General features: G+C 29.8%; 1 protein-coding gene, 1 long non-coding RNA gene and 1 pseudogene across 4 annotated transcripts; 1 reads left to right on the plus strand and 2 right to left on the minus strand.

The window, feature by feature from the left end:
- Positions 1–304: 304 nt before the first annotated feature.
- Positions 305–27,330, minus strand: LOC129290868 (uncharacterized). Of its 3 annotated transcripts, XR_008588587.1 has the most exons (10): positions 27,049–27,330; positions 26,153–26,211; positions 25,883–25,980; positions 11,422–11,479; positions 11,264–11,300; positions 8,104–8,179; positions 7,436–7,849; positions 7,215–7,343; positions 6,311–6,371; positions 305–740 (listed from the first exon to the last, which is right to left on the minus strand). It is a non-coding gene; the product is annotated as an uncharacterized LOC129290868 (long non-coding RNA). The 3 variants fall into 3 exon arrangements; XR_008588586.1 differs by lacking the exon at positions 8,104–8,179 and having other exon boundaries at positions 317–740; positions 27,055–27,330; XR_008588585.1 differs by lacking the exon at positions 8,104–8,179 and having other exon boundaries at positions 318–740.
- Positions 27,331–35,594: 8,264 nt separating this feature from the next.
- LOC129290297 (receptor-like serine/threonine-protein kinase ALE2) lies at positions 35,595–40,013 on the plus strand (annotated as a pseudogene).
- A 3,961-nt stretch (positions 40,014–43,974) lies between these two features.
- Positions 43,975–53,694, minus strand: LOC129291797 (protein HOTHEAD-like). Its single transcript, XM_054929322.1, has 6 exons — positions 53,356–53,694; positions 52,447–52,822; positions 46,098–46,408; positions 45,622–46,007; positions 44,832–45,400; positions 43,975–44,451 (listed from the first exon to the last, which is right to left on the minus strand). The coding sequence occupies exons 1-6, from the start codon at positions 53,429–53,431 to the stop codon at positions 44,397–44,399; spliced, it is 1,773 nt and encodes a 590-aa protein (XP_054785297.1). The 5' UTR covers positions 53,432–53,694; the 3' UTR covers positions 43,975–44,396.
- Between the last annotated feature and the right edge of the window lie 4,526 nt (positions 53,695–58,220).

Raw genomic sequence — 58,220 nt, forward strand, 5'->3', positions numbered from 1 at the left:
GAGAAAATTTGTCATATTTATAAATCACGTTAATAAATTTTCATCACAAACTTCTCTTTTCACCCTTCATTAAATGTTAGAGAGAGGAAACATATTGTTAAAGTGTGTGTGTATTTAATTTTGGTAAAAAATATATATATATAATGAGGATAAAGTTGTCAACTTAAAATTTTTTTAGACAGTTAAAAGTTTTAAAACTTTCCTTAATTTCAATAAAACATGTTAGGAGAGACTTGTAAATAGATCAGAGAACTACATGTTATCGATGATTATATTATACTTGTTGGCTTCTTTACTAAGATCACGTGTGACATCCTTAAGCAATACACAAAACTATCATTAGGTTAAAACTTAAAAAAGTTACATTTAACTCTCTTGCGATGCTTGCATACAAGATAAAGAAACTAAAAGTTGGAAGATGACTATATGTAACATCTTGATTTTAATTCCCTGATTTACTAAGTTTAATTAAGATAATTAAATAAGTTGACATGGTGTGTGGTTAGAGGAGAATAAAAAGTGTTTTTAGTTGAAATTTCAAATATAATTTAGGTTCAAAGCGAAATTAGGTCACTTGAGGATCAAAAAGTGAAAAAGAAAACAAGTTAAAAAGCCTTTGTGCCACATGCCTCGGTGCGTGCGTGGTGTGTTGCAGCACACAGGGCCACCAAGAGAGAGCTGTCTTCTCTGGACCCATGCCATGGCGCATAGGGATAGGCGCCCAGCGCACAGTGCGAATTCTGCAGAAATAAGTCACAAACTGATGTGAAAAATAGAAGGGAAAGAAAAGGAAATAGAGGAACTCATATTTGCTCTGCTAGGGCACGATCTAAGGGAGGATTTGAAATAGTTTAAAGCTTCAAATCATCCTAGGTAATATTCCTAAACCTTTTTTCTCCCTTTCTCTTCCAATTTCTCAAGGATTTGAGTTAGGATTTAAATGAAGATGATGATTTAGGTCTAAATGAGTTATGAGTCCAAACTCATTGACTCAAATAGAGTTAATGAGAGTTTTTTAAAGTATTTAAACCTAGTATTAATGATTTTAGAATGATAAGTTCCATTAATGTCCGAAAATGAACATTAAATCTGTCATTATTATGGTTGTTGAGGTATTAATGGCAATGTGAACATTCAATAAAGCTATATGATATTACGATAGTTAATAAACCCAATAGGTAGGCCCAAGTGTGACAATATAGGCATTGGATAAGTTAGAAGTCGAATATGAGTTGAGAGTTATATATGATCGACATTGTTGATGAAATCCAACTTGGTTAATTGTAGATTAAGCTTTTAGACATCAATTTGGCTTGGTAATTCAAGCTTGGAAGCTATTATAGTAAGGTAAACCTTTCACCTCTCAAAAATTTAAGGTAACCGGAGGAACCCTACTTTGAGTAATTATCTGTTAATTGATTGTTTATTGTAAAGTTGTGAACACTACATGCACGAATTGATTTCCAATATTTGAAAGTATGATTATACATAATGTCATATTTGGCTTGAAATGTAAGATGTGAAATCAATATGATTTTCAAACTATGAATATGTATATGTTTTAAGAAGATGAATGTGATATTATGTCGAGGTAAATACGTATTAATGAAAAAACGAGTTATTATGAAAAGTGAGGATAATGTTGTGAAATGTTAGTGAAGGCTCACTTGGGTAGCGCATAATCGTGAACCCAATGTATGATTGTGATAAACAATAAACAAACATGTGAAGATGAGTGAGCATCGTTTATGGCATGATTAGTGGGCAAGAGTTTGTCTAAGAATTGAGAGTAGAGGAAAAATCTATATGATACTTTGGCTGCCCTTTGATGTATTAGATTATAGCCTTGTCTTACAGTTTATCAAGAAACTGTCTCATAATTTGTTGAGGAACTAAAACCTAGCTTTCTCTACCAGTTCAACGAGGAGAATAGCCTAAGGTGTGAGACATTCTAGAGATTCGAGAGTGGGAAAAGTCGTGGTCCGAGAGTGAATCATGTGATCTTTAACCAACTCACACATTATGATTGATGAGTTTGGGTAATCCAGTGACACAAATGAAGCTCTATTCAGTGTTACAGCCCATGATTTCAATTTGAAGAAAGGAGGGTATAAGGTTGGTTGATTATTATTTATGTAAACTTATGACGTGTCACATGTGATATATCGGATCATGGTCACATGTCTGAGTGTCCTATGATGATGTACTTAGCATTCGTGAGATGAAAACGCATTAATTGGATTAATAAGTAATTTGTGCTCAGGCATGTTTTATGAACTTGTTTTCACATGCATGTGTTGATTTACAATTGATATATAATTGCATATGATAGATTTTATCTTAATTACTGAATGGCTAGACTCATTTCTCTTTAACACTTTTCAGGCTCTAGCTCCAGTACAAAGAGGAAGAAGGCTCAAGAAGGTAGGCATTAATATATTTTTACTATATGCCTCTAGTTTATATTTATTTTTATAGCAGAATATGATTGCCAATTCTAGATTGTATACCATCACACTTGCACTATTTTATTGTTACAAATATTTGAGTTGTATTTTGGGCCTCGGATATTTTGATATTTTGATATTTTGAGTTGTATTGATATATTGATAGGACCAAAATACTAGTGCAAGTACAGAAATGATATTTTGATTGGTTTAGATGCAATGCAATGAAAATTACCTCCCCCTTCTATTTTTGGTGAAAAAAAGGTTGAGAAGTGATTTTGTGATATACAAATATTTAAATGCATGTGACATGTTGTACTGACATTATTAAGTCCAATAGACATGATCTAGGTGTTAGAACAGACTTTTGATACTTGCTGTGAGTTTTGGACACCCTTTTCGTGTGAAAGTTATAAAAGGTGGTAAAAATATGTTTAGGTGTCCAACTTCCTGATGTGATTTGTTTTAGAAGTGAAACCTGCGCCACTAGTTAGTTTATGAAAAGAGCTTTCTGTAAACACTTAAATCATGTCAATTGAACGTCAAACGAAGAATCGAGACTTATTGAAAGTTCTCCAATTATTGCATGCAACACACCACAGCGCATGATGCTTGAGTCAAGGTGCGTGGCGCAGAGAGTAACATGCCATGGCACAACATGCACGAGCCACAGTGCATTGCCTTATCTCACAACAAATGATTTGTTTTTCAACTGTTTTTGATTTCTTTCACCCCTCCGAGGTATCCTATACTTTCGTAACTTATTTTTGCTCTGATATAAGAGATTATTATTAATTTAAACTCATTTTGATTATGAAAGCTTGGGATCCTTGATTTTGAACTAAAACTTGATAATCACCTTTATGAGTTAATCTTTTGATTATCATAAGTTTTATTGATTAATTATGGTTAGTAGTGAAGGATTTTACACTATACATATCATCATCATATAAGAGGTATCATCCATGAGCAATTTTGTATTAGTGTGAGGAGCAAAGGAGATCAAATATGAAGTGATCACCACCCACTTGGAAAAAAATAATATAATGGTTGAGAAGAATCATGCATCAAATGTGGTCTCGAAAAGTGATATCAAAATGAGATATGAGACCTAAAATTTAGATCGAATCATATACACCCACAATCCATGACACCTACAACCAAGTAAAGAATTCCTACATGAGAACGTCATGAATGGAGTGATTCATGAAATTATAATTTAAATATTGATTCATGAAATTGTGATTTAAATATTGTGTGCATCTAAAACTTAAGTTTAAACAGTGTTGTTAAACCAAAATCAAAATACACTTTTGAAAGAAAAACATCATAGCATGCAATTCATATTGCATACACTTAGATGACTACAATAATGGAAGTGGATGGGATGATCCTTGTTCCATTGCTATGTGAGTGAAAAAATCCTATGCCAATTTAGAGACAACAACTTTAGCTTGTACCCAATGATCATAAGTGATTTGATATAACGGGTTGATTACTGAGAAAGCAACTAAATAAGACTTGATTGATAACTAATCGAATGAAAGATTAACCCTGAGACACACAACTATGTTTATATGAGACCAAGCCCCCAATGAATAGACCTATTAAATAAGTATGGGACCAAGCCCCAAACGCTCACGAGCTAGTGAGTTTTGAGCTGAGGCTGAGCTACAACATAAGCACACTTAGCATTAACGACAAGCTAGAACATAGGCATAGATGGCATCAATGTTGAGGAAGGTTAGTGAAGGCGTCGATAGCATGCACTACAAAATGCACAAATAGAAGTTTTAGGGCACTTGAAGTTAGGTTACGAAGTGAATGGAATTGATCTAAATATTAAATAGTATTAAATATAAATTGGATGGTTATATCATTTACTGTCCAATAGTATTTAACATTAAATAATTTAAAATATATATCTCAATTAGACAAGAATTTTAAAAACCATCCAATAAACTTCTTCAACTCTACTTATTAAACAACTATGCATATCACCATCATATAAGAGGCATCATATGTGGCAATTTTATAGTAGTATGAGAGGCAAAAGTGATTAGACATGATGTGATCATCACCCACCTAGAAAAATGGTGGAATGGTTGAGAAGAATCACAAATCAAATATTGCCTCGAAAAGGGACATCGAGATGGATGGATGGATTCAAGTTCCATTACTTGTGAGTTTTAAAAAGGAAAAAAATCCCTTCATAGTGCTCTTGGGACTTTGACATCATAAGAGACTAGTTTTGTAACACCTACTTTTTCTCCGATCCCATGATCATGAGTGATTCGATTTAATGGTTTGATTACTAGGAAACTAAATAAATCAAACTTGATTGATATCCAATCTAAAAGATTAAACTTGAAACACACAACCAAATTAATTTTTGAGACGTGTCCCTAAAGTTATGCAAAAAACTTGTAACTACAAGTACTAAACATATGAAAAGACAGTTTGAGTTAAACATAATTAACTTGAGAGGCATTAGATTTGCCATGGGTAATGTGTATGGGCATAAATATGAGGTGTTTGAGGCAACTAATAACAACAATGCAGATATACAAATGAATGCCTTTGTGTGCGGATCATGTCTTAGGATTTCTAGTGCTCAAACATCTAAATTGAGGACAACTTACTCAGCCAATCACAGTATAATACCAAGTATGAAATAAGCGAGATGAGAATCGCACAATAGTAATTCTATCAAGTGCAAGTAGAGCCGGTAATTCAGGCAGGCCGGACTTATTTGGATCAAGCTTAAAGTATCCTACTTTCCTAGAAAAACTCAGCCAAACTCAATGCTAACTTTTTTGGCTGGATTTAGGATAGCCCTTCGGGCTCGGCTAAAATTACCAACTCTATATGCATATAAAATTAAAAATTTCAATGCTCGGGCTTATTTGGTTCGGGCTCAATTCGAGCCAAACTTATTTAGATCGAACTTAAAGTATCCTACCCTCTTAAAAAAACTCATATAGCCAAGCCCAACCCTAACTTTTTTCGGGCAGGTTCGGGCTTGACCCAAATTACTAACACTAAGTGCGAGTACAAAATGTTAGAAATTACAGATCCACCCTTGATGGGAATCTAATAATGATGTCAAATTAATGAGTAATTACTTGACATATTTTGGTTTAATGAGAATTGATTGGAAATCAAGAATTAATGGTGGATTGATTCTTGATTGAATCCAAAACAAGAACTCTTCCCCCATATTTATTGTGAAATATTCCATCACATTAATTCCCTCAAGTATGAGGCAAATTATGAGTGGCAACCTCCTATGCTATAAAAAGTAATGAGTGATTGAAGAAAGAACACACCCCAAAATGAATACCTCCCTTCTCAGCATTTGTTCTTCCTCCTCCTCCTCTCTCTCTCTCTCTCTCTCACTTCAGTACATTAGTTGTACACCTAAGAAAGGACTCTAATAAGCCTATTTAGGTTGGCTCTCTCACAAGAACACCCGCATTCGATGCTCATGACACTGCTAACAAAAAAAGAATATTGAACCATCATATATTCATGAAACAAATATTGGACGATCATAAAATCACCCAATTTGTGAAAACACAGTGGACGGTTGTAGTAACAGTTGTCCAAAATAAGGTGTCTTGAAAAAAAAGGACATCTTTAGATTGGAGATGAAACCCAAAACTCAATTAAAACATAAAATTTGTAATAAAAAAATGCCTAAATGCTAAAAATAAACATAAACATCTAACAATTATATTTAATAAACATAAATATCTTTAAAAGAATCATAAAATGAGAAAGGTTGTGCACCTAACTATTTCCAATGCATGTCAAAGATATGTGCTCAACTGCTCAAAACAGATTAAAAAGAATATAGTTACCTCATCCAAATACAGCAAATGGAACAGTTAAGCCATACTGCAAAAAACAGAGCTCACGACCCTGTCAAAATGTCAAAGTACAAGTTAGGACATAGTAGATCGAAATGTTCAAATCAACTTTTGTGGTGGAAACATAATTCAAACAAAATTATTAATATCACTAAAATCGTCTTGGCAAAGTCACGAATCCCCTAGATACTAAATTGATATACTCAAGACAAATTATTAATATCACATCCCAAATCTACCCCATCTAGGAAGAGAAATAGCAAAGAAACAAATCCGTTACTTGTAGCTAACACCATAAAAAAGTAGAAAAGATTTGTACTTGGGCAGAAATCTATAGTCATTGAAATCACAAACCTAAAGACAAAAATTCATATTCAAATACTTGATAGTAGGTCACAGTCATTTGGCCAACTAATTGAAGATGTTGAAAAACAGTTTGGTTTGATTCATTATCAGGATTTATGCCCCCTAACAAATGTCAGTTGTTAGTGAATTATGTTCATGCTGTTTTATCTGCAATGTAAGCCATGTTTTTAATAACCAAAAATTACTATTTTTAGAACATAGAATCAGTTATATGATCAACAGCTAGTGCAGAATAAATCCCACCACTTACTATTATAGATTAATAAGAACACGCACGATAACTGAGTAAACATGCAAGACATGAGTTTAAACAGTTGCAGCTATTTTAAAATTGCAGGAGCTAATTTCCAAAAATAAGAGAAAAAAGAATAAAATGAAATCAATTCGAATGTAGTGATTTGGGACATCAATGGATTCTGATTTCTGAGAACTTCTAAAAAAAAAAGATGCTTAATTCTTTGCCTTCATGTGCAAGAAGCTTGATTTGGTACCACATCAGGAATATTGCTATAAGAATAAAGTCACAAACCTGAAAGGTCCGCCTTATAATTTGATATTCCAAAAATCCCTCTTCACTAGTACATGCCATTCTCTGCCTTAAGCCATCTACTCGAGTGAGAAAAAAATCAAGAAATAATATCATGATTCCAGAGAATTCCTGCGAAAGGACAACAGATAATCTCAACCGAAAAAAGGGGAAAAAAACATAGATAATTTATAAATATAGATGTGTCAGATGACTGTAGGAACCTGTTGGCAGCTCTTGCCGGTTTTGCAACACTCCGACCCACTTTTGGCAAATTCTTGAGTCCAAAAATCAGAGAACCACTCCACCAATGAGCATGGGTACACCCAAACCGAACAAGGCATTGCAAGTGAAGGGGATCATCAATAAATCGGCCAAAATCCCTACTCATAAAGCGATCCATTGGCACAGAAGTAGAGTGGAATTTTTGACCTGAATCAAGAGGCTAGACACGCCCCAGCGGAGAGACCCGTTAAATAAGTATAAGAACAAGCCCCAAATGCACGCTAGCTGAAGGAGAAGATTTGAGCTGAAGGCGAGCTAAAACACAGGCACACTCAGCATCAACGACAAGTTGGAACACAAGCATAAATGGTGTGGATGCCGAGGAATGTTAGTGAAGGCGTCGACAGCACGCACTACATAATGGAGGAAGAGAAATTTATAAGGCACTTGAAGTTCGGTTATGCAGTGAATGGAATTGATCTGAATATTAGATGCTTGTTAACAACCCTTCAATATATAAAATATATATTCCACGGTTATATTTAACCGTTCAATAGTATTTAATTTTAAATAATTTAAAATATATATCTTATATATTGGACGTGAATTTTAAAAACCATCCAATGTGCTTCCCCGGCTCTCCTAATTAGACAACTGTGCGTGTTACCTTCACATAACAAGCATGGCAATTTTGAAGTAGTGTGAGAAGCAAAGGAGATGAGATATGATGAGATCACCACCAACTAATAAAAAATGGTGAAATGGTTTAGAAGAATTACACATTAAATGTCACCTCAAAAAGTAATATCAAGATGAGATCTGAAACCTAAAATTCAAATCGAATCATGGATACCCATGATACCTCCTGCCATGCAAAGAATCCCCAAATAAGGATGTCATGGATGGAGTGATTCATGAAATTGTGGTTCAAATATTGTGTGCATGTAAGACTTAAGCTTGAGTGGTGTTGATAAACTAAAATCGACACACACTCTAAAGAAAGAAACATCTTAGCATGCAATTCATATTGCCTGTGCTTATATGACTGCAACAATTGAAAGGGATAGAAGGATCCATGTTCCATCACTTTGTAAGTCCTAAAAAGGAGAAAATCCTTTCATAGTGCTCATAGGACTTTGACAATGTCATAAGAGGCTGGTTTCATGATAGCTACTTTTGCTCATATCCTATGATTAAGAGTGATTCAACTTAACGATTCGATTACTAGGAAAGCAACTAAATCGGATTTGATTGATATCCAGTCTAAAGGAAGACTAAACCTGAAACACACAACTGTGTTAGTTTTTTAGACATGTTCCTTACAAGTTATGAGAAAAACTTGTAAGCGCTAGTACTAAGCATAAAAGAAAGCAATTTGAGTTAAATATATCTAACTCGAGGGGCATTGGACATGCCATAGGTAATGTGTATGGGTAAATTTAGGGTGCTTGAAGCAACTTATTACAACAACACAAGTATACAAATGGATGCCGTTGAGTGCTGACCCTTTTATAGGATCTTCAAAGCTCAAACATTTGAATTGAGGACAGCTTGCCTACCCAGTTACCCTATTACAAGATCACACGATCGTAGTCCCATGAAATACAAGAAGGAGACGTTCAAAAATACGAATCCACCCTTGATGGGAATCTAATAATGATGCCAAATTAATGACTAGATACTTTTTAACATATTTCGTTTTAATGAGAATTGACTAGAAATCAGGAATTAATGGTGGATTAATTCCTGATTGAATCCAAAACAAGAACTCTTCCCCTGTATTTATTGTGGAATATTCCATCACATTAATTCCCTCAATTATGAGGCAAATTATAATGATTGGAATTTTCCTTTCCACAGCGGCCTCCTATGCTATAAAAAGTGGTAGGTGGTTGAGAAAGAACACACCCCAGAACGAATACCTCCTTCTCAGCATTCGTTCTTCCTCTCCTGCTCTTTCTCTCTTTAGTACATTTTTGTGCTTTTAAGAAAGGATTCTAGTAATCCTATCTAGATTGATTCTCTCATACAAACAACCACACTCAATGCTCATGACACTACTACCAAAAAGGACATATTGGACCGTCCAATATGAGACTGTTATATATTTGCAAAACAAATATTAAACGGCAGAATGGAGGAATAGAAATTTATAGGGCACTTGAAGCTTGGTTACGAAGTAAATGGAATTGATCTGAATATTGGACGATTGTTAACAACCCTCCAACGTATTAAATATATATTGGATGGTTATATCATTTAATCATCCAATAGTATTTAATATTAAATAATTTAAAATATATGCCTTATATTTTAATAATCGTCCAATATGCTTCTTCAACTTTAATTATTGGACAACTATATATAAAACTATCCCACAAAGAAAAAATGGTGGAACGTTTGTGAAGAATCACATATCAAATGTCGTCTCAAATAGTGATATCAAGATAAGATCTGAAACCTAAAATTTGGATTGAATCATGGACACCTATGATCCATGATACCTACAACCAGGCAAAGAATTCCTAAATAAGAATGTCATGAATGTAGTGATTCATGGAATTATGGTTCAAATACTAGGTGCATCTAAGACTTAAGCTTGAACGGTGAAAATTGAGGTAAGTCCAAGTACTGAGCATTTGAGAAGGCAGTCTGAGTTAAAGATAATTAACTCAAGAGGCATTAGACATGTCATGGGTAATGTGTATGAGTAAATTTGGGGTGCTTGAGATAACTTATAATAGCAACACAAGTATAAAAATGGTTGCCTTTATGCATTGATCCTATTATAGGATTTCTAATGCTCAAACATTTGAATCAAAGACGGCGTGCCTACACAATCACGGCAAAGTGCCAAGCATGAAGTAAGAGAGATAAGAAACGCACGATGGTAGTCTCATCAAGTACGAGTAGATGTGGGAAATTATGAATCCATCCTTGATGGGAATCTGGTAGTGATGTCAAATTAATGAGTAGATACTTGACACATTCCAATTTAATGAGAATTGATCGAAAATCAAGAATGAATGATGGACTGATTCTTGATTGAATCCAAAATAAGAACTCTTCCTTAGTGTTTATTATAAAATACTCCATCATATTAATTCCCTCAATTAAGAGGCAAATTATGATGATTGGAGTTTCTCCTTTTGTAGCACCCTCCCATGCTATAAATAGCGGTGGGTGACTATTAGGAAGAACACACCCCATTATCTGTTCTTCCCCTCCCTCTCTCTCTCTCTTTTCGGTGCATTTATCGTACATCTAAGAATGACTCTAGTAGTCCTGTCTAGCATGAGTAGTCAGGTAGACTCTATAGTGTTCGAATTTAGTGAGACTCTATCCCAACTTCTTTTTTGAATTATTATTTATTTATAATGTCCTTCAAATGGAATAGACTCTCTCTCAGTTTCTACTCTCCTTTCTCCTCCCTCTCTTCCCCTCTCTCTCTCTCTTTCCAATTATACCTCTATAAGAGTGGAAAAGTTTATTCCATTCAACTCAATATGATTCTCACAAATCTACTTACAGCCTACCCAATCCCCTCTACTAATAGACCTAAGCAACTAAGGCCATTAACTAACTCTAAGTAACTCTCTCTTTTATTACAATTATATATAAGTTGATATGAGGTTTTTCTACCACGAAGTGCATGAATGGAATGAATAACACCTAACATTGTGGATAAAACCATGACACGGAGTATAAAACCATGAATCTTCCAAAACTACTACAACTTAGCAAGGACAACTTTACAAGTATAGACATTGAAATAAATGTTTTAGTAATACAATTTAAAAGGAGAGAGTTGGATCTTAGCATCTTACCTTGCCACCTCTAACGAACGGTTTCTGTTTCACTGAGCTGGTGTGTGCGTCACAAAATTCGCGTAGAAACAAATTAAAACCGGTGAAAGGATAAACGGAGTAGCATTTTAGCAGTAAATTTAATGCAGATAGAACATCTTCAGAAGTTATAAGCATACCATGAAGGCGGTTTGCTGAGAGACCACCATTTAAGGGAAAACTATTGTCTGCAAGACTCTGTAAATAAATTGTGGACATGGATTAGATTAAAATATTCAGCATTAGTGAATAATGCCAGAGTGTATGTGCACCAAAAGGGGGGGAAAAACCGTCACATAGGTGACGATTTCTCCCAGCTGCTGCCAAATCACACTTGGTTTTAGAGGTTTTTGTATAAATCACATCATCACAATGCAATGGCCCAGTGCCTGGCTTTGCGTTTAGATGTAGCAACCAAGAAGTCAAACTGAAAAATCTTTCAGCAATTATGATATGATATCAATAGTAGCAATGCATTCAAGGAAAGCGATAGGCATAGAAAGATTTCAATACTTGTATATGCCATTGGAATGAGAATGTGTTGTATAGCTAACGCAAATAAAACTAGAATGAGTTTTTGACATCCTCACAACGATTTGTCAATAGATTCTTTCTCAAGAGAAATGAGGAGTGGGGAGTAGGGAATAAATGAGTGGCTTGTACAGCAAAAAGGCTGAATTATTGTGTTTGGCCATATAAATATAAATGAAGTATCACAAACGACTTAATTAAAGGAAACAATATATAATCCACCACAAAAATAGGTGCCAAATTGAAATGGCATTTAAATATGACAGAAGTGAAAAACTATTAATAGAAATCTGAAATGTAACGAAAAACATACTAAGAATCAGTGTCAGCTGTAAGGTAACATCAATAATAAAATTCTGGAGCAGAAGAATCAGAATACAGAGAGCTAATCATGAGTCATGGCATCAAAATCACCTTGGTTTGAAGGTTTCAGCATTTATGAGTAGATAAATAAACTCAGCCCAATTTTTTTGGAAAGCAAAATACAGGGAAAATTGATGTTACAGACCTGCTAAGAAATTATTTTCCACAAGTAACCAGTAGTTTCATGGCTCTTGACCAACTTAAATACACTAGTGCTTAATGGGTCCTTGAGGATTTATATCATCAATGGCTCGTAATCATCACAGCCAGTCTTCCTTACACTAAACTCAACAAGCTGAATGAAAAATATAAATATGAAATATTGCACTACACATAGCAAATATATCATTTATATCATCTATATGATTTATATACAAGATCTCCTATCGATTTACAATGACTACCTCAAAATGACAATACTTTAAATGCTCGACAACATGATACATTTTATATAATATATGATTAACATTCTTCATAAATGATGAATTTCATTTAAAAATTGAGAAATATATCTATAAAAATATAAAGCAATAAGAATTTTTTCAAGACATGTTTAAGCTAAAAAAAAAGTTTAAAGAAAGAATATAGATAAATAATAGGAAGTGAAAAGATTAAAAAGATGAGCTTATATTTAAAAAAAAACTTTAAAATGAAAGAAAACAATCAAGAAAAAGAATGAGAAAAAACAGAGAAAGAACGCAATAAGTTATGTATGGTGTGTACGTATGGTGGTTTTATCAAGTCCTACATCAAAATATAATTTTTTAAAGAAAATAAATGATGACTTTTGTTTAAAAATTGGGAAAGATATCATGAAAAATATAATGCGTTAAACACATTTTCAAGACATGTTTAAGCTAAATAACAAAATCATGTTTGAACAAAAAATATTGATAAATTATAGGAAGTGTAAAGATTAAAAAGATGTGCTGATATTAAAAAAAAATTACAATGTAAAAAATCAACAAAAAGCACAAGGAAAAAGAAAGAGTGAAAGAATGCAATGAGTAAGATGACTTTCGTTTAGAAATAGAGAAAGATATCATGAAAACTATAATACATTAAACACTGTTTCAAGACATGTTCAAGCTAAATAAAAAATCATGCTTCAACAAAAAAAATGTAGAAAAATAATAGAAAATGCAAAGATTAAAAAGACACGCTTGAAAAAACAAAAAAAAATTAACAAAAGCATGACCAAAAAAGAGAAATAATGCAATAAGTTAGACATGGTTTGTGTGCATGGTGGTTTCATCAAGTCTCACGAGGAAAATATATTTTTTAAAGAAAATAAGAGATGACTTTTATTTAAAAATTGAGAAAGATATTAGCAAAAATATAAAACATTCAGCACTTTCTGAAAACATATTTTAGCCAAATACAAATATCAAGTTTAAACAAAAAAAAATGTAGATAAATAAAACAAGATGCAATATATTTAAAAAAGATTTAAAATGTAAGGGGAAAAAAAGAGAAAGAAATCAAAAAGTTATATATATTGTGTGTGCATGGAAGTTTTATGTAGTCCTATATTAAAAATACACTTTTAGAAGAAAAAGAGATGACATGTTTAAAAATTGAGAAAGATGCCAATATAAATATAAATCATTAAGAACTTTTGAAAAACATATTTAAGTTAAATGAAGTGACAAGTATAGACAAAAAATAGAAATAAGTAATAGGAAGTGTAAAGATTAAAAAGAAGTGCTTATATTTTTTTAGAAAAGCTTTAGAATGCAACAAAAACAAGGAAAAAGAAAGAAAGAAAGAATGCAATGAGTTATGCATGCTTTGTGTACATGCTTCTTTCCTTAAATCCCAAAATAAAAATATACTTTTAAAGAAAACACTTTAAATGTGTGATAATATGGTACCTTTTTTTTTTTAAGAATATAAAGATTAACATTCTTCATAAATGATGAATTTTATTTAAAAATTGAGAAAGATATCAATAAAAACAAAGAGCAATAACCATGTTTTGAATATATATTTAAACTAAAAGAGAAAATCAAGTTTAAAAAATATAGATAAATAATAAGAAGCGCAAAGATTAAAAGATGCTTATGCTTAATAAAACTTTAAAATGAAAGAAAAAATCAACAAAAAGAAGGAGGAAAAAAAGATAAACACTGTAATGAGTTATCTATTATGTGCGTGCATGGTGGTTTAATCAAATACCGCATCAAAAAACTATTTTTTTAAAAAAGTAAAAGATGACTTTTGCTTAAAAATTGAGAAAGATTTTACAAAAAATATAAAAAATAAGCAATTTTAAGAAATATTTAGAAAAATCAAGTTTAAAATTAAAATATAAATAAATAATAGGAAGTGGAAAGATTAAAAAGATGTGCTTAGATTTAAACAAATTAAAATGAAAGAAAGTAATCAAGAAAAAGCATGAGGAAAAAAGAGGAAGAATGCAATGAGTTTTATATATGGTGTGTATGCATTGTGATTTCATCAAATCCAACATAAAAAATATATTATTTCAGAAATATTTAAGCTAAATAAAAAATTGAGTTTAAAATTAAAATATAGATAAATAATAGGAAGTGAAAAGATAAAAAAAACATGTGCTTATGTTAAAAAAAAGTTAGAAAGAAAGAAAACAATCAAGAAAAAACAATCATAAAAAATATAATGCATTAAACACTCTCAGGACATGTTTAAGCTAAATAAAAAAAAAATCATGTTTCAATAAAAAATATAGATAAAAAATAGGAAGAGGAAAGATTAAAAAAATGTGCTTATATTTAAAAACGCATTAAAATGTAAAAACAAATCAACAAAAAGCACGAGAGAGAGAGAGAGAGAATGCAATGAGGTAGACATGAGGTGTGCACATGGTGATTTCATCTAATCCCACATCAAAAAAATATTAAAAAAAAAAACAAGAGATGACTTCTGTTTAAAATTTGAGAAATATATGATGAAAAATATAATGCATTAAACGCTTTTTCAAGACGTGTTTAAGCTAAATGAAAAAGCATGTCTTTAACAAAAAATATAGATAAATAATAGGAAGTGAAAGATTAAAAAAAAATGTTTTGATATTTAACAAAGCTTTGCCATGTTAAAAAAATCAACAAAAAGCACGAGAAAAAAAAGGTGGAAGAATGCAATGAGTTAGATATGGGATGTGTGTATGGTGGTTTCATCTTGTCCCACATCAAAAATACATTTTTTTAAAAGAAAACAAAAGATGACTTTGTTTAATAATTGAGAAATATATCATGAAAAATATTATGCAATAAACACTTTTACAAGACATATTTAAGCTAAATGAAAATTTATGTTTCAACAAAAAAATATAGATAATTAATAAAAAGTGCAAAGAATAAAAAGATGCACTTAAATTTAAAAAAGTATTAAAATGTAAAAAAACAAAAAACAAAAAGCGTAAGGAAAAAAAGAGAAATAATGTAATGAGTTAGAAATGCGATGTGCGCATGGTAGTTTCATATAATCGAATGTCAAAAATATATTTTTTAAAAGAAAATAAAAGATGACTATTGTTTAAAAATCGAGAAAGATATCACAAAAAATATAATTCATTAAATGCTAAAAAAATCATGTTTCAACCAAAAAAATATAGTTAAATAATTGAAGGTGAAAAGATTAAAAAAATGTGACGTGTGTGATGGTGGTTTCATCAAGTCCCACATCAAAAATATATTTTTTAAAAAACAACATAAGAGATGACTATTATTTAAAAATTGAGAAAGATATCAATAAAAATATACAGCAATAAGCACTTTTGAACACATTTCTGCTGAATATAGATAAATAATGGGAAGTGAATAGATAAAAAACAAGTGCGTATATTTAAAAAAAAAAAACGTTAGAATGAAGGAAAACTACCAAGAAAAAAACAATCATAAAAAATATAATCATTAAACACTTTTTCAAGACATGTTTAAGCTAAATAAAAAAATCATGTTTCAGCAAAAAATATAGATAGTTAATAGAAAGTGCAAATATTAAAAAAATGTGTTTATATTTAAAAAAAGCATTAAACTGTAAAAAAACTCAACAAAAAGTATAAGGAAAAAGAGAGAGGAAGAATACAATGAGTTAGAAATGAGAAGTGCCCATGGTAGTTTTATCTAATCCCATGTCAAAAATATAAAGATTAAGCACTTTTAAAAGACATATTTAAGCTAAATAAAAAATAAAGTATAGACAAAAAAAGAATAGCAATAAGTAATAGAAAGTAAAGATTTTTTAAAACGATGTGTTTATATTTAAAAAAAGTTTTAAAATATAACAAAAAGAGCATGGAAAAAAGAGAAAGAATGTAATGAATTATACATGCTGTGTATGCATGCTTGTCTCCCCAAATCCCACATAAAAAATTTATATTTTTAAAGAAAATACTTTATGAATGTTAATTTTATTCAAAAAATGAGAAAGATATCAATAAAAATGAAAAGCAATAAGCAATTTTTGAAGATATATTTAAGCTAAATTAGAAAATCAAGTTTACAAAAATATAAACAAAGTAGAAGGGAGTGCAAAGATCAAAAGATACTTATATTTACTAAAACTTTCAAATGAAAGAAAAAATCAACAAAAAGCTGGAGGAAAAACAGAGAAAGACAGTAATGAGTTATATATTGTATGTTTGCATGGGGTTTTATCAAATCCCATGTCAAAAATATATTTTTTAAAGAAAGTAAAAGATGACTTTTACATAAAATTTGAGAAAGATATCAAGAAAAATATAAAATATTAAGCACTTTTTAAAGATATATTTAAGCCAAATAAAAAATAAGTTTAAACAAAAAATATAGATAAATAGGAGGTGATAAGATTAAAAAATGTGCTTATATCTTTAAAAAAAATTAAAATGAAAGAAAGTAATCAAGAAAAAGCATGAGGAAAAAAAGATAAAGAATGCAACGAATTATATATGGTGTGTGTATTGTGGTTTCATCAAATCCAACATCAAAAACATCTTTAAAAAAAAAAACAGAGATGACAAATATTTAAAAATTGAGAAAGATATCAATAAAAATATAAAACAATAAACATTTTTTGAACACATATGTGTGCTGTATTTAAAAGTCAAGTTTAAACAAAAAATATAGATAAATAATAGGAAGTGAAAAGATTAAAAAAAACATATCCTTATATTTTTTTATGAAAAAAAAACTTTACAATGAAAGAAAACCATCAAGAAAAAACAATCATAAAAAATACGATGCATTAAACACATTGTCAAAACATGTTTAAACTAAATAAAAAATCATGTTTCAACAAAAAATAGATGTAAAAAATAGGAAGTTCAAAGATTAAAAAGATGTTCTTACATTAAAAAAAATTACAATGTAAAAAAAAATCAACCAAAAGCATGAGGCAAAAAGGGAAGGTAGTTTCATCTAGTCTTACGTCAAAAATATATTTTTGAAAGAAAATAAAAGGTAAAGTGTATATAAAAATTGAAAAATATTTCAAGAAAAATATAATGCATTTTCCAGACATGTTTAAGCTAAAAAAATGTTTCAACGAAAAATGGATTAAAAAAATGAAGTCCAAAAATTAAAAAGTTGTGCACATATTTTAAAAAACTTTAAAATTTAAAAAAGCTTTAAAGCGTCAAAAAAAAAAGAACAAAATAGCATCAGGAAAAAAAAAATACAATGAGTTAGAAATGGGTTTTATGCATGGTGGCTTCATCTATTCCCACATCCAAAATATATTTTTTCAAAGAAAATAAATGATGACTTACGTTTAAAAACTTAGAAAGATATCATAAAATATATAATACATTAAACACTTTTTCAAGACATGTTTAGACTAAATAAAAAAAATCATGTCTCAACCAAAAAAGAAGATAAATAATAAGATATACAAAGATTAAAAAGATGGGCTTATATTTAAAAAAATATTACCGTGTAAAAAATCAACAAAAAGCGTGAGGGGAAAAAAAAAGAAAAAAGAGAAAGAATGGAATGAGTTACATATGATATGTGTCTGTGGTGATTTCATCAAATCCCAGGGCAAAAATATATTCTTTGAAGAAAATGAAACATGACTCTTTGTTTCAAAATTGAGAAATGTATCATGAAAAATACAATGCATTAAACACTTTATTTAAGACATGTTTAAGCTAAATTAAAAATCATGTTTCAACAAAAAAAAATAGATAATAAGTAGCGAAAAGATTAAAAAGATGTGCTTATATTTAAAAAAAGTATTAAAATTTAAAAAAGCATTAAAATGTAAAAAAGTCAACAAAAAGCATGGAAAAAAGGAGAAAAAAATGCAATGAGTTATAAATGAGGCGTGCGCATGGTGGTTTCATCTAGTCCGACGTCAAGAATATATTTTTGAAAGAAAATAAAAGGTGAACTGTATTTAAAAATTGAAAAAGATGACTTTTGTTTAAAAATTGAAAAAGATATCATGAAAAATATAATGCATTCTCAAGACATGTTATGGATTAAAAAAATAGGAAGTCCAAAAATTAAAAAGATGTGCACATATTTTTACAAACTTTGAAATTTAGAAAAGCTTTAAAACGAAAAAAAAAACGTTCAACCAAAAAAAAAGATGAGGAAAAGAAGAAAAAAAATACAATGAGTTAGAAATGGGGTTTATGCATGGTGGCTTCATCTATTCCCACATCCAAAATATATTTTTTTCAAAGAAAATAAATGATGGCTTACGTTTAAAAACTAAGAAATATATCAAAAATATATAATACATTAAATACTTTTTTATCTTCTTTTTTGTTGAAACCTGATTTTTTTTAATGTGCTTATATTTAAAAAAAGCATTAAAATGTAAAAAAGTCACCAAAAAGCATGGAAAAAAAGAGAAAAAATGCAATGAGGTATAAATGAGGCGTGCGCATGGTGGCTTTCATCTAGTCCCATGTCAAGAATGTTTTTGAAAGAAAATAAAAGGTAAACTGTATTTAAAAATTGAAAAAGATATCATGAAAAATATAATGCATTTTCAAGACATGTTTAAGCTAAAAAAAAATGTTTCAACAAAAATGGGATTAAAGAAATAGGAAGTCCAAAATTTAAAAAGATGTGCACATATTTTTAAAAACTTTAACATTTAAAAAAGCTTTAAAACGTAAAAAAAAAAACCTCAACAAAAAAACATAAGGAAAAAAAGAAAAAAAAGAGAGAGTTAGAAATGGGGTTTATCAATGGTGGCTTCATCTATTCCCACATCCAAAATATATTTTTTAAAGAAAATAAATGATGGCTTACGTTTAAAAAGTAAGAAAGATATCATAAAATATATAATACATTAAACACTTTTTCAAGACATGTTTAAACTAAATAAAAAAAATCAGGTTTCAACAAAAAAGAATATAAATAATAAGTACAAAGATTAAAAAGATGTGCTTATATTTAAAAAAACATTACCGTGTAAAAAATCTACAAAAAGCATGAGAAAAAAAAACAGAGAAAGAATGGAATGAGTTAGATAGGATATGTGTGTATGGTGGTTTCATCAAATCCCATGCCAAAAATATATTCTATAAAGAAAATGAAACATGACTCTTTGTTTCAAAATTGAGAAAGCTATCATGAAAAATACAATGCATTAAACACTTTATTTAAGACATTTTTGAGCAAAATTAAAAATCATGTTTCGACAAAAAAAAAAAATATAGATAAATAACAAGAAGTGAAAACATTAAAAAGATGTGCTAGTATTTAAAAAAAAGTATTAAAATTTAAAAAAGCATTAAAATGTAAAAAGTCAACAAAAAGCATGGAAAAAAAGAGAAAAAATGGAATGAGTTATAAATTAGGCGTGCGCATGATGGTTTCGTCTAGTCCCACGTCAAGAATATATTTTTGTAAGAAAATAAAAGATGACTTTTGTTTAAAAATTGAAAAATATATCATGAAAAATATAATGCATTTTCAAGACATGTTTAAGCTAAAAAAATGTTTCAACAAAAAATTGATTACAAAAATAGGAAGTCCGAAATTAACAAAATGTGCACATATTTTTAAAAACTTTAAAATTTAAAAAAGCTTTAAAACGTTAAAAACAAAAAAACTCAACAAAAAAAATGAGGAAAAAAAATACAATGAGTTAGAAATGGGGTTTATGCATGGTGGCTTCATCTATTCCCACATCCAAAATATATTTTTTTAAAGAAAATAAATGATGGCTGAGGTTTAAAAACTATGAAACCTATCATAAAATATATAATACATTAAACACTCTTTCAAGACATGTTTAAACTAAATAAAAAAATCACGTTTCGACAAAAAAGACGATAAATAATAAGTACAAAGATTAAAAAGATGTGCTTATATTTAAAAAAATATTACCGTGTAAAAAATCAACAAAAAGCAAGAGGGAAAAGAAACAGAGAAAGAATGGAATGGGTTAGAAATGATATGTGTGTATGGTGGTTTCATCAAATCCCATGACAAAAATATATGTTTTAAAGAAAATGAAACATGACTCTTTGTTTCAAAATTGAGAAAGATATCATGAAAAATACAATGCACTAAACACTTTCTTTAAGCGAAATTGAAAATCATGTTTCAACCAAAAAAAAAATATGGATAAATAAAAAGAAGTGAAAAGATTAAAAGATGTACTTATATTTAAAAAAAGTATTAAAATTTAAAAAAGCACTAAAATGTAAAAAAGTCAACAAAAAGCATGGAAAAAAAGAGAAAAAATGCAATGAGTTATAAATGAGGCGTGCGCATGGTGGTTTCACCTAGTCCCACGTCAAGAATATATTTTTGAAAGAAATAAAAGGTAAACTGTATTTAAAAATTGAAAAGGATATCATGAAAAATATAATGCATTTTCAAGATATGTTTGAGCTAAAAAAATGTTTCAGCAAAAAATGGATTGAAAAAATAGGAAGACCAAAATTTAAAATGATGTGCACATATTTTTAAAAACTTTAAAATTTAAAAAAGCTTTAAAACGTAAGAAAAAAAAACTCAACAAAAAAACATTAGGCAAAAAAGAAAAAAAAATACAATGAGTTAGAAATGGGGTTTATCAATGGTGGCTTCATCAATTCCCACATCCAAAATATATTTTTTAAAGAAAATAAATGATGGCTTACGGTTAAAAACTAAGAAAGATATCATAAAATATATAATACATTAAACACTTTTTCAAGACATGTTTAAACTAAATAAAAAACCCACGTTTTGACAAACAAGAAGATAAATAATAAGAAGGACAAAGAATAAAAAGATGTGCTTATATTTAAAAAAAAACATGACCGTGTAAAAAATCAACAAAAAGCATGACGGAAAAAAAAACAGAGAAAGAATGAAATGAGTTAGATATGATATGTGTGCATGGTGGTTTCATCCAATCCCAGGACAAAAATACATTTTTTAAAGAAAATGAAACATGACTCTGTTTCAAAATTGAGAAATATGTCATGAAAAATACAATGTATTAAACACCTTATTTAAGCTATGTTTAAGCTAAATTAAAATCGTGTTTCAACCAAAAAAAAAATATAGATAAATAATAAGAAGCGAAAAGATTAAAAGGATGTGCTTATGTTTCAAAAAAAAAAGCATTAAAATTTTAAAAAGCATTAAAATGTAAAAAAGTCACCAAAAAGAATGGAAAAAAAAGAAAAAATGCAATGAGTTATAAATGAGGCGTGCGCATGGTGGTTTCACCTAGTCCCACGTCAAGATTATATTTTTGAAAGAAAATAAAAGGTAAACTGTATTTAAAAATTGAAAAGGATATCATGAAAAATATAATTCATTTTCAAGACATGTTTAAGCTAAAAAAATGTTTCAACAAAAAATGGATTAAAAAAATAGGAAGTCCAAAATTTAAAAAGATGTGCACATATTTTTAAAAACTTTAAAATTTAAAAAAGCTTTAAAACGTAAAAATAAACAAAACTCAACAAAAAAACATGAGGAAAAAAAGAAAAAAAAACAATGAGTTAGAAATGGGCTTTATGCGTGGTGGCAACATCTATTCCCACATCCAAAATATATTTTTTTTTAAAGAAAATAAATGTTGGCTTAGGTTTAAAAACTAAGAAAGATATCATAAAATATATAATACATTAAACACTTTTTCAAGACATGTTTAAAGTAAATGAAAAAATCACGTTTCAACAAAAAAGAAGATAAATAACAAGAAGTACATAGATTAAAAAGATGTGCTTATATTTAAAAAAACATTACCGTGTAAAAAATCAACAAAAAGCATGAGGAAAAAAAAACTGAGAAAGAATGGAATGAGTTAGATATGATATGTGTGTATGGTGGTTTCACCAAAATCCCATGACAAAAATACATTTTTTAAAGAAAATGAAACATGACTCTCTGTTCCAAAATTGAGAAAGATGTCATGAAAAATACAATGCATTAAACACTTTGTTTAAGCTAAATTAAAAATCGTGTTTCATCAAAAAAATATATATAGATAAATAATAAGAAGCGAAAAGATTAAAAAGATGTGGTCATATTTAAAAAAATATTAAAATTTAAAAAAGCATTAAAATGTAAAAATGTCAACAAAAAGCATGAAAAAAATGCAAAGAGCCATAAATGAGGCGTGTGCATGGTGGTTTCATCTAGTCCCACGTCAAGAATATATTTTTGAAAGAAAATAAAAGGTAAACTGCATTTTAAAATTGAAAAATATTTCATGAAAAATATAATGCATTTTCAAGACATGTTTAAGCTAAAAAAATGTTTCAACGAAAAATGGATTAAAAAATAGGAAGACCAAAAATTAAAAAGATGTGCACATATTTTTACAAACTTTAAAATTTAAAAAAGCTTTAAAACGTAAAAAAAAAACAAAACTCAACAAAAAAACATGAGGAAAAAAAGAAAAAAATACAATGAGTTAGAAATGGGGTTTATGCATGGTGGCTTCATCTATTCCCACATCCAAAATATATTTTTTTAAAAGAAAATAAATGATGGCTTACGTTTAAAAACTAAGAAAGATATCATAAAATATATAATACATTAAACACTTTTTCAAAACATGTTTAAACTCTAAAAAAATCATGTTCCAACCAAAAAAAGATAAATAATAAGAAGTACAAAGATTAAGAAGATGTGCTTATATTTTAAAAAGATATCACCGTGTAAAAAATCAACAAAAAGCATGAGGAAAAAAACAAAGAAAGAATGGAATGAGGTAGATATGATATGTGTGTATGGTGGTTTCATCAAATCCTATAACAAAAATATATTTTTTAAAGAAAATGAAACATGACTCTTTGTTTCAAAATTGAGAAAGATGTCAAGAAAAATACAATGCATTAAACACTCTGTTTAAGCTAAATTAAAAATCGTGTTTCAACAAAAAAAATATAGATAAATAATAAGAAGCGAAAAGATTAAAAAGATGTGCTTATATTTAAAAAAAGTATTAAAATTTAAAAAAGCATTAAAATGTAAAAAAAGTCAACAAAAAGCATGGAAAAAAAAAAGAGAAAAAAAATTCAATGAGTTATAAATGAGGCGTGCACATGGTGGTTTCATCTAGTCCCACGTCAAGAATATATTTTTGAACGAAAATAAAAGGTAAACTGTGTTTAAAAATTGAAAAAGATGTCATGAAAAATATAATACATTTTCAAGACATGTTTGACCTAAAAAAATGTTTCAACAAAAAATGGATTAAAAATATAGGAAGTCCAAAATTTAAAAAGATGTGCACATATTTTTAAAAACTTTAAAATTTAAAAAAGCTTTAAAACGTAAAAAAAAAAACTCAACAAAAAAACATGAGGAAAAAAAAAATACAATGAGTTAGAAGCTTCACCTATTCCCACATCCAAAATATATTTTTTTAAAGAAAATAAATGATGACGTACGTTTAAAAACTAAGAAAGGTATCATAAAATATATAATACATTAAACACTTTTTCAAGACATGTTTAAACTAAAAAAAGAATCATGTTCCAACAAAAAAGAAGATAAATAATAAGAAGTACAAAGATTAAAAAGATGTGCTTATATTTTAAAAAGATATCACCGTGTAAAAAATCAACAAAAAGCATGAGGGAAAAAAAAAACAGAGAAAGAATAGAATGAGTTACATATGATATGTGTGTATGGTGGTTTCATCAAATCCATGCCAAAAATGTATTCTTTAAAGAAAATGAAACATGACTCTTTGTTTTAAAATTGAGAAAGATATCATGAAAAATACAATGCATCAAACACTTTATTTAAGACATTTTTAAGTTAAATTAAAAATCATGTTTCAACAAAAAAAAAATATAGATAAACAAGAAGAAGCGAAAAGATTAAAAAGATATGCTTATATTTAAAAAAAGTATTAAAATTTAAAAAAGAATTAAAACGTAAAAAAGTCAACAAAAAGCATGGAATAAAAGAGAGAAAATGCAATGAGCTATAAATGAGGTGTGCGCATGATGGTTTCATCTAGTCCCACGTCAAGAATATATTTTTTTTAACAAAATAAAAGATGACTTTTGTTTAAAAATTGAAAAAAATATCATGAAAAATATAACGCATACAAAACTTTTTCAAAACATGTTTAAGTTAAATAAAAAATCATGTTTCAACAAAAAAAAATAGATAAATAATTTGAAGTGCCAAGATTAAAAAGATATAATTATATTTAAAAAAAGCTTTTGAATATAAAAAAACTCCGCAAAAAGCACGAGAAAAATAGACAGAATATAATGAGTTAGATATGATGTGCGAGTATGTGTGGTGGTTTCACAAAGTTCTACATCAAAAAAATATTTTTTGAAAGAAAATAAAACATGAATTTTTGCTTAAAAATTGAGAAAAATATCATGAAAATGTAATGCATTAAACAATTTTTTCAAAACACGTTTAAGCTAAATAAAAAAAATCATGTTTCAACAAAAAAAAAATATAGATAAATAATAGAAAGAGAAAAAGATTAAAAAGATGTGCTTATATTTTAAAAAGCTTTTAAAATTTAAAAAAGCATTATAATGTAAAAAAATCAACATAAAGCTCGAGGGAGAAAAAAAGAATTCAATGAGTTAGAAACGAGTTGTGCACATGGTGGTTTCATCTAGTCCCACGTCATGAATATAATTTTTAAAATAAAATAAAAGATGATTTTTGTTTAAAAATTGAGAAAGATATCATGAAAAATATAATGCATTAAACACTTTTTCAAGACATATTCAAGCTAAATAAACAATCATGTTCCCCAAAAAATATAAATAAATAATAGGAAGTGCAAAGATTAAAAAGATGTGCTTATATTAAAAAAAGAGCTTTAAAATTTAAAAAAGGCTTTAAAATGTAAGAAAAAATCAACAAAAGGAACAATGAAAAAAGAGAAAGAATGCTATGAGTCTTTTTGTTAAAGAAAATATATAAAAAATCATCAAGTCCTTCATCAAAAATATATATTTTTTAAAAGAAAATAAGATATGGCTTTTATTTAAAAATTAAGAAAGATGTCAACAAAAATATAAAGTATTCAGCACTGTTTAAAGACACATTTTAGCTAAATAAAAATATCAAATTTAAACAAAAAAAAAGATAAATAAAAGAAGGTGTAAAGATTAAAAAGATGTGTTTTTATTTAAAAAAGATTTAAAATTTAAAGGGGGGGGAAGCACAAGGAAAATGAAAAGACAAAATAAGCAATAAGCTATACATAGTGGTTATAAATAATGGGCGTGCACAGTGGTTTCACCAAATCCTAAATTGAATAACTATGCAAAGGACACTGCATCACCTTTGATATATGTACTCCTAGACTTTGATGCATTCCCGATCACTGCATGCATACAAATATGCCTAAGTTCACATAGCCTGTCGGCGGTTCACCGTTCACTACAGAGCAAGATTATAGAACATAGAGTCAAATTGTTGAATCATCAGAAAGTAACAAGAACATGCACAATACATGACTGTCCACTTTTATGGATCAATAAGTATCTTTTTTGCTTGGTTTCCTAATCTCAAGGGATCCAGATCAGAAATATAAATGTGACCAGATACATACTCAGCTCTGCAATCAGCACGCTCCCTATTTTCTAGTAATTTAAGAAGTCCTTCCGGCATCTGCATGTTTAATTAAGGAAAAGATATTATCTAACAAGAAAAGGAAAGCAGAATATGACAAATTTCAAATCAAGAAACAATAATATATATTAAATTTCACCTGTACAAAAATAAAGAATTGTGAATGCAAACTGCACAACATACATTAAACTATGGACGCTTCAGACTGAAAAACTCATTTCCAATCAGTAGAATTGGAAACAGACCCAGATTTACATAAGTGATAAGACAAAAAACCAACCATCCAAAATTTTTTAAAACATGGAAATGAATTAATGTGATCTCTTTGGCTCAAAACATTGGAATGTTAATTATTAAACCATGGATTATTAAGATTCATGCAACATCGTCACAATGTCTTCAAGATTCTCACAACCAATCTATTGAGTACTATCCTTTTCATGGGTTAGATAATCCTTGAAATTAGAAAATTAGAACTACTCAGATAACTTTCTATACGCAAAAACTAAAATTATGAAAACTTAAAAATCAAATCAAAGCAGAGAGAAAATAAAAAATCTGAAAATTTTTGCAGACTAAGACAGATTGTGAGAATGGATCACAAAAGTACAACGAAATTAACAATGGGTACTACAGATCCATAGTAGATCATTGAGCAGGCGAATAGAATCAAAGCATCTTGAAAAAGAAAAATGGAAGATTTAAATTCATTAAGAAATAAAACGCGACTACCAAATTACGATCCTGAATCCCTACCAAGCAATCAAGACACAGCTCACATGAATCCGTAAACGTATCATAAACAGGTAGATCAAGCTCTCGCGAAACAATTATCCGAAACAACATCTCTAAGAGCTAATTGTACTGTAAGCTTACACGCACAGTGGCAATCGGAGACAGCAACCGCTTAAACCCTTTGCCGCCCCGCCATTAAACCCTAGATGAAAAAGAAACCACCCAAAATGGTGCTGGAGACCTCTCCCGTACTGAAAGAAAGACGCTCACACTTGAGATATGAATCGGAGAGTTGGGAAGAAGAAATGAAAAAAATCTTGGCGACAGATGATGTGACAAGTGATCAATGCTTTAGCCGTTGAGCGTCGGAAAAAGAACTCTCTTCATTTAACCCGGTTGCTTGATCAAGATATTTTTCATACGTTCCATTAATTAAGGATTTGAACGTTGGCGTAAAAAACACGCTCTTCATTTAAAGCCCCGGTCACAAACAACTTAGCAATAGATGAAAAAGGAAAAGCAACATACCATAAAATATAATTTATTTGTTTATTTATTTATTTATTTATTGTTAACTGTTGCTTAATCAAGATATTTTTCGAGCTGGGATCATCATTTATTAGGGTAGAAAACATGACATGTAATTTTAATTTAAGCATGGTCTAGATAACATCTACACAAAATTATTTGACAATTCGTTACTTACATATATTAAAAATTTAAACAATATATTTTATTACAAATGTATTGCCACATGCACCAACATTAATTTTGCATTATTAGAATAGTAATAAATAATTTTAAACTGCATAAGTAAAAACATTTAAATTTACAATTTGTTCCTTTGTTTATTTAAAATTTAAATAATGCAATAAAAACATAAATAACAGGTTTTATTCTCGCAATACTATTCGTTTTAGAAGTTATTTAAAAATTCAAAACTAATTTTAAAAGTATATAAAAAATTTTGAAATCATATGTATTTTTTGAGTTAATTTAAAATTAAATATAATTTTAAAATCATTTGCCACCATAATTTCAACTTTGAAGTTATTTTTCTCTCTTAATTTTAGTGGGGATGGTTTGAAACTGCATGCTTTCTTGGAATGAGACCAATATAAACTTGGGCTCTAAAGACAACCCAATAAACTAAAAAATCAAAATTAATTTAGGCCCATAAAGTACTAAATGGGTTCAGAGTTCGGACCACATATAGCCCTGTTTAATGATATTCCCCAAGCATAATAAAACATTTAATTAAGGGTGCATTTTAAAAAGAAAAAACATATAGACACTACTAACTTTCTTGGCCTCCGTGAGTTGGGCAACTGAGTGGTATATTAATCAGGACAATAACATTTAAGGCACCCTCAAGATACTTTATTATAACAAAAACTCACAAGTTTTTTATTAAATATTGTCTTATAAAAATATATATATGTTATTAAAAGCTTGACTCTAACTTGTTAAATTTTTAAGAAAATTCTAACAAAAAATTCAAGTCAGGGTCCAGCTTTTAACAACATATATTTGATTTTACACGATAATATTTAATGAAAAACTTGCATGCCCTGATTAGGATAAAGTCTCTTTAGAGGATCTCAAATGCCATTCTCCCTGTTAATTAAGAACAAAGGGAGTATTTTTTATTGTATATACAATCATTGTTCTTTGAAAGTTGTACATAAAATAATTAACATCATCCTTTTGTATGGGTGAGTTATACTTTAGACATAGGACATTACAAGAAGGGAAATGTATATGTGCGTGTCAGCGTGTGTGTGCACGGGCAAGACTTCTTTTCATCAAATATATAATTTCATTCTAAACATCTTATCTATCACTAAATAATTAATACCAAATAGAAAAGTTATTTTCATGCATAAAATTTTTCATCAAAGCAAATAATTTAGGCTTCTGAAAAGATACTTGGTTTATAATAACGAGGACGTGTTCTGTAGCAACATTATCATCAATGTGTTAAAAAAGCCAAGGGATCGTATGCAGTACAGTCTTAGGTGTAAGTCACCATTTAAAAAAACTTAATGATCCTTTTTATAAATTAAATTGTATTAAAAAGATGGATAATTAATTACTTTCTTTCAATTTTATCCTTTCATAATTTTTTTTAATAGAACAAAAGGTTGCATATGAAAGAGAAAGTATTTTTAAAAAAGATGCATTTAATAAGAGTAATTGAACACATTTATTTCCTTTTCAAGTAAAAAGAAGAAGTAGAAGGAAAAGACTATTTTTGTTTGTCCCTTTTTGCATGATGAGAGCTGTTGATCTATGAGAGGAACACTCCCCAATTTGGATAACAAATCTCCCAAGCCATTCCTTAGCTTGTTTGTAATCCTATCTTTTTTAATGTCTTGTACCATGTGGTTTGGTCTATAATCATGGTGAAATTTAAACTTTGCCCATTTTCAATACACATAAGATTTCTCTCTTTTTTGTTGTTGTTGTACTCCCTCCATTTTTATTTATAAAAGATTATTTGTATTACATAGTTTGAGAAAATTAATTAACTATATTAATTATATTTAAAAATAAAAAAATTGAACTACAATATCCTTTATTAATTATGTTAATTAAGCCTTCATTAATTATTTCTTATGATTATAAACGATAAAATTATGAGAGATAATTTAGGAACTTTGTAATGAATGCTTATTAAAAAATGTAATTTTATTTATATAAAAAATAAGTTAAAAATAATAATTTTTTTATAAATAGAAATGAAGGGAATATTTGCTAGGATATTAATAGTGACCTTAATTTAATGGAGAAAAAGTTTTATGTTAGATAGAGTTAAAAGAGAAAAAAGAAACATACAAATACTTGGAACTATAAATTTATTGCTCACTTTATATATATATATATATGTATATGTATATGTATATGTATATGTATAAAAGATGGGGCCATTCAAGACTTGCAACTAGCATTGTACGCATAATTGATTTCTGGCATTGTACGCATAATGGATAACTAGTGTTCCGTAACTGAACAACGATTCCTTAAAGTGCCCATATGTCCCCACAAAATCCCATTATTTAAAATTCAAAAGCAACTAAATTCAATTAAATTTTTTTAAAAGAAAATGATAATAAAATTTTTTAAATTATATAAATAAATCTTTCAAAATATCATAATTTTATTGAAGTTCTTATAGACTTTTATATCAATAAATTTTAAAATAAAGAAGATTATTTTATCCTTATTGATAAGTTGTGATTTCTTATTCAATTATTGCAATTCATTAAATAAAAGTGGTTATTTCTTTTACAAAAATTATGATTGAGGCTTATTATTTTAAGAACTTATTTTTTAATAATAAAAATTACACTTGACAAGTTATAAGTTATAATTTTTTATTTAATTCTTACTATTCATAAAATAAAAGGTATTATTTTTCGAATAAAAGTTGCAATTGAGACTTATTATTTTTAATAAAAAATAATTTTCTTACTTTAAAATTTTTTGAGACATAAGACTTTAAAAAACTTTAATAAATTATGATATTTTTAAAAATTAAATTATTATTTATATAATTTAAAAGATTTTATTATTATTTTTCCTTTCGCCAACAACACACATCAATTGAATGCTCTTGTGCTTGTGGGAATTTAATCCAATCACTCATTAATTAGACAATGATAGCTTTTGGAATTAGATTAGAAGTACCCAGTATCCCAATTTCAATGAAGAGAGTATAGGTATTGTTAGAGTCAAAAAAAAAAATGAATTGAGCTCGCAAGTTAGTCCATTTAACTTATTAATTTTCACAAGTTGTGAGTAAAGGAATTGGCCCGTTTTTTTAGAACGTGTTGGCTAGCTTATTTTTTAAAAAAAATAATTTATTTTTTAATTATAATATATTTTTATAAATATATAATAATGATAATATTTTTTAAATTCATAATTTATGACTTTAAAATATGTTCTTTACATTTAAAAACTAATGTAAATCTTTCTTACAATTTGCAAATGAAATTCTTATTATAGTTTATAAGTCAATAATTTATTTATTTTTATAAAAATATTTTGAATATATATTATTTGTTAATATCATAAGATCTATTGATTAAAATCACGAATAATAATTCGTTGAAAAAAATAATATGAGTTTATATTTAAATTTTCTTTCTCAATAAAAAAGATAAGACACCTAGGTGAGAAGATGATTAATAATTTAATAATAAAAATATAACCATTTTTTTAATATTTTGGCTTCATTTTTCTACTTAATTCTAATCCATAAAAAGGCAAATATAAATAATATCAAAATCATATTTAAATTTTTTGTGATATGAAAAATATTTTTAATTCTAATTCTTTTCTTTTATCAATTTCATATCCATTTCTATTATTCAAATTTACTTTTAGTGGGACATCCAAGTAAAAAAAAGTTTGAATTCTAATTTTTTTTAAAGTACTGTAACTTTTTAAAATGCACAATAGATCATTTGGATTTAGATAAGTATTGAAAAAAATAAAGCTTATTATATGGAATTTGTCTAATAGAGCTTAGAGGGGTGATTTCACGCACACACATGCACGCGCACACGCACACACAAATTATTTTTAAAAAAATAAAGGTGCATTTTGCCATGTGCTAGTTGGGTTGCATTTTATCAACCCATTTATCTTGTCAAGCTGGCTTAACCCAATCTGTTAAAACTCTAATTCATGTGTGGTAGCCTGCAGGTTAGGTTGCAACTCATTTGCACAAGTCTAACAAGTAATAGTTTATGAAATTAAGATATCAAATAGTGGTACAGACACTTGTTACTAAAAAATAATAATTGAGATTTTGAATCTCATTAGTATAACCTTATTCAATATTATAATATATTTTTAAAATATTATGTTAAAAAATATAAGACATTTTAGATTTTTTAAGGTGTGATTAATAATATTTTTTTCCTAAAAATACCTTTATTTAGAGCATGTAATTAATAAGGTGTTTTAATTGAAATATCCCATTAAATAAAGGTGAAAATAGGCTAGATTTCTATTAAGGGCGTAAGGCTTAACTTACTTTAGGTCCAACCAAATCTATTTATTAAATAAGCTTAAATTTGATTTTAATTTTTGATTAATCTTATTTATTTAAATAAGCGATGCCTATTTTATAAGGCTTAGTCTACGAGCCTAATAGGCGACCTATTTGCATATATATTATTAAATAATATATAATATAAACATTAGTTTTACCATTTAATCTTTAATCAATATTTTCTTTTATTTCTAATTATGTTTTTAATTGAATTGAATTTATATATTAATTTTAATATTATTACTTTATTATTATATTGTAACTGTTAAGTGATCTTAATTATTATATCAATGGAATTGATAAATTATATTATATAAATATAAGCTTTAATAGTTTTAAATGATATTTGAGATGTTTAAAACAAATAAGTAGACCTATTTAAAAAACTTATTTTTAAGTAGGTTTTTAAATAAGTTTTCAAGCTAAGTTAGTTTTTAGGTTGGCTCATATCTGAGTTGTAAAAAAAGTCTTACACAAATTTTAAATTAGACTCATGTCTCTAACTTACCATATAGGCTCAGGTATATTTGGCTAAAATCTAGGTCAATTTTGTCTATTTTTACCCCTACTATTAAATAAAGGTAAATATAAAAAATATATTTTAAAAAATTAATTAATTCATTAGGGGTGCCTTCCAATTAAAAATGCTTTATAAAATTCAACGAAGGGGTATATATTTTTTTAGTAAAAAATTTATTTTTTCTAAAATGTGCATAAATTTTATTAATGAACACTTAAATCTACTCAAAAATCCAAGACTTACAAAAAGAAACACGCCAATAGAGCAACATATTAAAAATGAAAATTTACCTTCAAATAATTTAAAATATTTTTTAAAAATTAAAAATGGTAATATATAAATAATTTTATCCTGAAACTCTCATAATTAATTTTTGGGTAAACATACTTTTTTATCCTCATATTTTACTTGTATTTTGCTTTTGGTTCCTATGCTTTTTTTTTTGTGTTTTAAGTTCTTACATTTTTATTTTTAATTGTTTTGGAGTCCTTTTAAGATTTTTATTTTTTGCTCAGAGACACTGAAAATAATAAAAAATAAAAATATAAGGACCTAAAATATTTAAAAAAATATAAAAACTTAAAATATTAAAAAAAATAGAGATTAAAATTAAAATGAGAGTAAAATAAAGAGATTAAAAATTATATTTATCCTTAATTTTTTCAAATTACACAGTTTGGGGTGGTGGGGGTGAAAGCAGAGTGCAAATTAGCCGGCCCTGGTGACTAGTGGTGAGAGGGAGATTTTTTTTTTTTTTTTTTTTTTGGTGGCCGATGCTTGCGTGGTAGACGTAGTCAACAACGTCATTTTCGTGGATGATAATAATGCAAGGACAGTGCATTCAAAATAAACTACCAAATCTTTTGGGCTTGTCTTCCACATTAAATGACATTAACTATTATATAATTTCCCGCCACTTCATCACACAGATTCATTATTATTTATTTTCATATTTGTTACCGTTATATAAAAAGCAGATGATCTTTATTTTAGCTATTCTATACATCTAGTAATATCCTATAGTCCTATACTACGATAGAGAACTAAATTTAATAAATTGATAAAATTAAAACTTCAAAATTAATAAATTTAGAGTTTTTAAAATGTTGAGAGATTATATTAAGAGTGTTCAAAATCAATTCACATTGATCTCACCAAATTAAACTAAACCAAATTGATATGAACCAATCAAAATTAATTATAAATGAGGTTTGCTTTGGTTTCTATTTTGACAAAACTAATTGTTAGGTTTGACTTAAGTTTTTACTTTTAAAAATCTAAACCAAACTAGATCAAATTTTATTATATTTGTTATATATATTTGTATAAATTTATCAAAGTTTTTTTTTTCCTTTTTCAAGTTTAGTTATTTGTAAATCATTAATAAAAATAAGTTATGATTAGCTAAATGTTACTTATAACTATTTAAGATAATTTTTAAATTTTATAATCAAGTGTTTTAAAGACAATACATTAATTTTTAATAGTTAAATGTGTTAATTAATTTTTCCCAACATGCTAATCAATTGTTAAAAAAATATTTTTTATGCTCAAGAAATTTTTCATTGCAAATAATAATTAATAGTTAAAAATTATCAATAAACATGAATATATGTTGGTGATTATAAAGACTATCTCATTAAAAAAGTTTAAACTTAATCTAGACTTAAATCGAATTGAATCAAACCACTTAAAAAACTAAACCAAACCAATTAGAAAAGAAAACCAAATAGGTTCTAGATTATAGTAAATTAATTGATTTGATTCAATCTAATTTTTTTCAAAACTAAATTAAACTGAACTTATGAAGACTTTAGATTGTATTTAGTGTGCGCGCGCGCAATTGACAGGTGTGCGCGCGCGCGCTTTATATACACAATTGATAGATATTTCACGTTTCCACTCACATTCTTATGAAATCTTAGTGGATTATGGGCTCACAAAAGCCTAAAATTAAAAATATCATCATTCAATGAAAGTAAAAGTAACAAAAACAATCCAAAAAAATCTATAAAAAATCAATACACGGTCCTACTGCAATGAATGAATAAAAATATTATTACTTCAGATAAACGCCTGCCATTAAAAAAAAAAAGGCTTTATATCTTTTTCTCTGTATTAAAATTCATGTTGAATTATCATATACTGTGAAGCTATTACTTTGTGACAATAATTGAAGAAATTGCTGGTTCATCAAAATACATGGATCATATGTAGGGCTTCATTATTTTACGAGGCTATTTAATACTTGCAGTGTGGTGGATGAACATGATGGATTAATATTTGTCTGCTTCCACTACTGGTGAAGCCCAATCACGTTTTGTCTGCAAACAACACAGACCACTCACAACTAACAAACGAGCATTACACTTTCACCTTCTTTCATGTCTCCGTTTCGATCTATCCGTCGCTTTCTCTAATGGAAACGGAAACAAATTGAATAATTGATTCGACAGAGAAGCTTTTTTTTCCCCCCTCTTTTTTCTTGTTTTGGGGGAAAAAGAGGTAAAATCACATTGGAACACGAACCTGGAGTCTATAGGGCAAAGCTAATCCATGTTCTTGCTTCAAAGCTGGAGATAACTGACAAACTGGCCTAAAAATTTTGATAAAAACCAAACTTTAACTTTTCTATATCTAACACCAATTATATATAAAGATTTCAGAGCTTCCCAGGTTACCATGCTTTGGGTAAATCATTGCCTCGATAAACCGAGAAGAAAGTCAAGCATTGTGGGGTTAATCAACTTAATTTATTGATCCTATAGCTTCTCTCCTCTCTGTCTCTCTCTCTCACGCGCACACTCACTCACACAATCAAGCACGCTCCTCACGCATCAGCCCCGCCTAGCAACAACCTCTCTTGCACAGAAATTACTGGGCTATGCTGCTGAAAAGTGTAGACTCTTGATCTTGTATATTCTTAAGAAACAAAGAAACTAAAAACCTCATGTCTGCAAAATTTTGGGCTTTACGTCTAAAAAGGTGAAAACTTGATTTATCCCCACCTAATCCATTCTGGCGTCTTTACTTGAATTCTTTTTTCACTTTTGTTGGTATCGGTGGGTCTGCTTTACTTGCAGAACTGTGTTCCTTATATCAAGTTTCTGTGTCGCCTCCTTGGGTAGTTGGTGAAAGTTGAGAGATCTTCCGATTTGAATGCCTAAATTCTTCAGAACTGCCAATGGGGTTGCAGCTGATTATTCTTCTCTTTAAGCTGCATTTAGTTTTCAGTGCTCCACAACTTCATGAATATAGAGGTATGAGCTTAATTGGAATGTTCTGTGTTATTATCTGCAACGAGCAGATGTGGCCCATTCTATAGTTATTCAGATTTCAGAACTCAAACTTGGGATCTTTTTTGTAAGTGTTCTCTTGGTCAAATTGTAAAGACAGGATGTTAATAATTGATATGTTCTCCTAACTTGGAAATCTGACATTTGATTCTGATGTGGATTTGTTACTTCCCATGATGATTTTCTTCCATAAGATTGTAAATTGAATGAGTTTCCAGTATATTAGTTAGTTTCACATGTCCTAGGTTCTTTTGTTTACTTCATTGTTCTTCGAAAGAAGTTTTGTCTGTTGAATTAAAGTTCAGAACAAATTGATGATCATAGTTAAGGTCTCATCTTTCACCCATGACTACCCTTTCAATTAGGGCCAGTTGTAACTTCTTATCTGGGAAAGCTCAAGTCCATAGCAATTTTAAATGAAATGGGATAATTTCTATATGCAGCCATCAATCTGCACCATTCCAGAAGTTATTCAAGTATTGCGCTTCCACCATCCCAGTCATCTTCTAGAGTTCCTGCAAGTACTAGTATTGCACTTCCACCTTCAAATTCGGTGCCTCAAGCTCCTATGAAGAAATGGACTCCTGGTTCTGTAGATTCTCCAATATCACATCATAAGCATCACCATTCCAGAAGAAAGTCCAGAAACCCAACCCCTACTTACAATCATGGAGGTTTGACGTCTGACTGAAAGAACTTGAAACAAAGCTGTTTACATGAAAACTTCTTTTGAAAACTCTCTTGAAATTTAGGTCATTCAGTTTTTTCCTGCACAGCCTCCATTTCCTTCTCCTAAGACCAGGCGTTTGCCTGCACCTGCACCTGCGCCATCACGAGCAGTCCTATCAGGCCCATTGAATGGTATAAAACTCTAAGTGTACTCGTTGTCAGTGTTTTTGCTTACAATTATAATTTCTTATCAATCATGATTGTTGATCGTAGGCTCACTTTGGTTCCATTTTTTGTCTATCAGTTCCTTCCTTCTCCTTCGCCTAGAGTTCTACCCCTTCATTCACCATTCAAGCCTGTGAAGAGTCCATCACCATCATCTGTTTTGGCTTTGCCGCCACCACCTCCAAATGACGGTATTCTGTACTTAAACCTGCAGCTGCAATTACTTATAAATTGCACCATTCCCTTCTTTTTCAGAAACATCAAGAAATTTATGTGATCTTGATCTTATCTGTAGATTGCATGTCAGTGGCTTGTTCAGAGCCCCTTACATACACACCTTCCGGATCACCTTGTGGTTGTGTTTGGCCACTTCAAGTTAAGCTTGACCTCAGGGTTGCAATATACAAGTTTTTTCCTCTGGTTTCAAAGCTAGCCGAGGAGATTGCAGCCAGTCTTTCGCTTAATCGGAGCCAAGTTCGTATGTGGGGGCTGACGCATCTAATCACCAACTAGAGAAAACCAATGTTATTATAAACCTAGTACCTGAAGGAGTAAACTTCAATGACGCAACAGCATTTTCAATATATGAGAAATTCTGGCACAAGAAGATTCTCACAGATGCTTCCCTCTTTGGAGCCTATGAAGTGCTCTATGTTCATTATCCAGGTTGTTAGGAACCCTAATTTCTAGGGGCAATTTTCTTAATCATACAATGGATGTTAACATCTAGACTTCTTTTGGATAAAATGTGCAGGTCTTCCACCATCTCCACCTTCTGCTCCTTCAAGCATCTCTAGTATGGATGATGTACCATACCCTGGCTATGACGACAATGGAACAATAATAAAACCTTTAGGAGTAGATGTACCAATGAATGAAAAGCACGGGAATAGTGAAAGAGGAAGCATGATAATAATAATAGTGTTGTCATGTATAACTGTTTCTGTTCTATTCATTGGGGCTGCCTGGCTGTATCTGTTGAAATGTGGATCATGCGTTCGACAACCTGAATATTTCCCAGATGATTCAATCCTATCATCTTCAAAACCATCAGGTATCATATTCATTGCCAAAAGGCTCGTTCTTTGTTTTCCATAATTACAAGTATCATACTTCGGTTGGTTCCTTGAACCAATTCTGTTGCATGTTGGCACCCTATAATTTACCTTCTTACGGAATTTTCTGTTTTACCCTGGAAATATGTTAGACTAGAAGAATTAGAGGGCCAGTATTGATTATTTCTGAAATATTTGATGGTTTCCCTAGACTTTTGTGACTATTCTTCTTGGTATTATACTTTTAAACCTCACATTAACATGTCGTTTTAACCTCACGTTAACATGGAATCCACTGTAAACATGTGATTAAGCTTGCATTTTGCAGGGGCTATCAAGTTAATGGCTTATGGGAGCATACCAGGTTCTAGATCAATGTCATTCAGCTCTGGAACAATAATATATACGGGATCTGTTAGGACCTTCACTTTGAACGAAATAGAGAAAGCAACGAACAACTTCGATTCCCTTAGAATAATAGGAGAAGGTGGCTTTGGGCTTGTCTATAAAGGTGTTCTACATGATGGAAGGGATGCGGCAGTGAAGATTCTGAAAAGGTATGATCAGCATGGCAGCCGTGAATTCTTGGCAGAAGTTGAGATGCTTAGCCGCCTTCACCACAGAAATCTAGTCAAATTGATAGGTATATGCATGGAGAATCAAACTCGCTGCTTAATCTATGAGCTTATCCCTAATGGAAGTGTGGAATCCCACTTGCATGGTAAGCAAAAGAGCTGTTCATGAATATGTCATCAATTCATTCATGGATTCTCTTCATGACACTGATTTCATAATGTTCCTTACGTTCCCAGGTGCTGACAAGAAAACTAGTCCCCTTGATTGGAATGCTAGGATGAAGATTGCACTTGGTGCAGCTCGGGGATTGGCATATCTCCATGAAGATTCAAATCCCTGTGTGATTCACAGAGACTTCAAGTCTAGCAACATCTTGCTGGAACATGATTTTACACCCAAGGTTGCAGATTTTGGATTGGCTAGAACGGCACTGGATGAGGGAAACAAGCACATCTCCACACATGTTATGGGAACATTTGGTACCGATTATTATCCTTTTCAATCCTTGTGTCTTGTTTATACTTTTTGTTGGCTGGGTTGGCCAAGGCCTAAAGCTTATTTTAATATAGGCATATCAATATGTAGGGTAATTTTTTATTTTTACCATTTCTTTGCGTTTTGTTGTAAAAAAAAAAACAAAATCATTTTTATTGAAGTCTTGCTTATTGCAGCTACCTGGCTCCTGAATATGCAATGACCGGCCATCTTCTTGTCAAGAGTGATGTATACAGCTATGGAGTTGTACTCCTTGAGCTCCTAACAGGAAGGAAGCCTGTGGATTTATCACAGCCACCAGGTCAAGAAAACCTTGTGGCTTGGGTTCGTCCGATTCTCACAAGCAGGGAGGGTTTACAGACAATCATAGACCCAGTTATAGAGACCAATGTTTCTTTTGAAGCTGTGGTGAAAGTTGCAGCTATTGCATCGACGTGTGTGCAGCCAGAAGTCTCTCAACGTCCTTTCATGGGTGAAGTTGTTCAGGCATTGAAGCTGGTTTGCTGTGAGTTTGATGATACAGGCATTATGAGATCAAGGAGCTTCCATGAAGAGAGTCTTCTAATCGATGGAGATGGGAAATTTTCAAGTATTTCAGGTGAGATGATTGGTTTCCAGACATTAACAGAATCAAAGTTGCTCAGTCTATCGTCTGGCCAGGAATTTGAGTCCTTCAGAAGGCATTCTGCTTCAGAGCTTTACACTACCGAGAAAAAAAGAAAGGCATGGCAAAAATTGCGAAGTTCATCAGGAGGGAGCATCAGTGAGCATGGATTTTCAAACTTCCCCACAACTTGAGTACAAATTCTGATGAGAATGAAGCTGTGTTCATTGCTGAAAGGGGGATGAACATATTTCAAGCTGCAATCTGACTCAAAGCATCGGACAGTTTGGGTAGCTCTTGGTCAGATTTCGGGGGAAAATGAATTTTTCTGGACACTCAAAATCCAGAGGAAGCCAATTTGGAAGAGACAAACCTGAAACCTGTGAAGCAAAGCGAATAAAACATTTGTAGCAATTGAGCTGATCTGTTCACCTTGACATTGTAGCTTAGAATTGGGAGCTGTATCCTCATTTTAAAGCTCCTGAGATACCATCGGACAGGAAGATTCAGACTGAAAATCAGCTGTGAAATCAGTCATTGGAGAGTTGTTTTTAATTACATTTTTGTTGGTCATAGTAAATATTAGTTATCTTAAGCATTATCACATGAGTGTGACTTGCGTCTTTCTAATGGGGAGATACTTCCTCCCTTTGACATGTTATTCTAAATAATTTGACAAATAACCTATGTGAAAATTTAGGGTCATTCATCTTGATATATGCAGGGTACTTAAAGAAGGCGTGAGAAGAAAGCCCTATAAAGAGATAGTAGGAAACCAAGAAATATACTTGAAATAAATCATTAATCGAGTTCTACTGGACAAGACACGTGAAAATCATATTATCCTTATGCTCCTCATGTAATTAAAACATAACAATTTCGTCCTTATTGTTACAAAGAGTAAACGACCATTGGTTGAATGGTGTGGGACCCGTTTAATGTTTAGGTGGCATCTACATGAGAAGAAAGGTAAAACAAAATGAATTTCTCTCTTTGGATAAAGAGCATGTTCCACCTCAGATGAACTTGAGAAAGATTTTGATTATATAAACGGATATGTTACACACTAGAGTCGGAAAAACAGGCTAAGTCCATTGGGTTAGCTCGTTTAAACCTGTATAATAGTAGGGCTGGACTTGCAAATATGACTCCAAAATGATAAATCGGGCTAAACCGTTTAAGTCTGTTTAATTTAGAACTTAAAGGGTTGGCTTTGCAGGGTCGAAGGCCAGCTTGTTTAAGCCTGCATGTGTATATTTTTTTTTAATTAATTCTCATGACTTTCACTCTTTTTAAATATGAAAAAAAATTAAACTAAATTTTACTCCACATTACATGTCAACCCATATCTACTAAGAATCGGAAGGCCAAAAAAAGGAAAAAAATAGCGTGAAGAATCACTAATCACAAATTATATCAGTCAAGGATCACTTGTTATCAAAATTCGAGAGATACTTGTAAATTCGGGTTAGCCTTTATCAATAAATATTTATTTAGGTTTTAATAATAACTCATTTTAAATTAACAACAGTTCATTGCTTGTTTTTCATTCAGGTTTTGACAATAATTGATTCTTAATTGATATAAATTTCATACAAAAATCCTTGGTTACTATTTTCTAAAAAAAATACAATCTTAAATCTCCTAATTCATCTAAATTCACGAAATGATTCATTTAGTTCAACATTTACTCTTCTTTCTTCAATATGCTTTTCTCTTTTTTGCTGCTACAAGTTGTCCTTGCTTTTCAGCAAGTCATTGCATCGCCGTCCCCGTCCCTGTCATCATAACCCACAAGTCATCTTTGCTCCTATTTTTACTCACTCTTCAGTCGTCCTTGTTACTCACTCCAATAGTGCTCCCTCTTAAGAGCCAAATCTCAACAATGCTCAACTAGTTGATGCTTCTTGTCATCGATCTCCTAAGTCTTCCTATCACTTATCATGCTCGTGCATTCATGACTTATGAGCTAAGCTCTATCTGATGCACATATTATGTATGTGCTCTTTGTTTTCTTGATCTTCTAGTCCCATATCTCAGTCCTTCAAGGCTCACTCTCATTTAATTTTGATTGAGTGTTTGTTAGCTTAGCTGATCCATTACTTATTGCCTTACTATCATTTCATTTATGTTTTTAGTTCATTTAGATGTTATTTAGTTATTTTTTTTATCTTTTTGATTGAGTATTATATTAGAATGAAGTGATTTTTTGTTTAATTAAAAAATTAAAAAAAATTAAAAATAGTTAAAAGGGCTTGAAACTTGTAGGGCTGACCCTGAACCCGCTATATAAGAGCTGGGTTTCTTATATCAAGCTTTTAAAGAAAACTCAAGTTTAAAAAGGTTGACCTTTTTAGGTTCGAGCCTTTCAAGAGAATTAAGCTAGTCTATTTTTTTAATTCTATTATACACTCCACTATATTAGCTTTTTCAGGAAAGAACAATAGCTTTGTAACAAAGTGACGTTAAAGCCAAATTCAAATTTGCTCAGTCAGTCAATGAGCCTTTTACTAGGCTACCAATAATAAAGGAGTCACGACTTAATTGGGAGATCTGTCATGTTTCACATCCAACAGACTTGAGGTCCAAATAAGCTAGCTCTTTGGAAAGGTGTAATGAACTCGTGACCACAAGCCCTCCCTCCGTCGCTGCTTTCCTTTGTCCATTATAACACACTAGAGCTCATGGCGACGCCAACAATGATGTCTTTGTTGGCACCAACGCTACTCTCCACGACAAGCTCTTCCTCATTAACTTCTTCTCTGGACCTACCATTCCCGGCAGCCTACTTGAAACACTAAAACATCATGGCCGTTGCAATTGCTATTTACCCAGCTGAACACATCGCCGAAGAACTTGACTTCAATCCCATCGATCATGATTCTCTCGTTCCCTCTGAATTTCCAGGTCAGTCTTTTCAAAAAGAACTAGTTCAAGGAGCTCGCACCTCTATCGCTTCTGCCATTGCCATCGACCTCGAAGCTCGGCGTCTTCATCTCCCCCTCTCTTCATCGCCGTCGACCTCGATGCTCTTCCTCTCCTCCATCGTCCGCGACGACCTCAATGCAAATGCTCGGACAAAGGAGTATGTGCATATTCACGTAGAGCAGCGAAATGATAGAAAAAAAGTGAAAAATTGATCCTCTTCTTGAAAAATTTATCACACGTTGATCTCATTCCAGGACTGAGCTTTAGATAGATGAGAGGAAAAGATGTAGAAAGAGGAGCTAGAGATAATGACAGTAAACAGACGACGAGTAGAGAGAGAGGGGGCAAGACGAAGGAGAATGGTTGAGTCCTAATTAGCATTTCAACCTAGTTCCACCGCAGCATTTCGGGTCAAATTTTAGTCCAACTAAGCAAACCAAATGGTGAATGTCTCGAGAGTTAACGTTGGGTCAATGGGTGTACCAAATTAATTATATCAGAGGCAAGAACATTATGTAAAATATTTTAAAATATGAGGTGTTTCTCAAAGAAAATATTAAGAAAAAAATACACCGTTATCCTTTATTATTTCTTGATTCTTAGTGATTGATAAAAAAATTGTTAGTTGATGACTGAGGTTATAAGAATTGCATAAATAATTTATCTAGAGTAAATATTTTAATATAAGATTTTAATGAAAGAGGTTTTAATTGAAAAAATATTTGAATATTTATAATAAAATGTGACACATATGTTTGCTTGAGTAAGTTTAGACTTTTGTAAAAATGAATATTTATTTTTAAGTTTTTTTTTATTTGTCATGATAGACTCTTTTCCATTATAGTACTTCTTCAATTTTAAATTATAAGATATTTTAAAATAAATCTCATGTATCAATAAATCTCATTAAATACATTTAACAATCTTATCTTTTTAAACTAAAAAAATATAAACTTTCAAAAATATTCATCATTTAATATATTGAACAGAGAAGAAATAAAAATTAATTATAGAAAAAGAAAGGATAATATTGAAATTAATACATTTAATGAAACCTTAATCTATCCAAAGTATTTTATATTTTGAAATGAAAAAACTCCTTTAAAAATACTCTATAATTTGGAAGGATGGGAGTATAATTTTAAATAATAAGGTCAAACTTTTAATATTTTTATAACCTTTTTAACTAATTTAATCTTTTTCTATCAAAGTTAATTGATTTTAGAGATCTTTTTATTAGCTAAATATTTTATAATCGTGGTAGCTTTTGAAAACAAGTTTAACTCTCTTTCATTATGGCTACCTCTTAAAAAAAATATTAAGAAACTAGTTTTAAACTTATACCATGGTAAATGATATTTTTATTGATTCAAATCTTTTATTTCTTGATATTTGGTTAAATTTTTGTACTATGACTAGAGTGTTACAGATTGCACATTTGCACGGCGTCTAAACGAGTCATGTTATTCAAGGCTGGCTAGGAAACATTGCAATGTTCTATGGTATTTATAAACAGATAGTGAATATAAGATTTGTATCAGCAATTGTTTACCATTACAAGAGAATTGAAGCTAGGGAAAGGCAGCTAGAAAAGTCTGTCAGTGATCATTAAAAGATGTAACTCCAGAAGAAAATGATGGAACTGATATATAAGAACCGTGAAGAACTTGTATTACTGGATTTGTAAATATCACTGTATCAAACGCTTCACAATGAACGAATAGAAGATAACACAGTAGTGCCACACTCAGACACACTACTTATTCTCTCCAGCGTTTGCAAAGCTTTCAAAATAAGTTCAACAGACAATTTTACACCTTTAGCAACTTCTGCTTTTGAACAACAACCCCCCCCCCCCCAAAAAAAAAAAAACCCCCAAAAAGGTTATTTCAGATATAGGCCAAAGTTGCCCTTATAGCAAGTTTTTCTTCCTCAAGAAACCAAGATTTTTACTATTAATCTATTTTTACTGACAATTACAACAAATAGGCTATATTAATTTTCAACCCTACAACTAACACTGCTCCTTTTATCTTCATAATTCACCTTTCAATCCTTATATACCAGCCGATTTCCCCAACCTATCTCTTAAAATCTTCAGTCCCATGTACCTGTAACAAACAGACAGAAGTATTGGAGGAGATCATGTGTATAAGCTTTTCTAACAGGAGAGTTTGTGCAAAGAACAAGGCTCGAGTAAAATTTATCAAGCGTTTGACATCAGATTTTCTAACAGGAATATAGAGCATGGACATTTTTCCAAATCCAGCATCACATCACTGACTCATGAAAAGAAAATGTCACTTGAGAACTTGACAACAAACATTCCAAATTCATTTCTAGAAATTCTTAGGGTCAATATATATGAGTATAATCAGTTTTGTGCACGTAAGACCCGCATTTTAGATTGCTTTGGCTAAATCTTAACCCTTGCATGTTTATGCACTATATGTTACTTTAGAATTTCTTCTCTCTTCACATTATCACATACCTGCCCATCATCATTACGGTGGCTTGAGGATTAGTCCCTGGTGACTCAGTAAACGTTGAGCCATCCACCACACGGAGTCTATCAACACCAAGAACCTTATAATCATGGCTAACCACCCTCCCCACATGGCATCCACCATGGTAATGCCAAATAGTGATCACAGTGTCTCTGCAGAACTGCTCTAATGACTTTGTGTCATTGACATGCTTGGGCACAAGGTTCACATTAGCCTTCACTGTGAGGTTAAGAAGTGTGTTGGTACTTTCTTTGTCACACAAAGTGTAGTTCGTGAATCGATCTGACTGTACAACCTTGGCAGCTATTCGAATCCCCTCGACACATCGCTGAACATCATATGGGTGGTTGAAGTAGTTGAAGGTGACAGAAGGGTTGTCTTCCACATTGGTGTTGATCAGCTTGAGCTCACCCATTGACCAAGGGCTCGCTACTTTTGACAGGATGAAGCCTCCCCTGAATGCTTCAACTGGTATTTCTTGCTTACTTTTGACATAATCTTGAACAGCTTCAGGTGATCTCTCATGGGGAGGAATTGTGGAGAGCTGCCCAATCTGGTGTATTATGGTGTATAGAAAAGGAAAAATGCCTTTGGATTAGTATTATCTACTTGTTACTAATATTCTGACTTGAATATATGCTAATTTGCTCAAAAATCAAGTCTCTAAATTGATTAAATTGGACCAAATACACCCGCAAGCCAGCCCAACACATGAAACACTTTAAAATTCAACATTCTCCACAAATCCAATAAATTTAACCAACATATGCATACCTCAGCAGACAAGATACCATGGTGACAGTGGATGCTATCATTGGACTGACCAAAACCACTGCTAGCCTCAATGTACACTCCCATGTCGGTGACACCCACAGTTTCTATGAGTGACTGCTTCACTGGCCTTTTAGAAGGTAAAAAAATGGTGTTCAAGGGGTTATCAGCCATGCCCTTCCCAACATACGGGTTATCAAGCACCACCGTAATGTTCAAGCCTTCAAGTTCTTCTTTAGGACCAATCCCACTGAGCATCAGCAGTTGTGGTGTCCCAATAGCCCCACAAGACACTATCACCTCACTGTGCCCATTATGCCTCAGAAACGCCTCATGCTGTTTCCCATTTTCATCCTTGAAAATTACCCCCACAGCTTTTGGCCTTTTTCCTGTATAATTAACAGAGTAAAAAACTAAAATTCTCTACACTAGATATGATAATTTCATCATGTTCTGTAACAACGCTTGTTTTTGTTTACCTCTTGTGTTGAAGACGATATTGTGGACAGTGGCGTAGACGAGAACAGAGAGCTTTCGAGGGTTTGCAGAAGCAAGAAGCTCGGCGGCAGAGTGGCGGTGGCCAAAACGGTCGAAGATGGTGCCCCCGACCTTGGTACCATGGACATGATTGAAGGTGAAGCCATTGAAAGGAGAAACGCCAACTTCCAGAAGGCCATCCCTCACTGCTCGTTGCCAAGGTGCGATCTTTGGACGGTACACAATTTGCCTCTCGACCCATGGGTATGACTCGTTCACCACTCTCGCATCCCACCCCACTTTCTTTATAAATCTGGCATTCCTTCCAACTTAGTACATTTACACCGCCTTCGTCATTATTACTTTGTTAGTTATGAACTATGAAGCATCAAATTGAGATCTTTATAAAACTTCAAAATAATGTCTACTTTGTTTACCATCATACTAACTAATAATATGTAAAAAATATGAGAGGGTGTGTGGTGGTGGCAAGGGGATTTCACCGGTCTGCGCTTGGGGAATCTTGGGAGGTAGGCGATACGCTGATAGGAGATGGTGAAGCTGGGCTTTGGGGGTGGATTGCCGATAAGGGATGTTCGTGATGGGAAAGATGGGGAAGTTTTGTGACAATGGCTCCAATTCGAGTGAGCGATGGGACATGGGCTAGTGACACTTGAGATTCACCTATAGTATTGTTTTTATTAGTGGGGAATAAAGTGGTACGACAATGATAAATAATTTATTAAAATTCTAAAATGATATATTAAAAATTATAAATTATTTCAAATAAAACTAAAATTCTAAAATGATGATATATTAATATTAGAAAGACGTAAGAGCATTTAAATGTATGGATTCCCCTTTGAATCTGAAAAGCCAACCTGATTCACTGGCATGTCATTAATATTTTGGAAGAAAAGGACCACAGTGAACAATTGATTGGTTATTTTTAGAAAGTCATAAATATGGGAGGGAGAGGAGGGCCTAAAAATGAATGTCTTGGGAATTTTTTATACAAGGCACAATTGCAAAGATACACATTCTTGTTTTTTTTTTTTTTTTACCAATACAAATCTACACATTCATATTTAATGATTTACGACCTTCTTTTAGTGCGAAGAAAATTCACACGCTTATATAGAGCGTGCAATTTGCAACTTCTCTCTTATTTTGTTGCTATGCCTACTCTGTCCCGTCATATCCTTATTATTATTAAAATCTTCCTATTTTTAATAAAAACAATGTTAAAAATTAATTATTTTTTATTGATTTCAGAAAATAGTTAAAAATACTTTATAATAAGAATAGGAAATAAAATGTCACTAAGTCATTAGCAATGTTTTGAAATCTACAATGATTTGTTTTAACATTAAATATTAAATGGCAAAACTGTCCTGAATTTTTTTTAGAGGTGCTTGATATCCTAAATTTTTTAGAGTATTTTTGTGTCGTTAATTTAAAAAAGAGAGCATTTTTGTCCATCATTAAATATGAAGAATGTTGACCATTAATTAAAGTTTGATCATAATATTTTACAATTTTATCCTTCTTCGTTTATGTGTTTTTCTATTTTTATTTTTATTTGTTTGAAGAAGAAAAGTTAAAGATTCGCTGAAGAACAAAATCTAAGACTAAGCACAGTTGGAAGGAGTGAAAAATAAAAAAATATGATTGATAAAATTTTAATTTAACAGTTAATATTTTTGATATTTAACGGTGAAAGAAAAACACTCTCTTTTTTTAAACTTTCAAAATAAAAATACTTTAAAAAAAGTTTAAGATGCCAGATATCTTGAAAAAAAAGTTTCACCCCTTTAACCCTTATTTTAATTTTAGTATTAACGTCAGACTCTTCCTCCCATGATATGTATAATATATATGGGAATAATTGTTTCTTAGCCTGATTAGGGATAAGATTTTAAAGAACTAAAAGATTGACATGAATGATTTGCTTTAAGAATTTTAATCCCTGAAAATATTTATAATAACCATACTTCTTTGTTACGATTAACAACTCATATTACTGATTCATATCAATTAAAAAATTAATTATAATTAGTTGACTTTCTTTTCAGAAAAGCATTCATTAAATGTAATTTCTTAATAATTTCTTTCAATCCCTCTCTTCACATTTTTAGTTATAAAAATATCAATAGCTTCATAGATATTACGAAAAGACATATACACAAGAATATAAAAAAACTTTAAACGTGACTTATAAATTTAAAAAAAAAAAGAGATTGTAATAATAGCATGTAAAAAATAATGATTTAATTTAGAAATTAGAATAACAGAAATCTTAGATTAGATGGTGATAGTAGCTAATGTCAGTGTGCTTTACTTTCTCTTAATTTCAAGAAAATTAAACACTGTTGACTTAAATTAAAAATCCTCTTATCTTTCATTTGATTTAATATGATAGTAAATATATAAATTTAAATACATAAATTTTCTTTTTTGAAAAAGAAAACTCATGGAAACGAAGAGAAACAAATAGGGACAGAACTTTAAATGTTTTGGATAGGAAAGTTCTTAAACTGCCATGTTAGGCCAATTAATTGGTACTTCAAATATAGTGTCTTTCCCTAATCATCTTCCTATTCCAATAAATGATTTGACTTATCTTTTTCAAAGATGATGTAGAACCTCTCGTTCATTTGTTGTCAACCATTATTAGTCATTTGCTAATCAACCATCACACAGTATGATATCAACATTTTAATAGCACGTGGTATGGGGTATCATGAAAAATATTTTTAATGTTAAAAAATGAGCTTTGAAATATTTATTATATTTTTAAAAAGAATTAATGAGCATTATAAACTTTAAATTATTGCGTGAATGACAATATAAGCTTTAAATTTTTAAAATATGTAAAAACTTTTTTTAACTTTTAAATTTCAAACATTTAAAATCACATCGTTAAACTGAACAAAACAAGCATTATTTTTAAAAATCAAGATAAATGCTACATTAGCTTGTGATTAAGCTCCACAACTACAAAATTAATGGCCAATTTTTTTTAAATTAACGGTGAGATTTTAAATGTTTAAAATATAAAATTAAGGAGAGTTTTTGCATGTTTTAAAAGTTTAAAATTTAAGATATTATTCACATAAAAGTCTAGTGTCTGTGATTCTCACTAACTCTTTTAAAGTTAAATACTATTTTTAATTTATACTTTCATTGCCCATTTTATACGTAACATTTTATGCATTATGTTCCTTTCCTTGCATGCATAATGTTTTTTAGACCACACATTTCATTAGTAGTCCTAACCATTTAGTTCTCAATAAATTAAGACTTAGATCTTTGTCATGACTCGTGGGTGGACAGAGACGCGCCTCAAATCTCCACCTCAAGATTTGTACAGCTCTATTTATAGCTTTATTTTTTCACCATAAAACTTATCATTTTATTTTAAAATATTTTTGTTTAATTATGAGTGTAGAGTGTTAACCAATGTTAAGAATATCATATTGGTCATTGAATCAGCTAATATATTAGTTCATAATTCAATAGTCAAATTATAATCTAAATTATATTTCTTCTGTTTCTATATAGAAAAGAAAAAAATAATATTATATAATTTAAAAAAAATCAGGTGACGATGATAATTGTATCAAGAAATAAAAAAATTAAATTAAAATATCATGTGTTAATTAATATAAATATGCATTAATTGTTTCTCTTTAATGTAAATTGTGAGGGGACAATTCAGAATATTGTAATAAATGATCATTGAAATATGTGATTTTGATTATAAAAAATCAAAAGTAACGGTTCCTCTAACAAATAAAAATAGAGAAAGTAGTTTAACAAGTCATGAATAAATTGCTACATTTTAAATTACATGCTTAAAAAAATAACTATATGTAATAATAAAGATTAATTTTTAAATTTCAATCAAAATAATATAAAATAAAATGGTAATATTCATAAATATTTCATCATTTTAATCCAAAATATATATTGTCATTTTATAATTTATAATTTATAATTTATAACTTTAGAATACACACAGTTTATAAATATGAATTAAAATTCTTAAAAAAAATTAAAAACTATTGATTCAATCAATTTATCTACCGATTATGTTGGTTCTAGGCCAGTTCTCTAGCTAAGCATTTCTCAACTATAAATGAACTAGACTTAGGACCAGTTTAAGGTTCAACTAATTAAATTGGTCAGTTTGATCTGGTTTTTATAACATTGGTGTTAACTTCTTGCCTTTCTTTTTTGACAAACAAAAGCTCTTTGGAGAAATTATGGAAAAATTATTTTTCTATGAAATTCATAAATAATGAAATTGGATTCTTTACTTTATTGAGTACAAGCATTTTATAGAATGTGTTACTAGTAACGTTACTAGTTTACTACTATATCTTGTAAGCTATTTCCCCACTCATTTTTAGATTTTCTTTACAATGTTGTTAAATTTTTATTGATATTTTTATATGAAATTGAAAAATGAATTCAACTGAAATTTTTGATCAATTATATAATATATAATTAAGTATTATTCTACGAATCTAAATTAGGAAAAGGTAATAAATTATGCCATGGTAGATCTAGGTATAAATACAAAAGCGAAAAGCTACACCTAAGGCAAAAATGAGAACACATTAAATAATTTCACACAAACAACAAAAACATTAATGTCCCCTCTAAAAAGTTGTGGTCATAAAATTGTCAACCATCTCTCCCTGTTTTACTAGGATCCATTATGGTCCTTACCAAAGCAGATTCAATGAATTATTTTATATTTATTAAAATAAAAAATTTGTAAAATTATAAAAATTTGTAATAAATAGTTTTATTATCAACTGAGCCTACATTTAATTTAAAAAATTTAACTTAATTTTAAAAATTTTATATATTAAATACTCGGATGAATTATGCACAGCCCATATTTAAAATAAAATATGAAGGCGATGAGTAAGATGGACCTTTTTTTTTTTTTGTCCACAAGTAATTCTTAATTATCTCCACTACCACGTGACCTACGTTTTAATTAAATGGACGCAAAAACCAAACATTTCTGTTCTTTTTCCGAAATTGCATTTATGAGTTGGCGGCTTACCGCATCTTTTGTGCCGTTTATACTTTATAGCTCTATTTCTCTTTGATTGAGTTGTCTAATATTCTGAGAAATTTGAGGCGAATATCTTGAAAATATTTTTAATATTTTTATTTAATGTAATTATATATTCAGAATTTAAACTTGAGATCTCAACAAAAATTGATTCAACATTCTTGTTGAACAAAGTACGCTCAATTATACATTACTCTATCTGTGAGTATTCGTCAACCATTAAGGGCCGTTGGTTTAAAATTAAAAATGTTTGTTTTTAATTTTTAGATAGCTTCTGGCCAAAAAAAAAATTAGATAGCTTAAAAATTTTGTGAAAAAAAAATATTATTTTTTGTTTGTTTACAATAATAAAAAAGTAATTATTAATTAGTAATTTTGAAATTTTATCATATTTTTTGTATTTCATCTTTTTAAAACATTCTCTCTCAATATTAGCTTTTTAAATTAATCAAAAATATTTTTTTTTCATATTTTGATTATTTTATAAAGTTTAAACAAACACAATTAAAGCTCATAAAATATATTTTTTTAAAAAAAATAATGTTTTTTCATAAAATAAACTTAAGCAGATAGGCCTTAAATATTAACCCAAAAAGTCTTGGAAGAAAAAAACTCTATTATCCAAAAAAATTATCACTCCTAACTCGAATATGGTTAAGTCATTAATTTTGATTAAAATAAGTAAATTCTTAATTTTATTTATATTTAAATAAAAAAATTCATATTTGCATTATGTTCACTGACATAATTAATAACTTTAAATCAGAGATACCGAAAAAAAAATTAATTAATAACTTCTTGAAGTGATTTGTAACAAAGACTATTCATTTTTTTAGGTGTATGAGAAATTACCTTACAACCTAGATTAAAAAACACAAATAAGTATTGTTATATTGAAAAAAAATAAATTAATAATTTAATCCATATTATATAAATTTTGTAGAAAATTGACAAATAGTAAGTCAATAATAAATCTATTTTAAAATGTATATGTTTAGTTTATAAGTTTTTAATCGTGAATTATTCTTCGTCATTAACATAATATTTACAAATTTAACAACCTACTATTTATAAATTATAGTTATAGACATGAATAATATGATTTTTTTAAAAAATTTTGTTAAATGCAATTAATGAGAATTTACACACAGAAAAATTAATTATTATAAAGTCTATTAATAATTAAAATCTATGTGGCACTTCAACGTAATTGTCGCTTAAATTAACCTTTGGTAATAAACAAGATAGAAACTTGCCTGGAGCTTGCTCTGGAGTAGAAACCGGCATTAATGGAGCTACCACCACCGAGAACCCTAGCTCGAGCATTCAGGACTCCATCAGTTGAAATGAAGTATTGGGAAGGTGAAGTTGCAGAAGTGTCCGCCAAGGTAATGTGAAAATTCTCCATAAACGACACATTCGGATTGTTAAACGGCACGCCCCCTCTTTCCAGCACTAGTACTCTGAATTTCTTTGATAGCGTCGCAGCCAGAGGGCATCCTGCAGTTCCACCTCCCACTATGATATAATCATACCCATCATTGTTCCATTTTGCTGAAATCGATGAAGATGATGAGAATGAGCTTGCCTTTCTGATGAATGGATACCCCTTTTGATTCCAGTTCTTCTCACCTGCATTCAATGTTTCAGGTTATCTTTGTCAATTTCCTTCTGATATGTTGCTGCTTCTACTGAAATAATACGAGTTTGCAAAGTAATATCTGTCTGATGGCTCTCTTTTCTGGACATTGAAAGTGAAGGATGTGTTAATTCATGAGGAATTTGAGTAAAAAAGAGAATCTGTGATGATCATGAACAAAACCCATTAATCTGCTAATATTGAAGATGTAGGAAATTGAGAATTTAGATCTTGGTTTGTGATCTCTTGATCTGAAAACTCCATGAAGTATAAGAAAAACTAGCGCTTTGGCTACATAATGTGTAGGATTGTATGATACAGATGTTGATGCTTTGATCAGTGATCACAAAGCACACAAACCAAATAGATTTATAATTCACACTGGAAAACAAGAGAACTCTTAGCCCTCTATTTCCATAGAGATTAGCTCTGAAAATAGAGAGGTTGACAAAGAAACAAAAGATGGATCCAAGATTAAGAAGAAATTGAGCACAAAATGGTAGCATTACGAGTTAAAGGACTCAACCTTGACAAGGAGTTGGAGAGCTGAAGAGCCATAAAACTAAACACAGCAAGAATTTGACTGCACTAACTGAAGCCATTGAATCTCACAGGTCACAGAAAAGGGCACTCAATGAAGCAGCTGTTCCCTTCCAAGCCTCTAAGTGGCTGCCCCTCGTTGGCCTTGTTTTCCGTGAGCATACTATATATGTATACTGTGTGCGTATATATTTACCCTCACAAAACTTTACACCATGAAAATACTTAAAACAGATAACACGTTCTAGCTAAACCGTATTCTATAAATTAAGCTAAATACAATTTATTAGTAGTATGAGGAAGGTAGCAAAGTCAAAGTGTGAAATGAGAGAGTTAGGAGTTAGAACAGAGCGCTACCCTCTCTACCATATTTAAGAATGCTGAAACTACGACACGAGAAGTCATTTAATGGTGAAATGAATGCCACGGTTAGCGTGAAGTGGTTGTAGCCGTAGGATTTGGGATAGTTTTATGTGATCACGTTCAACAGCTCCTTCAATGACAGCTCACTTACCAGCATAATACTATCATAAAGCTCCATATTTAATATGCCACCAAAACTATGCAAAGCCATTTTAGCTGCTCATACGTGAATTGAGTTGTCTTGCCATTTTCTTGTTTCGTCTAGATACCACAACCTGGGCTTTCTCTATGTACAACTGTCTCCAGGACTAGAACTATCCGTCATTAATACTAACATTAGAACGGTAGCAAGATCGGAAGAAAAAGGAAAAAAGGGAAGAAGAGAAAGAAAAAGCAGGAAAAAAGGTTCTTGAATCAACAAATGGTAAATATAAGTTGCGGAGAGGAAAGGAAATCGGTTTTCCTTTTGCTTGGTTTAAATTATATGGACTCCAACGTGGAGAATAATGTTGACAGAATAGGCATTAATGTCGGTATTGTTAGGTGGCCTTTGTAAATCCAGGGCTGGATATGTTAATTAGAAGATAGCACTGTAAGAAGCTCATCTTATTCTGTTTGAAGTAATTTATACTATTTTAATTTATATTTAAAATCATTGTATTTAGTATTTTGTCATAAGTTGGAGATGTCATTTAAGACATCAATGTAATATTAGGACTAATATTTTAAATTGTTAAACCCTTTTAATCTTTATGAAGAATATAAAGATCAAAATTTTAAAATATTTTAATCTTTATAATTTTATTTTTAAAATATAGTGACCAATATTTAAATAGTTAAAATTATAAGCATTGAGTTGCAAGAATTAAAGTTCGAGGATTGAGTTAAAACTAAATTAAAACTATAATAATCTAATTACAATGGTAAGTTTTGAAATTGAGTTACAATAACAACAATAACAACAAACTTTATCCCACTAAGTAGGATTGATTATATGGATTATACAACATTATTGTACTCTATCATTTATGAAGCATTTGGAAATGTTGTTAACTAAGAAATCTTAATCAATAATTTCTAAAAGTGGTCTTTTGGCATTTTTTTACTCTTTTTAACAAGGTTTAAAGTTATTTATTTTACTTTTTTCAAAAGTGGTTCTCATAATCTTTCATGTATATATTCAAATCATTTGAAATGATTTTTTATTATTTTCTCATAAATAGATACTATACTCACTTTTTTCATATGTGTTTAGAGATTGAGTTACAATTAGATCAAAATTATGAGAATTAAATAATTAATTTTCCTTAAAAATTACCTCATCCCACTCAACATTTGCACTTGTTATATCAATGACACCTCTTGAAGTTTTACTATTATGTGTTATGGCTGGATTGTTTGCACTTTTTATACAAAATTTTTACAATTATCATACAAAGCAGGAACAATTTAATTTACCATTAATACTTTGTCCGTTTTTATTTATAAATCACCCCTCATAATTTACATTAATAAAAAATAATTGATATATATTTATGTTGATTAACACATGACATTTTGATTCACTTATTTTATTTTTAGACATACTTTTATTGTGAATTAACTTTCTTAAATTATGTGATATATTTATATATATATATATATATATAAATAAATGGAGGGAGTATGATACAGTCTTTGTCTTCCGAGTACACCGTTATCTCATTAATTATGGATCGATAATGCAGCAAATATAGTTCTTTAATGAATCTATTAACTGTTGGTTTGTTAAATTGGTAAGGTACAGGAGGTGGGCGCATTTAAGACAAAGAAGAGACGCAACCACTGAAAAAGCATTGTGAAAGCCACATCTCACACTTATAAATTGGCATGATCCTCATCCTCTCTCTTTCTCTCTCTCTCCCCCCTCGCGAGCGCGCGCGCACGAGGAATGATTATTTCGGTCGAAGTTGAATGTAAAGGATATGATCACCGTTTCTTCTCCTTTTTTCAAGCACCTGTAATATGTATTCAAGGCTTCTGATGTTTGTCAGATTCATCTTCAAAGCTGAAGAGACTATCTCTGAGAACTTGGGGATCTGTTATGTCAGCTTCGACCTTCAAGCCAGACTAGAATATGTTACACACTAATTTTGACTTTGATTTTTGGGAGAATGACGGAGAGTTTCAAAACACCAAGGTTTAAACTTTAAATATCAATTTAGACAATTATAAACATACATTTCAATTATAATCTAATAATTATATTTTAAATTGAAATACTATATCTATAATTCAAATTTTTGGATTTATAATGGTCTAAATTCACATTTTCAACTCATTTTTCAAAAAAAAAATATTAGAATATAATGGAAATTACTTCAATTTTTTTAAATCTAATTATCATTTTCTCATTTTTAAATTATTTTTTTTATATCAACAATCAAAACCAACTAATCAATATTATTTTACGTTTTGCCACGCCTGATAATATGGTGGCATGGAAACTCTTCTATATATAAGAGGTTACATGATTGTTCCTGCCATCTTTAGTTGTTAGCATGCTCTTGTAGCCTAAGAAAAAAAGTGTTGGTTTTCATTTTTATTTTGTTTCACATATTTAATAGGGAGAATTACAGCTATATTTCGTATAAAAAAATTAATTATTATAAGATTTATTTATAATTGAATTAAACTGTATTGACAACATTCAGTTGTCAATGAATCTTATAATAATTAATTTTTTTATATGAAATTTTAATTTAATTCTCCCTATTTAATATTCTGCATATCATTTAATTTCAATGTTAAGAAAATCCAATTAGTTATTAAACCGATGACCAAAGCACTTATTCACGGTTTAATAGTTGGATTATGATAAAACCAATCACAATATATTGACGTATTTTAAATAATGTGTAGAATTTTTTTTTTTTAAAAAAAACATGTTATCGGTATAACAAGCTGAGCTATCAATTTTATGATTTTGTTCGATTTGAGACAAGTTTTACCAATTCTTCAAGTTGCCAGTTTTCTCCCATAATCAAACTGAACACTTTATATTTGATCTCAATTTATGTCAAAAGATTCCTCCAACCCCACCTTTCATTATGAGTGGGTTGTCCCAAGCTATATTATGTTTAGTTCTCCGATGCCTCATTGACACTTCTTCCCATGACTTGGAAGTTATAACATTCCTTAAACATTTACATGTGATCCACTATTTCGTTCTCATCCAGAATCTAAACAAAGCTTCGTGCCCACTTATGAGAGTTAGGTAGCAATATAAAAATGGGTCATGATTTCACCAATTTCTTTGTTATAAATCAAGAGAGTTTCTTCTTTTGAACAAATATTTGAAGGTTGTACATGGTTCAAGTTTTTACTTACTAGCATATCATTTCCTTTAATTCACTTATTTAACATATATACCCTAAACCATTTCTACAAAGATATCATTGTATTGGTAACATCATAATTCATACTCCCTCTGTTAAAAAACATGAGATATTTTTTGAAGGATTGAATATTAAAAAATATAAGACATTTTTAATATTTTAAGGTACAATTGTTGCCTATTTTTTAAAGTGTCCCTATTAAATAATCACTTTATATTTTTTTAGAGTGAAATACTCTATTACATAAGAATAAATATGAAAAGATAATGTTAATTTAAAGATAAGTAATTATTTTATTGAGAGTGAGATTTTATTAAAAATACCTTTTATTTTTTAATAGAGGAAATAATATTTTTTAATTTGCCCGTGTCTAAGTGTGGTTGATTTTTTTTTAATAGTTAAATTCATTAGAATCTATAAGCTTGCCAATAAGTCTCGTCTGGTAGTAAGAGTGCTACCAAAAAATTTTACAGTTTCTTTTAGGAAAAAAACACATTGTTCCAACTTTTACTCTGTAAAACACTCAAAAAATAATTGTTAGACGTATCTCTAAATTTATTTTTGTTCTTATACACAGTCCAACAAAACTAAAGGGAAAAATGATAGAAAAATCTATTTAAATTATGTAAATAACAGATTGATCTCACAAAACGGCATAATTTTCTTAGAGTGCCATGAGATTTTTTTTCCTTAGAGAATTAGAGAAAATGACCAAATTATTCTCAAATAAAGCAAAAATCTTTGAAGTTGTGAATGACTATTGAATTGTTGGGAATTTAAAAACAAAAATTATAAATAAAAAGTTACAAATTTTCAACTATTGATGCATATCACCTACATATGCAGAGTTGTGAATGACTATTGAATTATTATAAATTTAAAAATAAAAGTTGTTAATACAAGAATAAAAGTTGTCAATCAAAAGTTGTGAATTTTTAACATCTGATGTATATCAGGACCTGCAGATATAAAGTTATAAATAACTATTGAATTGTTGTGAATTTATAAATAAAAGTTATTAATATATGAACAAAAGTTGTGAATTTTCAATACCTAATGTATATCAGGACTTGCGAATACCTATTAAATTGTTGTGAATTTAAAAACAAAA

This window comes from Prosopis cineraria, unplaced genomic scaffold, assembly GCF_029017545.1.
Source record: "Prosopis cineraria cultivar Desert tree isolate PC_DT_omini unplaced genomic scaffold, ASM2901754v1 PC13, whole genome shotgun sequence".
Taxonomy (NCBI): Eukaryota; Viridiplantae; Streptophyta; class Magnoliopsida; order Fabales; family Fabaceae; genus Prosopis; species Prosopis cineraria.

What these genes read in the sequence shown, in the direction of transcription:
- LOC129291797 (XM_054929322.1), bottom strand. Translation starts at nt 53,431, where the DNA reads ATGGCTTCAGTTAGTGCAGTCAAATTCTTGCTGTGTTTAGTTTTATGG. An exon ending in CTCTCCAACTCCTTGTCAAG is followed by an intron (nt 52,823 to 53,355) that starts GTTGAGTCCTTT and finishes CATTGAATGCAG; the next exon opens with GTGAGAAGAACTGGAATCAA. An exon ending in TACTCCAGAGCAAGCTCCAG is followed by an intron (nt 46,409 to 52,446) that starts GCAAGTTTCTAT and finishes AAGGAATGCCAG; the next exon opens with ATTTATAAAGAAAGTGGGGT.